This window comes from Cryptomeria japonica, chromosome 7 (assembly GCF_030272615.1).
Source record: "Cryptomeria japonica chromosome 7, Sugi_1.0, whole genome shotgun sequence".
Taxonomy (NCBI): Eukaryota; Viridiplantae; Streptophyta; class Pinopsida; order Cupressales; family Cupressaceae; genus Cryptomeria; species Cryptomeria japonica.
Window position 1 is genome coordinate 747,129,513 of NC_081411.1, and position 72,089 is coordinate 747,201,601.

A 72,089-nucleotide genomic window follows, 5' to 3' on the forward strand; every position below is an offset into this window, starting at 1 on the left:
GTCACTTATAGGTTTATTATTATATAACATAAACTACCATCAAAATAGGACACAACTAATCTGGCTCCAAAACTATGATGTCGTACGATGCAAAACCCTCGTGTTATGCTCACAGAAAAATTGTAGAATGGGCTCAGAATGGCTAAGGGGCTCGGCAAAAGCGTTGCGGCCACTTTCCCCCTGTGTATAATACGAAGGTTATCCACGGTGTACGACAATGTAGTCGCAGACTTTTTGGAGCCAATTTAGCCGCAACTATCAAAACATGCCAAAAAAATAAAGTAGAAGTCCATACATATACAATTTTCACCATTAGACTTTGTTATTGAGCTTTAATCTCTCATTCTTTTCAATTTTTTGCTCTCCATCTCATCATTTCAATAATGTCTATGCATAGACAATATAATTTATATATATTTATTAAAAGTTTATTTAAAATGTGACTATTTTTCAATTTTTTTGAGAATATTAGACCTATACTACCTGAGTATGAATGTCATTTGAAAGCTTGCATTTATACTTACCTACACATCTCTAATGAGACTGCCACTACTCCATATCTTTATTTACATTCTAACAAGATTATCATTACCATTTTTACATATTACATCTTCTAAACTACTTAATTACATCAATGTCATATACCCAACACTATCTAATTATGATTTTAGTAGAGCTATCAAATAAATAAACCTTACATAAATCTAAGGAGACTATCACTATCACATTTTATATATTGCATACTCCAACACCATGTAGAACTATTCCAACAAGAATATTGCTATCTAAGGAGACTATCACTATCATATTTTACATATTGCATACTCTAACACTATCTAGAACTATCAATCAATGCACATAATAAATCCAACAAGAGTATTGCTACCACATTTTACATATATTGGATCCTCCAAACTATTTAATTACATCAATATCATATACTCCAACACTATCTAATTCTGAGTTTAATGGAGCTATCAATAGGTGCAGTTTATAAAGCTAAGTGATCCTGAGCAAGAGTTGAAACTCAATGGTCAATATCAGAATCAAATGACTCGACCATTTGATTTTGTTGTCAATGGATTATAACAACAAAATACAAATGTGAACACTACTTCCTACTTGACACTTGCTAGCTAAGAAACACACAGATCCTTCAAACATTTAGTACTACTAAACCATTCAAAAGTGTAGTATATTTATCTATTTCTTAGAAGAATCACTCTACAAATTGCAACGAAAAGTTACAAAATTCCAATATATAAAAAACCAGAATAAATATGAATATACATATTTATTCAAGTTGGGCTGAGCTTTGCTCACTCAAATCAAAATGTACATGAGGCTCTTTCTCTAAACAGATGGGCTACAACCATCTCTGTGTTATTAATGGAGGATTATCATTTAAAATGGCCTTCAATAAAGAAAATGATATCATAAATCAGTCACATTAATTATCAAAAACATATCATTGGACCTTTTCATTTAAATCAAAACAAATATGTATACAATGAAGGATTTACTATGTAAAAACATTCTCTCATTAGAAAAAATGTTTCTGCAAAAATTACGCCTCTTCAAATTGTTTTCAATGCTAAATAATTGTTATTAAATACTAACAATCTAATCCATTAAAAAATAATTAATATAAACATACAAATCTCATATTTCTATTAACCAAAAGAAGCTCTCATTATAACTACTATTTTTGCTCTGCTCAAATAAAATCACCTTCACTAGAAAGAAAGTGTTCAGTAACTTCCAGAGTTCCCCCAAACTCTTCAGCAAATCAATTTATATAGTGAAATGAACCATTTTCAGCAGATCAAATCAGTAAATTTCCTTGCTGAAGGAGCTGGGAGAACTCAAGTAGTCCTCAACATAAGTAGTTCAATTCATGCAAACTCATGAACGACATATGGTTGATAAATAGCCTTACAAAAGTATGTGCATAAAATCAAATGGACAAGAATAAACGAGAGCCAAAACAGTGATGCATTGAACCTGGCCATCCTCTTTTATCAAGTTCATTGAATGTAGATGGCTTTTGATAAGGAAACTACGTGGGAGAGAATCTGGATATCGTACTGGGTGCAGCAATTTTGAAGAAAAGCAATTTTATCCCCATCTTTGTGTGGAGGAGAGGGCCTTATTATGGTGCATAATAATTTTAGGGTTTCATATAGTAATGAATGTGTCATGTTGGGTTTGATATAGGGGTGGGGGAACAAGGTATTGATTGGAAGTCAACAAGTAGAATTTTAGATGTTCAACAAATTAAAATAGTACATGTGCATGTCAACAAATTGGCATGATACATTATAATGTTAATTTGTTTTTTATTAAGATAAACGGATTATAGGGATCTAAAATCCAAATCCAACAAACATAAACAAACTTAAATCAGAATCTAAACACCAACAGAAATAGGGGAAGCACACCGCATAGTTCAGCAAACAAAAAACAAGACAATTTTAATGTTAATTTGTTTTAACCATTGACTACACTACATTTTATGGTAAATTATGTTGGAGTTTGTTGGACATTGTTGCTGCTAGGATATGTTGTTATCATTGATGTCAACATATTTTTGTGATTTGCTCTGGTGATTGCAGATTGAGAAGATCTTATGATCCGATTTTGTAGTTTTGGTGCTTTGCAGAGCTCGATATTTCCTTCGATATATTCCGGTGTGATCAGATCTTGAGCTAAAATTTTGGGAGATTGTTTGAAATGGTCTTGTGTATCTTCATTTCAAATGGTTTGTGATTTGACACTCCGCAAGTTATCTTTCTTCGTGATAGTTGTTTATTGGTTGTGTTCTTGAGCTTTCAGCGTTAACAGATGAAGATTTGATAAGTGGTGTTCGTGCAGCTGTTCCTGATGATTCTAACCTGCTTGCTGGTGTTTCCTAGTCGTGTCCTATTTGTTTTGATGATCCACATTGATTGTTGTGCGAGTTTTTGGTGGTTTTCATGAACCGGTGATGATTTCCGTGTTATGCGATATTTCTGGTGGTGTAGCATGTTGCGGTTGTTCTTGGCATAATTTTTGGTGGAGTTAAGCATTTGGGAATTTGAATTAAGTCCATGTTGTGTCATGTAAATCATTATATTGGTCAAGTCAATTTTGGGAGATTGTTTGGAATGGTCTTGTGTATCTTCATTTCAAATGGTTCGTGATTTGGTGCTCCGCAAGTTATCTTTCTTCGTGACAGTTGTTGATTGGTTGTGTTCTTGAGCTTTCAGACATTGACAGATGAAGATTTGATAAGTGGTGTTGGTGCAGCTGTTTCTAATGATTCTAACCTACTTGCTAGTGTTTCCTAGTCATGTCCTATTTGTTTTGATGATCCACATTGATCGTTGTGCGATTTTTTGGTGGTTTTCATAAACCGGTGATGATTTTCATGTTATGTGGTATTTCTGGTGGTGTAGCGTGTTGCGGTTGTTCTTAGCATGATTTTCGATGGAGTTAGATGTTTGGGAATTTGAATTAGTCCATGTTGTGTCATGTAAATCATTATATTGGTCTGGTGGTCAATCTTTGTATTGTGTCATGTAATTTTGTAATTGTGAGTTCAGGGTTTAGCCGACCTTGTTGTCAAGGTTGATGATTTGTATATATAGGTAATATTGTCATGTAATTTAGTTGGCGTGGTTGTGTCTGCATTATCAGAGAGTGGTGTATGTGTGATCAAGTGATTCATGTTGTGATTAAGGAGAGATTGGTGTTGCACAACAGACAATTGTGTTGAACCGAAATTGTAATCAGGCATTTGGAGATATCATTCTTTCAATTCATTTCTTCCAGATTGAGGTCTGAATCTTGTTGAAAGTCAATAAGACTTTTTAGAAGGTTTTAGCCTTCTAGGTCATTGTATTTGATCAGTGAGCTCTAGGCAGTGTGTCTGAATGCATGTGCATTCCCCATTGTAATATTTTCAAATACTACTGCAGAGTATCATCTTACTGTGGGTAGGTTCTCACCATGGTTTTTCCCTTAACCAGGTTTTCCACGTCAAAACTTTGGTGTTGTGTGTTGTGATATCAATTTGCTTATCTTTGTTATTACTATGGTTTATCATATCTGTATTTGTGATTAATTTTGTAGATCCAGTGAAGACTGATTCACTCCCTCCCCACCCCCACCCTCTCAGTCTTCTTTCATTGTTGCTAAATGCAACTTCATTACATTCAACCTGCACAATACTATATTTAGATATCATGATCTGCATACTTGCCTATGTCATCAATTTTAATAATTGCAAGGATTGCACTAAAAAATATAGTACATTGTACTAAATGTTACACAAGGGTTCACCAATCACTATAAATTTAATAGAAATATAGTAGTTGTACGACTCTCTTGTCTTTAATTACTTGGAGGGTGATTAAAATTCATAGCTTTAGTGAAGCTCAAAACCTCCCTCAAATATATTATTTAACATGACACCTAAGTGAAACTAATTGACAACAAGCTAAAAAAATTTAGCAAATCTACATCTCTTATTCACACATCTACTACACTTGTGTTGCATCTCTCATTGTAGAAGGGTAAGAAAAATAAGTTAAATAATGATAATTAAAAATGAAAGGGATCACCTACCACACCAAGAGGGGAGTATGGCACCCCATTTAAGATATAAGAATATATGATGCCATGGAATAATTTATTTCACAAATTCTTATATCTTTGAAGTATTTGACTTAAGAAAAGCTACAAACAAGGATATTAGCTTTGATGCCTTCAACAATTAGTATTAGATCTATAAGAGTGTCCATAGGCTTGTGCAAATTACCAAGCATGAAATCAAGGGCCTAGATGGTAAAGTAGTGTGCATCTTGTTTCTAGATTAAGAGCCTTTTAACCTTGAAACATTTGAAGAACATTTCATCAAGACATATCATTCACTTTGTAACTGTGTGGGTAAATATGGATAGAAAAGGATACCTATTAACCTAATATTCATACTTGTGGATATTTAGGATAATATGGTGAACAAAGAATTTGATTTTGTCTCTTTTTTGAAAAATAAGATGCATAGACAATCGGTGGCCATCAAGACCAATGATGCAAAGTTTGAGTTTAAATGATACCCTCTTGTGTGCCATATGTTCTTACATGTTGGTAGAAAGGTGTGGGACTAAACTCTACGAGTAAAATAATTTGATGACAAAAAGAAGACACTCTCAGTCAAATGTTGGACTTCTTTGTGAGATAGAGATTGTGAGAGCTCAAATTTTATCATTTTTGAGGAATGCTTTGTCAAGCAGTTGATGGAATACTTTCATGAATGTGTGGAAAGGATTCCCAAATAAATAATGAATTTTTATCAAACCATTTGAAAGGATTTTAGAGATGGAAATTAAACATAATCAAAGAGATTGGTACCTTCACTTGTACTCCACTTTATTTAGAATATATTGGTGCCCTCTCAAACTCTATTTGTTGCCAATTTGTATACCAAGAAGCAAAGCTTATTTAGAGATTTTTTGGCAACTAAATAAATCCAATAAAATGCATTTGAGGTGCAAAAAGAAAGAGTCTTTCTTTCTTTCTTGCCTCTTTGAAATGGTGTGATTTTTAGATGGCTAACAAAGATGATCTCTAGACCAATATATTCTTTGTTGCAGGGGTACATAATGTCTCATGCTAGTCCAAGGATCAACTTTGATCTAGAGGGATCCATTCATGTAGTAAGGATTAGTGTGAGGAAGTCTCATTTTCCTCATGAAATAGACTTCGATGAGGATGTAACTTGGGATGGCTTCTCATTTGAAGAGGTCAATGATAGAAGAATAAAATGGATTAGGATTGTCACAACAAAGAAAGAAAAAATGCAGCAAGATCCTAATTTTCATGGTTTCGGTATTGAAGAAAAAGATAGGATGATTCAAATAAAGAAAATTTTAGCCCATGTAGATCAATTCATGGTTGCAGAAGAGGAGAATAATTCTATCCAAAGAGACCCTAACTCTCCTTTAAGGCCTTATGTTGGAGCAAGAAATGAAGAACCTGACGAGAAATCACAAGATCTTGTCATGATTGAGAGTCAACAAATTAAGAGGAAAAATATCGTTGAGGAGAAAGAAAAGGATCCTATTGAAATTGTGGAGGTAAAGGATACTCCAAAGATGTTGGAGGGTACTAAATTTGAATCCATACCAATAGGAATGATAGTCCACGTAAGGTGTTGGAATCAGGGCTTCACCACTTAGATTAATAAAGCCACTAACTTCAATTGAGACCAACCTTACATTTAGGATGGAATTGAATTTGATTGATCCAATCCTAAAAAGACTAACTATAAATCAAATTAATCCTTCTTGTTTGAGTTAAAAATTAATTTCAATTAGGGTTAAATTACAATGCTAGATCTAGGACAAATAATGAGAAAATAACATAAATTAATAACAATAAAATGTTTTAGATATCATGCAGAGTTGTAAACTTAGATCTAAGAATGGAAAATAGATCAAAACCTATGATAGAATGTTCAAGCCTAATTTTCAGGACCAAGGGATCATCTTCGTCCTCAAAATATTGAGGTAGAAAAACTTGATGTTTTCCAAATCAGGGTGATGCATAAAATCTACTATCAGAAGATCGACAAAAATTCCTAGGAAAAAGGGGGGCTGGCTATTCTAGTCCTTTTCTTTTTGCGCCTTCAAAAGTTGAGTCTGAAATATCATCATGAGCTTTGTTGAATTCCTCACTCATATCTCTTGAACCAATTTCATGCACACAGAAAGAAGGAAATAGGGTGTTGGTGTGGGTTTACCCTAGCTCAAAACTTGGTTTAGGAATTAACCTTTAATTGAATTGAAATAGGAAATGTAAATTTTGAAGTAAATGTTGGATCATATACCTTAGATCTAGAATGATTGATGTAGGTTGATGATACAATGCTCTTTATATGTGATCACAAATATTGATGCAATAACATAACAACACATAGAAGACTCAAATATGAAAATATGCTTGCATGAGGATTGATGTGATTTTCACCATGATACTTGAAGAATATGGTGAGAATGCTAGAGAATCCTTGATGATGACTACTTGTAATGATATCAAATATATTAGGAATATCTCTTAGAGTCTTAGATCAAAATGAATAGGAAGAATTCTCTAATATAGGGTTCCTTAGGTAATTTACCACTTAGGTCGACCTTGTTGGCTTGATGATGACTGTAATGTATTCATCACTTGTTGTCATTGATGAAACACTCTCTCACACACAATATGATTATATTGACTACCGGTGTAACTTCAATTGTTTACACTATCAACTGGTATACCTTGTGGTTAACCCCTAACCTGTACTTTGTGTCAACCGGTATGTGCATAAGAGACAACCTGTGGTTATACTAAGTCGGCATAAAGATGAAGATAAAGATGGAGATCAAGCAGAGATTCAAGGACAACGGTTCATATGTTTTATTCAAATCAGTATTGATTGTTCCAACTGGTATTTGGTTATTTTTGTGATGACTTACCAACACCAACTACTTGGCGGTCATTTTTGTGATGAGTTATGATCACTTGTCTAGATACACTGCACCTAAGAAATTGTGTCACGATTTCCTTAGGCCGACATGAAAGCTGAATGTCTATATATTAACATCTCAGTAAATCTTTTTAAGATGATGGTATGCATGAAGAGAAAAAGTTTTTGTTTAAGAGTGATAAGTGTTAAGATGAAGAGCAGTGTTGAAGAATAGTGTTGAATGTGCTTAGAAGGATCTGATCAAGCAAGTATTGTGCTACTTAGAACAAATCAAACCAGTCTTGTTGTTTTCCAACCATTACGGCAGAATCAAATCCCTTAACTGGGTAAGCTCTAACAAGCTTCAATGTATAATTCCTCTAACAAGGTGATCCATTAGTTTGAATTCTAAGATCCTCCACCGAGGTTACTCCTAACAAGGTACTACTCCTAACAGGGTATATGCTTATAATCAAGCTTTGGGATCTCTAATAAGATTCGCCCCTAGCGGAGATTTTGTAGAACTTAACCAGTCAGTTATCTATTACTGCAGATAGTTAACTTGTGAGTTCCTTCTCACTGTCGTTTTTACCTATTTGGGTTTTCCACGTATAAACACTTGTGTTATGGTGGATGCTCTACTTTTTGTGGATGTTGTTATATCATTTTGGATTACATGCATTGTGTTTAAAAGCTTTGTTAAGTTCATCTACCGATTTGTGTTTAAAGTAGTTTGGTTTTTGGTGTCACTGATTCACCCCCCCCCTCTCAGTGCTTTTCAGGTCCATCAATTGGTATCAGAGCCTAACTTCTTAGAAGGGAGCCTTGAAACCACCATGGGGGACATGAGCTACTTCGAGATGGCTAGAGAGATAGAAGCTAGCAGAAATGAGCTTGAAAACCTAAGGGTCAAACTGAAAGCTTCTCAAGTCAAAAGGAGAGAGCTAACTCAACAACTATTAGAGATATTTGATAATAGTTCTTCAGATGAAGCCAATATTGATGCTTTAGCAGAGGAAGTTGAAAAGTTAAATGATGAGAAACTAAATCTGAGGAGAGAGCTAGAAGGTCTCACTATCTACATGAGTCAAGAACTGGAAGCCAGAAGAGCAACTGAAGATCTTATCAAGGAAAGAGATCAAGAGATTACAAAAATCAAACAGGAAAATGTCACTATGCATGAGCATTTGATTGCTGAAAGAGAAGAAAAGGAGAACCTGTAGCTAGATCTTGAACTTGCATCATCTTTAAAAGAGAACCTGTCAAAGCATAATGAAGATCTCACAAAATAGCTTACTGAAGCCAATGAGAAATTGGAGAAGTTCATCAAGAGTTCTACCATGCTGGAAGAAAAAATTCAATCACAAAGAATGAAGGGTGATGTCTTTGGACTTGGTTTTCATACAACTAAAAAAGGTGAATCCTCTGGTACAAAGAGCAACAATCCTAAGAACAAATCTTCTCCTAAGATCAATAAGCCTACCGGTAAGAAGGTCTTTAAACTTGTCTTCTTTGTTTGCCATAAACTTGGTCAAACTAAAAATGTTTGTAGAGACAAACCTAATAGAAATGCAAGTTACAATACTAATGATAGGTATGTGTCCAAGAAGTTTGAAGATCATTGCTTCACATGTGGAATGTATGGACATAGATCTGTTGAGTGTAGATATGGAGCAAACAATCTTGTACCACACATGCATCCAAGACCAAATGGTGACCGGATAAGGAACTTTGATAGCTGGGTAAACCTGAACTGGGAAAGATCCTACGACAACTGGTTTAGTCCATTTGAGATGGAAAAGGTAACAAATGTTATTTGCATCATCTGTAATAACTTTGGTCATGTGGCTATGAACTGCAAAAGAAGAATAGGAAGAGGAAATGCAGAACCTTGGAGTTCATCTGGTATGTCCTGTTATCACTGTAACAAACTGGGGCACTTAGCAAAATACTGTAGATCTAGAAACAACAAACTAATCAACTCTTCTAAAGATCAGAAGGGAAAGAAGAAACTTAATGTTGAAGAAACCAGAGAGGAAATGAATCAAATTTAGAAGAAGAAAAGTGAGTCACCTAAAGAAGAAATTGTTCCTTCACCCAGTAAAGAAAACCCTGCACTGGTGACTTAAGCCTTTTTAATATGGCTAAGGGGAGCTTAACGGTAAAACATCTCCAGACCCCTTGTGAAAAATGAGTGGCAAAAGAATTTTAAAACATGAAATTTTGGTAACTTTTTATCAACATGTTATCAACTGGTTTTCCACTTGAGCGGTGAAATTAGGGTTTGTAACCCTAACAGGGAAGCATTTATTGCAATAGGTAAAAAGGATAAAGCGAGTTTTACTTTGTCATTTTTACCCTAACGCATTCAAGAAAGAAATTTGGAGCACTTGCTGAGCTGAGTAAGATTGTTTTGCTATAAATTGTCGAATTGTTTCGTGATGTGTGAAATTAAGTTGAATTGAATGTTGCAGAAGGTTGAACTAGTGTGCACTTGGGCATTTCAACCGGTAAATGGGGCAACGTGCAGGAAACAAGGTATTTCTTTGACCATACCACTTCGAATCTTGTTCATCTAGAATGGCATCTACTTCAAAGTCTATAGAGAGGTTGATGATCACTTCTAAGCCTATGGAAGCTCAAAAGGTAGATAAGATTGTGTCATATAATGCATTATCGCAAGTTCCGAGTAGATTTTTGGTCAAAGGTGATTTATCCAGTTATATTGACTACAAGTTAGAAGACTTAGGGTCTCTATACATCTAAACAGTTGAAATCACTTTGCGATAAGAATGGCAAGATTAAGACATGGTATGCTAGGATTTTCAAAAAGGGTTTTCATAATGCCTCTTATTTTCTTGATGACTTCGAAGAAGCACATATCAAAATAATTTTGAGTAGAGTTCATGGAGAAAACATGTACATAGAAAGGACTCACACAATTACAAAGGAAGTCATTCAGGTTGTGACTGGCTATTTCTCAACCAGTGAAGTAACTAAGCTAAGGAAAATTTTAAAGGATATTGTCTTTGGTTTAACCGGTTCTACATCTGATGGGCATGCTTTTTTTGTCAACAACATTAAGCACCCTGCAGTAAAATTAGCATCAATGGTGATAGGCTACTGAGTATTTTACTCCAATAGACTTAACAGTGTTCCATTTGCAGCAGTTCACACAGCTCACAGAATGATTGTTGATAATGCAGACTATGATCTTTGTGAAGCTATCAAGAGACAATTATTTTTGAATTTATAATCTATCAAAAAGGATAGCAATCTAAAATTCAAGTATGGTCAGCTATTAGTTAGTCTATTCTTTTACTTTCAGAAATTTTTATCAGGGATTGGAAACATTGAGTGGTCAAAGGACTCACCGGTCTCGACTCAAATCAAGAATAGCATCAAAGCTGTAAAGAATACTTTCCATGCTGCCCTGAATAGGTATTTCAATGTGTTCCAAAAGAAGATGAGAATGAGAATGACGCTACTCGAAGAAGTGGTAAAACACTTTGAGAAGGACATAATATTCACCGTTACCACTGACTTTTTCTTAGTGCAAGCAATTGAACCAAGAGTCGAAGAAGAAATGGAAGACATGAGTTATGAGGTTAACCATGATCTACTTATTGATTATGCTAATACCCTATTAGCATTACCTATAGACAAGAAGCAGGCAAAATTGGACATTGTGGCAATCCAAGAAGCATCTATACAAACCGGTACTACACTTGTTAAAAGTACAAGAGGAAAGAATAAAAAGTCTGGTGAAGCATCTCCAGCAACAAAGAGTACTAGGGTTACCAGGAGTGTCCTAACCAAAAAGGAACTGGAACCCAAAGTATATAATAAGAAGGAGACAAAGAAGAGAGGCAAGAAATTAATTTTGCAACCAGAGTCTGAGGGGACGGATTCTAATGAAGAGCCAAAGAAAGAAAAAGCAACCAGCAGAATATCCAAGAAGGTAAAGGTAGTGCCAAAGGCAACTACATATATTGATATAGTTTCTTACAAACTGGATACCCATTTTGAAAGAACAATGAAGACACTAGGGAGGAATAGGTTTGACAATGTCAAAGAATATTTTGATTCATTCATTGAAGATGAGAAAGAGCAAGTGATTCAATAGGTAATCACTCATTTGTGTCATTACAGTAGATTTCCACATGATCTGGAAAAGGTTATTTCAATCTCTTTGTATAATATTATCTTAGATAAATGGGAGGAAGCTATAAAATTGGAAAAATAAATTATTGATGAAATATTTGTACAATATTTTCCCAATTTATCTACGGATGGAATTAGTGCTTTAGTTGATCAGTACAAAGCACATTTTTCTTTTAAAGCAAGAAGATTGAAGCTTCTTAATGGTAAAAGGGCAATTGTTGAAACTAGGACACATCAGATAGCCTGTGGAATCAAAAAGATGGAAGAACTCATCCATTCTTCTAAGAATAAGGATACAAAAGAGATAGCTGATGATGTTAATAGACCGGAAATGGATGAAGAGGAGATTCTTCAACCTGGTGAGGTATCTCTCAAGAAGAAGGATGATTCCATTATTCTTGTTGATGATGGTGTTCAGAACACAGTGGACCTATCTGGAGACAACAGTGCACTAGATATGGAGACCCCAGCAATCACTAATGTACGGGTTACAATAGTTGAGAAACTGGCTACTCAACTAAAAGTGGAAAATCCACCGGCAATAGAACAATTGGAGAAACCCCAATCTCCACCGGTCATTCAAGAAATTCATAAGGAGCCTACTGAAACTCTTGTCACACAACAAGAAATGGAGAAGAATACAGAGAAAGCTATCATTAAGGTTGTATCCCCTAAACTGGCAAAGCAGAAACAACTTGAAGATGATGATGATGATTCTCTAAGCATCTCAGCACCAATAGATATGAACAATTTGAGTGCATCAAAAATGATGAATATTGCTAATGTTATGCAATCTAGGGCGCATAAGAAGAGACTGAAAGAGAAAAGGGTTGAAGCAGAGACAATTCATACTGCATTAGAAATTTTGTCTAGTCTACTACCAGAAACATCTATAGCACATCTTTCTACACCCATTAGCAAACTTGGTCAGTTAGTTACAGATGCATCTAATCAAGTCAAATCACTAGAAGATGTTGCTCAACTGTATGCTAAAAAGAGCCATAAGAAGAAATATGGAGATAAACTGGCAAAGGATATTGATAGTAGCAAAATGGCTCTATCTCACAATAAAAGTCTATTGAGTAAAGCTATTGAAATAGGAGGAAAGTATCTTGCTTCTACCTCTAATGTTACTTTCTTTTATTCTGACATTTCAAAAAGTCAAGTTGAAAAAGAGAAAGAAATGGAAAGGATGTGCAAGGCATATGTCCCACTTCAAGATTCCATACATGCCTTTAGCAAGTTTGTAGATTATTTGCATAACAGACTAGATAGCTATGATAATGAGAAGGCAAAGAGGCTCCGATCTCTCAAAGAACTCAAAATTCTGCTCACATCACAAGTAGGCATTCTTTAGAGAGCCTACTCAAATGTAGAAGCTATTCTTGCAACTCCTAAAACTTGCACACTAGAATCAATGGAAGAATTCCATTCCCAACTAATGTCTACATTCGAGTATACTGCAATCATGGGAAAACGCATTGTCACAAATGAAGAAGAGCTTCAATTCTATTTTAATGAGATTAGCTAATGCATGAACTTTTTTTAAAGTTATTGTTATATATGTTGAACACTTTGATACAAATTTTCTATATATGTATATATTTTATCTTTTCAATTTGGCATTGTTGTCAAAGGGGGAGTAGAAATATGTATGTGTGTTTTTGAAAATTTTGTATTTATGCATGCATTAAGGGGGAGTATGAGTATATGTGTAAATTTGTTGTGTATGCACACTTAGCGGTATTACAATAAAATTTTCTAAGTGTTGCCATCAATGCCAAAGGAGGAGATTGTTGGCTTGATGATGATTGTAATGTATTCATCACTTGTTGTCATTGATGAAACACTCTCACACACACAATATGATTATATTGACTACCAATGTAACTTCAATTGTTTACACTGTCAACTGGTATACCTTGTGGTTAATCCCTAACCGGTACTTTATGTCAGCTGATATGTGCATAAGAGACAACTTGTGGTTATACTAAGTCAGCATCAAAGATGAAGATAAAGATGAAGATCAAGCATAGATTCAAGGACAACAGTTCATATGTTTTATTGAAACCAGTATTGATTATTCCAACTAGTATTTGGTTATTTATGTGATGAGTTACCAACACCGACTACTTCGCGGTCATTTTTGTGATGAGTTATGATCACTTGTCCAGATACACTGCACCTAGGAAATTGTGTCACGATTTCCTTAGGCCAACATGAAATCTGAATGTCTATATATTGACATCTCAATAAATCTTTTTAAGATGATGGTATGCATGAAGAGAAAAAGTTTTTGTTGAAGAGTGATAAGTGTTAAGATGAAGAGTGTGTTGAAGAGCAGTGTTGAATGTCCTTAGAAGGATCTGATCAAGCAATTATTGTGCTACTCAGAACATATCAAACCATTCTTGTTGTTTTCTAACCATTACAGCAGAATCAAATCCCTTAACTGGGTAAGCTCTAACAAGCTTCAATGTATAAATCCTCTAACAAGGTGATCCATTAGTTTGGAATCCAAAATCCTCCACCGATGTTACTCCTAACAGGGTACTACTCCTAATAGGGTATAAGCTTCTAATCAAGCTTTGGGATCTCTAACAAGATTCGCTCCTAGCAGAGCATTTTGTAGACCTTAACTAGTCAGTTATCTATTATTGCAAATAGTTAACTTGTGAGTTCCATCTCACCGTGGTTTTTACCTATTTGGGTTTTCCACGTATAAACACTTGTGTTATGTGGATGCTTTACTTTTTGTGGATGTTGTTATATCATTTTGGATTACATGCATTGTGTTTAAAATATTTGTTAAGTTCATCTATCAGTTAGTGTTTAAAGTAGTTTGGTTTTTGGTGTCACTGATTCAGCCCCCCTCCCCCCCCCCTCTCAGTGCTTTTCAAGTCAATTAGACCTCTAGTGGTCAAATTGAGGAATGAGGACCAAAACTCAAAAGGGAGGGAAGTGCCCTGGCCTATTTGAATTGGGACCATGGTGTCTAGGTCTAGACCGAGGTGCCCCAAGTGCCCTTCTCCTCCCAAAATAGGGCAAACAAGTAGGCAAATAGGAGGTTCCAGTCCCAAGATGAGGTCCATTTCCATGCACCCAAGAGACCTCAAATTTGGAGTAAAAGGGGCCAAAATGGACATAGGGGAAAAATAGGATAGGACACACTAAATTAGGGGCACAAGAATAAGGTGTGAGTTGTATTAGGTTACAATTTATGGTTCTACATTTAGCCCCCACCTTAACAAGAATATAAGTGTATGCAAATACTCATGGTAAAGTAGAAAGATCAGGAAGAGAGAGAGAGAGAGAGGATCTATTGGCAAGAGACACTATATTGATGATCAGATGTTGTCATTGATGGCAACTAGAGTCAGATATCCAATCCGCAGTTCATGATTCATTCATACCAGAAGATTCATTAAGATCTGATAAGGTCCGGTGAGGAGAACAGGTCATTTGGTAGAGTGTATAGTGTTGTGGTTGGTAATTCAGTTGTGTTAAGTATTTGTGGTTGTGGATCTTGGAGATGCATTGTGGATGTGTAAATTACCTTATTCCAGGTTTATGGCCTCCATTGTTGTCAATTGAGTAAGTTGGAATATCCACTAGATAGTTTTCTGGTAGAACAATTCTTTGTGGTACTAGAGTGTGAAGATTCATTGTGCAGATCTTGCAAATTGATTTTACCAGTTGTTTACGTGTTCGAGGTTGTTGATCCAACATATGGGAATCATGTGGACAATCTATTTTGGTCTACTTGGTTGTTTTGGATCGGATTGAGCTGACTTGGGTAACATGCAGATTCATGTTGTGTGTTATGTGTTTTTGGGCCAACTTGATGAAGACCTAAATTGATGTTGTGGATATTTAAGACTGATTGATTTGATCATTGGTAGATTGATGGTTATGTGTGAAGTGTGTATGAGTGATTGTGTGCAGTTTCACATGCGTGGTTGAAAGATTGGTGCTCTGAAATACAATAGAATATCATAATAGAGAAGTGGTGTAGATCACAGTATTTTGTGCTTAACCAAATTGTTTCTGGCATTTGTAGATGTTGCTTATTAGTTCAGACATTACAATTATTATATGTAATCATTTTGTAAGGTAGTGAGCCTTCGAGGTTGTAGCCCTTACTTGTAATTAAGAAGTGTGCTTGAATGCATCTGCATTACCCTTATGTATTATTTTTATACTTCTAATAGAGTATATTAATATTGTGGGTTTGAATCCCACCGTGGTGTTATGGTGTCTTTTCTTTGTGTTTTTGTACTTTACCTTTCTTCATTTGCATTAGGTGGTTTAAAGAATGGGTTAATAAAGTTAAAAATTGCAAAACACTGATTCACACCCCCCCCCCTCTTAGTGTTCCTTGATTCCAACAGGATCAACTAGGAGTGAGAACATAAAGAGACAATACATCACTATTTTTGGGGAATCAATCCCTCCATATTAGGCTCTCAACTCACACAATCACATGCAAGGATACACAAAACAAGGAAAAGAAAAAAAAAAGATAAACAAAAACAATCAAAGATAATTAAAGATAAAGGACAAACAAAAAAAGAGGTTAGTACTTAAAAAAAAATCAAGTCAACTAGTTGAAGAGACCTTGATAGTCAAAATATCTCAACCACTAATCTCATTCTTAGAATTTTATTACAAGAACAGAAGTGATCACATGGAAAGAGCAAGAGAATGTATCAAGTGATGAGAAATGATTCAACAACAATTGTGAGCTCGTGGGGAGAAGAAGGGAGAGAACATGGATTTCATGGGCTAGAATGTTGTTTTATGCTAGGTTATCCATGGGAGAGAGCAAGAAGGAACATGGATTCCAGGAGCTAGGAATTTGTGTTATGCTAGGTGATCTATGGAAACATGAATTCTGATGGGACAACATGTATTATATTGTGTGATCCATGTAGGACGAAAGAGTTGGCATGGTCTAGCAAGTTGTGTTATGCTAGTTCCATGCATCTGAAAATGAAATACAAGGAGGATTGAAAGGTCTAGCAGGTTGTGTTATGCTAGTCAACCTAGCTTAAATAAATTAAAAAGGAAGAGTTGAAAGGTCTAGCAAGTTGTCTTATTCTAGTCAACTCATCCTACTATATATGTTGTTGTCTAGTTTTAGGAGTTAAGCATCTCATCTATAACATTGGTATGGTTTTGAAAATGCAACATCCTATATAAGACATGAAATAAGGATAACCCAACAAGGCATCATGTAAGGAAGTCCATAATCTTGAATTGAAAAAGGATAACCAAGCAAGGCATTATACAAGGAAATTCACAACTTGAATTGAAAAAGGATAACCAAGCAAGGCATTATGCAAGGAAATCCATAACTTGAATTGAAAAAATATAGCCAAACAAGGAATTATGCAATGAAATCCACAAATTTAATTGAAAAAGGATAACCAAGCAAGGCATTGTGCAAGGAAATTCATAACTCAAATTGAAAAAGGATAACCAAGAAGGGAGTTACGCAAGGAAATTTTGCAACTTGAATCAACCATATGTTACAAGGAGGTTGTGATGTATCCCCCCCCCCCAAGATGTAAACATAGCCCTATGTGGATGTCTTAAAGAAGATAGAAACAAGGATACACACCATCACCAAGAATATATCATTTAGGAAACAATGTACATAACTCCAAGCTAAAGAGGCATAACTCTTATATGAGCAAGGAAAAAATAGTTGTAAAAGAGATATCTTTCAACAAGTGTAAAGGGGTCCTTTTGAGGGATGCATAGAGGAAGAGATATTTATCCAAATATATTCACGTCCATAAATATAATGCATATTTGATCAAGATAACGTCTTTGAAAAGGTGAAATAACCTAAGAATACACACCTCACATTACTAGAAAAAAGTGGATTCTTAGCAAAAGATTGCACACATTCACTATGGGGAGATTGTTCATAAGAAGATGAACCAATAAAAAAAGAGAAATTCTAACCAAGGGACATATATGTACTTGCATGGAGGACCACTTCGTGTAGGAAAGGACCTCAAGTTATGAAAAACACAACTCAAAAGAAATGGAAATCTTTGAAAAATAGATAGAATTGAAATGTTATTCTTGCTCCCGAAGCATGGAGACAAGGAATAATGATCATTATGTTTCTAACCTAGTATGATTGTAATTTAATTTGTACCACCACACATGAAAAATAACCCCTAACAAAGGTAAACTATCAATGTCATAGGGTAAGGATCAATGTAATAAGGTGAATGGAGTGATAAGGTACTAATTCTTTACCAACAAAAAGCATAAGATCAGTTGTAAGAGTAATAAGTGCTCTATCATATTGGTCTTGAACAAATTCTTTAAAATCTTTACAATTTTCAAGTGAATAAGAATAGCTATGATTAAAGAGACAATACACATTACCATATTTTTTCTTATAATTATTGATATATGTTATGAAGCGAAAAGTAACATTCTTATCATATTTCAATGTCCAAAATATCTTTGTAGGTAGATTTTCTTGATTGTCAATATGGATAGGTCTTGTCTCATGAGATGTAGGGAAAGCTATACTAGTTGTAGGGGAGGAGATTTTCCCCCTCCAAGATGATGAATCTTAGAAGGTAAATCAGTCTTCCACTACCTCTTTGAACTAGCACTAAGATGAACCAGGGGATAACAAATAATAAACTAACTATGCTATAGAAATAAATGATAGAATTACAATACAGAAATGATAAAATATAGAAACTGAATTTATAGAACGGTAAAGCATCAAAAGTAGATTATACCTACCAACTAGGAAGCTCTAGAGTTTTGGACACCACCTCGGGGTGTGGATGTCAGCACATTGTGTTGTCATTTGTGCGGCCCATGGACATAGAAGTTCCAAAATCCGATTTTGTGCAGAGCATCCTGCACACAAAATCTATTTGTCACTTGCACACATTGAGATGGGGAGAATTGTTGGGGTTGTATAGGGGCCTGCCTCAATCAGACCCCCGCTTAGGTGTTTCCACCACCATGGACAGCCAAATAGATAGATTGGAAAAAGATAAATAAACTTGGAAACTTGGTAAATTGGAAATAATGCAAATAGAAACTATACTTTGCTTAATAGAAGCAACCCCTATTGCATATAATGTAAATATATTGGAATATTGGAAATATTGGAAATATTGGAAATATTGGAAATATTGGAAATATTGGAAATATTGGAAATATTGGAAATAACGAATGCACCTAGATGATAGATACAATCAATAATGCAAAGGACTCATTGCATGTAAATGAAATAGATAAAAGAGAAGACAAGGCGTGAAGCCAAACCCTTCTCATTGGAACCATGAGCATGACGAAGCCTGTGTGATGCTTGTTGGTAAGATCCACCACAAGGTAATGTAGCTTGATGTTGGTAGATTATATCCGAGAGCATAGAGAGAGAGAACAATGAGAGTATGAGAGTGCAACCAAAGTCCAAGAGCCAAGAACCCAAGTGGGAACCCTTCAAAATGACCTAGGAAGGGTTCTTAAACTCAGAACGGGAGCAGAGAGTCGTTACAGCAAAAGGCAAGCCAAAGGACACGCGCTAGCTAGTGTCTGACTCTCTGTCAGATTTGAGATTCTACCAGCATTTTGGGATGTTAGCACAGCACGTGGACGTCCCCACGTCATGCTATCGTTCACACAAAAATGAGCCCATAGGGACTTTCAAGGCATTTCAAGGCACTTTGTCCTCCGAGTCTATGATGCCAAAATGATGCAATTTTGATCATAGGTTCATCATTAATGCACTAGGCATTATGTGTAAGAGTCATAAATGCACTTGGTGTAGTTTAGTACACTACATTTTGCCCCCACATTGGTGGACTGATCAGCTCTATGGATCAGTCGCATTAAAGTAGTCTAGAAAGATATTCTCATTAAGCTCATGCAGTGCAATAAATGTAGTAGATGCAATAAATACTTAGCCAAAAAGGATACTATAGAAACTGCAAAGGTCGAGTCAATGATCATGAGTGATGCCCCCAAGTATCCATGAGAAAACCCAGTATTTGGTATGACGAATTCCACACTGCAAAACTAGAAAATTTGTTAGTACAAAAAATGGAGGAAGTTACTTTGGTGAGAAGAATGCTTAAGGAGCGTTAGTACAGATAAAAGAGAAAAAGAATATGAAGGAGAGTATATTCCCCCTTGTGTTTTTCCCCCAATGAGGTGGGGGAAACAGGAAGAAAAATGAGCCAAAATTGTCCAAAAATGGACAAAAGCCATTTCGGGAAAAAACTAGGCTATATACTCAAAAGTGGGCCCCAAGAAGGGTCATTTTCACTATTCACTATGGGCATTCAAGAAGAGATTTGAATAGAATCTGAAAGAAAACTCCACGTAGATGAGAGAAACAAGATAATGGGATCGAGGAGTTGTGGACCACAGTCGAGCAAGGTGATGAGCCTGACTAGGTACGAGTCAAAATAAGCTTCATTTTGTGTTTTAATGCATTTTTGGAGCATTTTAGCTGGTATGGTTGCGCAAGCATCCATGGGATGCACTATCATTCGGGAAGTGCACCATCATTTCCTATGGGGTCATTCATCTGGACAACACGCTATCATCCTAAATGGGCATCGTCGTCTAAAAGATGCGATGTCATCTTCTAGGCACGCAAGCATCGGCTGGGAAAGATGAATCAAAACTAATGAAAAGCTCTTTGTGTATAGACATTGCCCGAGATGTGGGAGCATATTTCGAGGTATTTTTTGTAGACCTTGCATAGTCAGGCAGAGGAGTTGTTGGTGGCTGACAAACAACTTCTCTGCCGAGTAGGTTTGTGGTGGACGTTCACTTTGCCCGAGTTTCAGTTTCAACTAGATTAGGGTGGAGATGGCGGATGAGGATCCTGAGTCCACACAAACCTATACTAGCTACTAGGGATCTTCCACCATCACCAGTTACACTAGCATCTACACCACGGGTGTGACCACCACCACCAGCGGCAGCCATAGAGGGATCCTCCAGAAGGGTGCCTCCATGGGATCCAGACTGGTAGAGGGGCGAGCCTGGTATGTACTTGTGATTTTAGTTCATGTACTTTAGTTTTTCTTGCATATGTATAGATGTAGAGATTTTGGATATGATGGATACTGATGTGAAATTTTTTGTGTTTGCAGAGGGTTTGGTCGAGTGGTTGAGCTTCATCCACCCAGTGCTTGCAGAGGTCGTCCCCAATGTGTAGACCCGAGGTCCTATGCTAGACACTTACCGATCCATCCAATCAGTGGGGAGACATATGAAGTTGTTTGATACTATAGCATGGTTATGGACAGCATATGAGGAGGGTCAAATGGAACTAGTGCAGGGAGAAGCGTAGCTGATCACTGTGATGAGGTAGTAGGATCAAGCCTTGTAGGAGGTTCGTACTGTCCTCGGAGAGAGAGACCGAGCAGTGACACGAGATGAAAGTGACGAGAGGGCATGTGACGCTCTACAGAGCCAAGTCGATGACCTCTAGTGACAGGTGGATGTCGCTCAGTAGGGTGCCGCAGGTGACTTAGACCACCTCCAAGTGCACCAGCAAGAGATGGTGGTAATAGAGGAGTTGATGACACAGTAGGAGACTCACTGAGTTATGAGGAGAGTTGAGGGGCGTTCGATCATGGGGTATTAGTATTGCAAGATCGCAGTAGACCTTAGTCAGACAGCCTCTTCACTAAGACTAGGATCCTCCAGTGCCAGCGACCTCAAAAACTTGCCAACTAGAGCAATCATGAGACATTTTTTATTCACTTCAAGTACAATAATTTTTTGGTATATATACACGAATGTATTGATATATATCAAAGACACATATGATAGCATCATGTGTTTTTGTAGTGATGCAATACATGTACATTGACATGATACATTATACACACACACACACACACACACACACACACACATATATATATATATGAGATTCGACATGGTTATTGATGCAAGAGCATCCCCGATTCATGGCAATCTTGCATCAGCCAAAAATATTTTCTTTTTGTTTTACTAGTTTATGTTTGCATTTTTAGCATTTCTTTTTGTGTTTCCCGGATTTACTTCACCAGAACCTATGGAGTTGGATTTTTCTTAAAGACTTGATCATCTTCCTTATTTCCAAACTGCAGAGCATTTGGATCATTTTCTGGCAAGTTATCGCTACCAATTTTCGAGACAGTTTTTTGTTATTGGTTGCCTGGACCTGTTTGCATAGCTAATCTACTGAATCCTTTTTGTAGCTTGCGGAGCCCTGGGTATTGATTTTGTTGTTCCTTGGCATATGGCCGACCTTCCCTTTGATTCTCACTTTGTCCTTTGGATTTTCTAGAGGATTTTCTTTGTCTGAGGTCAACCTTGTTGGTTTTTACACGTTAGGTCTTATTCTTATCGTTTTGATCCCTTTTGGGCCGACCGGATCCCCTTAAATCGTATAAATTATTGTAATAGAGAATTTGAATGTATCTAAGGAGTTAGAACATAGAAGCGAAATCTTAAGTTTGAGGTCCCAGTTGTAACTTGTTTTATATTTTGAGCATGTTTTAGCAGGCCTGTGAGCCGGTTATTGTGACTCGGTTGTTACCGGTTGGTTGTAATCAGTTTTCATGATATAATTAAATATGTTATGCATTTCCTCCATCATGTCCTTGTGTTTCCATTGTGTTTAGTCTTGTTGATTGATCTAGACTAATCTCTTTGAGGTCCCTCCTAACTGGTGACTGCACCAAGTGGTATCAGACCCAGGTTTCATTCCAGAGAGTAAGTTGTCTTGATAAATTTTTCTTGTAGGGTAGCAGAATGTGGATCCAACCTACAGCTGCAAAAGACTGGTGTAAAGATGTCACAAAGAGGAAATAGGAATGGTGGAGTGCATGGTAATGCAGACCCTATTGTGATGGAAATGTTGCGAAGAATAGCAGCCTGGTTGGAAGCCATTGAGACAGTCCAGAGAAGAGGCCGACATATTGAAGATGTGAGTGAAGATGAAGGAGAAGAATCCCTGATAGAGAAAGTCAATCCACCGACGATTGATCCGGATGAAGAGAGGGTTTTGAGTAGGGTGAATACTAAACCTCATTTTACCCCACCAAAATATGATGGAAAGTTGGATTCAAATGAATTGATGTATTTGATCTCGTAGATGGAGAAATATTTTGATTTTGAAAACATTGCAAAAGAAAGGAAGGTGAAATATGCATGAACCCAGTTGAAGGGCCATGCATCTCTTTGGTGGGAGCATTTGCAGGTTGATAGATAAAGAAGAGGTAAAGAGAATATCAAGACATGGGATCAAATGGTTGCTAAGTTGAAATTAAAATTTATGCCAGTTGACTATCAAGTGAATCTATTTTGGAAGTTGTAGAATTTGAGACAGAAAGAATCTAGCATGAAGGAGTACACCAAGACATTTTACAAGTTGAATATCATATCTGAACATGTTGATGATGAAGTTGAACAAGTTGCAAGATATTTGAATGAATTGTGGGTGTCTATACAAGATGAACTCACTTTGATCAAATTGCAAAGTGTCGAAGAAGCATACCAGTATGCTTTGAAAGGAAAAGAGAACCTAAACAAAAGAAATGAGTAGAGGCAAAGAGACAGAGGTGGAAGGTTTTCTAGAGGAATATTTCAAGGAAGAAGAGGATATATTGGAGGTAGAGGAACCTGTATGGATTATAACAAAGACAAGGAAGTGAGAAAAGAAGGTAATTCATACTGGAAAGATGATAGAAATTTCTACCGGATGAGAGAACCGGATGTCTACCAGAATAAGAATTTTGGAAAAGATGACAAAAGACAAGACAAGGGAGTGTTTAGAGAACTTTCTATAAATGTGGAGGAGAAGGATATCATGCTTTTGAGTGTAAGAAGACAGATAATACCAGAAGAACAGCAATGGTGGAAGAAAGCCCCACCAAATCAGCTAATAAACCAAAAGATGGAGAATTGTTGATGATGAGGAGAGATTTGTGTCATACCGGAGGAGATGAAGAACCCTTACAGAGGAAGAATTTGTTCAAGACCAAATGTAAGGTATCTTGTAAGTGTTGTAAAGTTGTCATTGATAGTGGTAGTTCAGATAATCTTGTTTCAGAAGAGATGGTGAATAAGTTGAATTTGGAAAGATTGAAACACCCTAAGCCTTATCAAATAGCATGGATTCAGGATGATCATAAGTTCTTAGTAAGTGAGAAATGTTTGGTGAAATTAAAAATTGGGAATTATCATAATGAATTCTTATGTGATATTATGCCTATGAATATTTGTCACCTTTTGTTGGGTAGACCTTGGTAGTCTGATAGACAGGCAATACATGATGGGAGGAAAAATACATACACTATTGTGCCCAATGGGATGAAGAAAACATTGTTGCCCTTGGAGGAACCTTTGAAGAGTGAAGTTTGTATGAATGCTAGAGTCTGTTTGGTGGAAGGAAGGAAATTCTTGGATGGAATGAGACATGTGAATGTGTGTTTTGCCTTAGTTCCTAAGAAGACTAAGAATCCGGAGCATGAAGAAGAAGAACCGGAAGAGATAAAAGATTTGTTGACAGAGTATGAAGACATCATTTTAGATAATGTGCCTGATGGATTACCACCTATAAGAAGTATCAGTCATTGCATGGATCCAATTCTCGGAGCTAGTTATCCTAACAAAAATACACATTGGATGACACCAGCAAAGAATGAAGAGTTGAATACACAAGTGCAAGAGTTGTTGAAAAATAGTTTGATCAGAGAAAGTTTGAGCCCTTGTGTTGTACTAGCAGTATTAACACCTAAGAAGAATGAAAAATGGAGAATGTGTACCGATTCTAGAGCAATAAACAAGATCACAGTGAAATACTGGTTTCCTTTGCCTAGGATGGATGACATAATGGACTGTTTGAGTGGAGCCAAGTACTTTACAAAGATAGACTTGAAGAGTTGATATCATCAAATCAGGATTAGAGAAGGAGATGAGTGGAAGACAGCATTCAAGACAAATGAAGTATTATATGAATGGTTGGTGATGCCTTTTAGGTTAACTAATGCACCGATTACTTTCATGAGGCTGATGAATGAGGTATTGAATAAATTCTTGGGTAAGCTTTTAATTGTATATTTGGATCACATTCTAATTTTGAGTAAGACAAAAAAGGAGAATTTGTTGCATTTGAGACAAGTTTTGCAAAGATTGAGAGAAGAAAATTTGTTGATAAATCTTAAGAAGTGTACTTTCATGAAGGAAGAATTAGTCTATTTGGGGTTTGTGATATCCGAGGAAGGTTTGAAGATATACCCTAAGAAAGTAAAAGCAATTGTTGAGTGGCCTACATCGGAAAGCATTGGAGAGGTAAGATCATTTCATGGATTGGCTAGTTTCTACTGGAAGTTCATCAGAAATTTCAATTCAGTTTGTAACCCTATGACTGAGACAATAAGGGGAGATAGGAAGGAATTCAAGTGGACCACCGGAGTAAACAAAAGTTTTAAACTATTGAAGTAGAAAGTGATTGAGCAGCCTGTGTTAGCTTTATTGGATTTTAATAAAGTTTCTCAAGTGGATTGTGATGCAAGTGGAACAACAATAGGAGTAGTCTTGAGTCAGGAAGGGAGAGTAGTTGCTTTTTTTAGTGAGAAATTGAATGATGCCCGGAGGAGATATTTAGTGTATGATCAAGAATTTTATGCCATAGTTCAATCCTTGAAGAAGTGGAGACATTACATGTTGCCTAAGGAGTTTGTGTTGTATACGGATCATATAGCTTTGCAGTATTTGAACAGTTGGAGTAAGTTAAATCAGAGACATATGAGATGGGTAGAATTTTTGCAGAGTTACACCTTTGTGTTGAAGCATAGATGTGGAAAATCTAACAAAGTTGTTGATGCATTGAGTAGGAGAAGGAATTTACTGACAGAGATGAGAGTAACAGTATTAGGATTTGACGAATTGAAGACCTTGTATGATGATGACCTGTATTTTGCATAACCTTGGAGATCATGTAGAGAACCGATTATGGTAGATAGAAGCATGTGGCTGGATTACTTCATTTAGGATGGGATGTTATTCAAATGAGTTCAGTTGTGCATACCTAAGAGTTCTATGAGGGAGAATCTAATAAAGGAGAAAAATAGTGGAGGATTAGCCGGACACTTCGGTGTTGACAAAATAGTTGCACTAGTGAGTGAGAATTACTTTTGGCCCCAGGTCCATAAGGATGATAGGAAATATATGCAAAGTTGTAGAGTTTGTCAAGTTGCAAAGGGTAGTAGTCAGAATGTCAGATTGTACAAACCTTTGATAGTACTAGTAAGACCTTGGGAGGATATAAGCATGGATTTCAAAGTTGGATTGCCTAAAACACAGAGAGGGAATGATTCTATATTTGTGGTAGTGGATAGATTCTTGAAGATGGCTCATTTCATACCTTGTAAGAAGACATTAGATGCATTACATGTAGCAGACCTATTTTTCAAGGAAGTAGTGAGATTGCATGGATTACCTAAGAGCATAGTTTTCGATAGAGACACTAAGTTTGTTGGTTATTTTTGGAGAACACTTTGGAAGAAGATGAAGATAGATTTGAAGTTCAGTTCTACTTTTCACCCACAAACTGGTGGATAGATAGAAGTAGTTAACTAGAGCTTGGGCAATTTGTTAAGATGTAGTCAGAGACAAAACTGGAAGTTGGGATTTGATGCGTGCACAAGCAAAGTTTTCCTACAATAATTCAGTAAATAGGAGTACCAGAAGGACACCTTTTGAGATTATTACTGGAGCACACCCTAGAGGTATATCAGAATTAAGAGATATTAGCAAGGAAGACCGGAGAAGTTCAGAAGTAGAAGAATTAGCAGATCACGTGAATGAATTACATATTCAAGTTAAGCAACATTTGGGGGAAATGAATAGAAAGTATAAGGAGAAAGTAGATGAGAAGAGAAGACATAAGGAATTTGAAGTTGGCGATTAATTGATGGTGTATCTAAGAAAAGAAAGATTCCCAGTTGGAACTTATAACAAGTCGCAGATGAGAAAGTTTGGACCTTGCAAGATTTTGAGAAAGTTCAGTTCTGGAAATGCATATGAAGTGGAGTTACTAGATAGTCTAAGTATTTCACCTATGTTTAACATTGAAAATCTTCATCAGTATCATGAACCAAAATTCAGTGAGGGCAGTATTGTAGACTTGGAGAAACAGTTGCCTTAGAAGGAACCAGATCAGATTGAAGACATTTTGGATAGTAGGATTGGACGTAGTACCCAGAGAAGTCAGTATAAGGAGTATCTTGTGAAGTGGAAAGGAAAACTAGTTGAAGATTCATCTTGGATTTCTCAGGAAGAGGTAGACCACATTAGTTTTCCTCTGACCCCAGCAAAGTGAGAAACTCACTTTTTCAACAACCTCAGATGTGTGATGCAGGAGCATCCTCAGTTCAAGGCAATCTTGCATCAACCAAAAATATTTCCTTTCTGTTTGCAGTTTCAGCATTTATTTATGTATTTCCCAGATTTGTCTCACCAAAACCTATGGAGTTGGATTTTGCTTGAAGACTTGATCATCTTCCTTATTCCCAAACTACAAAGTATTTGGATCATTTTCCAGCAAGTTATCGCTACCGTTCTCTGAGACAGTTTTCTGTTATTGGTTGCCTAGACCTATTTGTATTGGTGATCTACCAGATCCTTTCCATAGCTTGCAGAGCCCTGAGCATTGATTTCATTGTTCCTTGGTGTGTGGCCGACCTTCCCTTTGATTCTCACTTTTTCCTTTGGATTTTCTGGAGGATTTTCTTTGTTGGAGGCCGACCTTGTTGGTTTTTACACATTAGGTCTTGTTCTTCGGGTTTTGATCCCTTTTGGGCCGACCGGATCCCCTTGGATTGTATAAATCATTGTAATAGAGCATTAGAATATATGAGTTAGATAGAACATAGAAGTGAAATCTTAAGTTTCAGGTCCCGGTTGTGATCTGTTTTGTATTTTGAGCATGTTTTAGCAGGCTTGTGACTCGAAAACTATAACCCGGTTGTTACCGGTTAGTTGTAATCAGTTTTCATGATATAATTCAATCTGTTCCACATTGCCTCCATCATGTCCTTGTGTTTCCATTGTTTTTACTCTTGCTGACTAGTCTAGACTGATCTCTTTGAGGTCCCTCCTAACCAGTGGCTGCACTAGTTATTCTATCTTGTGTCCTCAATGATGGATGTTGTTGTTATTTTATATGCTCATGTGATGGATGATTTATATTTATATGATTAACATGATTTAATTTACATATTTTGATATGCATGATTAAATCTTATGATGATCTATGTATAGATATAACACATGTACATGTTCACACACACACACACTCGCGCGCGCATGTGGATGTAACAATGCATATTCACTCCATAATACAAATATGGATGTTGTGTTGATGAAGGATATGTGTCAGGATGTGACCCCCATAGGTATCTAGGTATCAAGCATAAGACACATACTATGCATTATCTACGCATAGTATCTACGTAGGTGTGTAGAATTGATAGGTTCTTTGAGAAGAGTGTCATCCATGGAGGATAAGCCATAGGCGCCAGAACCATAAGCAAAGGTGACAATGTACAGACCTAACCAATTTGGGATAAATTCCCCTCTTTGGTTAGGTGACATGTTAACATTTCTCTGGTTCTCATAAAGAACCAGGTCACCTATCTTAAAGGTTTGGGGTAGCACACTTTGGTTATATTGTTAGATAGAGATTTTTGATAAGCTTGAAGATGTTGAAGGGATTTTAAGTGGTGATCATATATGAACTCAAGTCAATTCAAACAAAGAGCATGATAGTAATCATCATCAATAACCCCTTTTAAGGAGACCCGCAAAGAGGGGATCTTCAATTCAAGAGGCATAATAGTGTTAGCACCGTACATGAGGTTATAGGGTTTTGTTCTTGTAGCCGTACGAACACTCATGTGATAGGCCCATAACGCGTATACTAACTATACATACCAATCTTTACCATGTTTAGTGATGGTCTTACATAAGATCTATTCAATAGTCTTATTAGATGCTTCTGCTTGACCATTAGATTGCAGATAGTAAGGTGTAGAGAAGCAGTGCTGAATGTAAATTTTTTTAAGAAACCATTTAATCTCCTTGTTCTTAAAAGGTATACCCTTGTCAGAAACAAGGGTAGAAGGCAAGCCAAATCAATAAATGATAGTATCCATGATGAAGAAACAAATCATATCAGCGGTAGTCGATCTTAGTGGCACTGCCTCGACCCAATTCGTGAAGTAATATGTAGTGGTCATAATAAAGACATGACCCTTAGACAAAGGGGGAGATATCTTGCCAATGATTTCCAATCCCCAAGTCTGAAAATGGCCACAGAGAGACCTGACTACGAAGCTCCTGTGCAGGGGTTCGAATCAGGTTGCTATGTTGTTGACATTAGGGGTAGTTTTTGACAAAGGAAAAGGAATCTTGTTTCATCATTTGCCAATAGTACCCCATGTGGATCAATTTGTGTATCAAATATTTTCCTCTAAAATGCCCATGTCTAGAGCCTAAATGGGCTTCTTGAAGAGCAATGGGGATCTCGACTTTTGTTGGACAACACAAAAGGAGATTGTTGTATAATCTCTTATAAATTACGTTAAATAAAAGAACATATCGAGTGGCCAGCTTCCGAATCTGCACACATGAACTTTTGTTGGCATCATCGAGAAAACTTCTAGTCTTTAGATAATTGAAGATGTGTGGGAACCATTCTCCCAAATCAACATAGGCACACATAAGGCTATCAAATTGATTATGATTAGATATGGCCAAAGAGCAGAGGACTTGTACCACAAAGTGGTATTCATCCTGACCAAAGTCTGGGCCTACAAGGGAAGCAGCGCTTGCCATTGCATTTGCATGACGATTTTCACTTTGTGAAATGCTATCAATTGTGTAAGTAGTGAATTGCTTCAGTATGGTCAATACCAAATCCTTATACTGATATAACTTCAACTTCTTAATATGATAGGCACCCAATACTTAGTTTACAATAAGCTCGGAGTCTCCATGGATGTGGATGTTCTTCACACCCATGGTAATCACAGCATGGAGTCCTACAATTAGGGCCTCATACTCGATGATTTTATTGGTACAATGAAATTCCAAATAGAAAGAGAGAGAAACTGGCTTTCCTTTGGGTGAGACAAAAAGCACACTTGCGCCCAGTTTGACACCTCGAACCGTCAAAATACATGTCCCACACAGATTCCTACTCAATGGTCAAAACATCCTCATTAGGGAAGAGATATAAGGTGGGAAAAGACTTGTTTAAGGGATCATCATCCAATTGATAAGAGATGATCTACCCTTTGATTGACTTCTGAGTTATGAACTGTAGGTCAAACTCAGAGAGCAGCATTACCCACTTAGCTAGCCTTACTGAGAGATCAGATTTTGCATAGAGGTGCTTGAGGATATCATTTTTAGCAATGACTCATATTTATGCATGGAGGATATAATGTCTCAACTTTTGAGTCATGAAGACAAGGGCTAAGCATTGTTTTTCCATAGTAGAATATCGGATTTCATACTCTATCAAAGTACTGTTGATGTAATAGACTGTTGTTTCCCAACCTTCATCATCATATTGGTCTAACAATGTTGCTAAAGTGTGAGATGAGGCAAAAACATACAGGAAGAAAGGTCTATCAAACATAGCTGGCATTAAAATTGGAGGATTAGCTAGATAAATCTTAATGGAATTAACTGCCTTTTGACATTCTTCATTCCATTTGAAATGGGCATCTTTCTTCAGCAATCACCTAAAGGGGAGGGCACAATTAGCCAATTGCACCACAAACCAACAAATGGCCTAGATCTTCCCCTGTAGGCTACAAAGTTGAGAGATATTTTTAGGTGGAGGCATATTTATAATAGTATTAATCTTATTCGTATCTATTTCAATTCTTCGACAGGAGATGATAAATCTTAGGAGCTTCCTGGCATCAACACCAAAGACACACTTGAGAGGATTCAGTCTCATCTTATACAACCGGTCTTTTAAAGACTAGATGGAGATTTTCAATATGCGTTCCACCTGCTAAGGACTTTACCAAGATATCATCGACATAGTCTTCCAAGACCTTATGGATGAAGTCATGGAATATCAAGGTCATGGCTCATTAATAGGTTGCTCCCATGTTCTTCAACCCAAACATCATGATGATATAGAAAAAGTTCCCCCAAGGGTTTGTGAAATCAGTTTTATATTGATCTTCTAGGTTAATATGGATCTGGTTATAACCGGAGAAGCCATCCATGAATGAGAGAAAAGCATACCCTGTGGTTGAATCCATGATCATATCAGTATTCGGGAGAGGAAAGTCATCATTGAGGGAGGATTTGTTCACAACCCAAAAATAAATGCAAATGAGGATTCGACAATCAGGTTTTCTTACCGAGACAATGTTCGAGATCTAAGGTGAATAGTCAATGGGGTGGATAAAGACATCTTTTAGGAGCTTCTTTATCTCAACCTTGACAAATAAATCCACCTTAGGATTCATCTTTTAAATCTTTTTCTTCACTGGCTTAGCATTAGGACTAAGCACAATGTTATGTACCACAATGTACTCATCAATACCAGGCATCTCTTCGTAAGACCAAGAAAAGATGTCAGGGAATTGATGTAGCAAGTTGGAATGTTCTTTGAATCCTTTTGGGGATAAGAATTTTCCAACTTTTATGACCTTATCAGGAGTCTTATCTCTCATGATGATGTCAATAGTTTTTCCACTAAAGAGTGCACTACGGTCTTCTAGATGAGGGATAGACGTTTATTCTTCATTGTGAGATAGAGGTGCCCCCTATGAAATAGATTCTCCAAAGTATGCATGGGTATTCAAGCAATATGGGAATCGACATTTATGATGATAAGAGGGCAGTCCATCATCTGCACCAAAATATTCCTTCAAGGATTCTTCTGAAGGGAAAAGATCCAATGGAATTTCATTGGGTGATACACCAGCGTCAATGAGTTCTATATGAACAAGCTTTAAAGGAAGGGGATTGGTCAAAATCATGTTAACAGTTAACCATGGTTTTGCCTTTTGACCTATATGATGATATCCTAGTTCGATGTTGTGGTGATGAGGTTCATCCTCTAAAGAAATTTGGATACCTTTCTCATTAGGTCCACAACCCTTTCCATCATATCCAAGCTGAGACACAAGCTTGTATGTGGGACTATAGATGTTTTGTAATTCCTTGAACGATGGTGGTTTCATATAGAAGAGGTGATCGACATGATAAGTATCACCTGGCTTTATAGATGCATAATCATCTTTCATAGATGAGGTGAATGAGATATTGGGAAAGCTTAAATGGATGTGGTCTACTTTGTACTCACCAACATGAGAGTCGGTAAAATCCAAAGAATCCCAATCATCACCCAAACATGCATTCACTTTTGATAGAGAAGGTAATTTAGCTAGGGAGGTTTTATAGGTGCAGGGTCTAGCATTTTCACCTTAGGAGTATCTACCTTTGGGTATTTTTCTTTCGAAGAACCTGCTTCTTAGGTGATTTCTCCTTTTTAATGACTTCCTTAGTGACTTCTTCCTTCCTGTGCTCTTCCTTTTTAGGGGATGAGATAAAATTAGAAGTTACAACCGAAGAAGACAAAGTGGGTACATAATTTTGAAATGAAGGTGTAACAAAATCCTAACCGACTACAACTATTTGACATATCTACATAGCCTTAGGATCAGCCTTAACCATGATAACCTAATTATTAGCAATAAACTTCATAGATCCATGAAGTGTAGATGAAAAAGCTCCCAAAGCATGTAGCCATGGTCTGCCTAAAAGAAGATTGTATGCTAAAGGGTCTGACATAACATGCACAAGAGTTGGAATAGTGACTCATCCAACCTTCAAGGATAGTATGACAATCCCCACAGTGGTCTTACTACTGCTATCAAAACCTTGAATGAAAAAGGAGGAGGCTGCCAAAGAATTTGGGTCCACCTTGATTTTTGGTATCAAGTATAAACCACAAATGTTCAGCATTGAACTTGTATCAACAATCGTTCATCTAATACCAACATTATTCACATGAATAATGATCATCAATGGATCCTCTAAATTCCTCACTTCAGGAGGTGGGAGTTCATGCAGATAGAAGGTGATATTTAGTGAATCCGCATGAATATGATCCGTCAGTGCATTCACGTTAGTTGATCTCACAGAAGAAGGTAGAAAAATCTTTTGTAAATATTCCTGTAGCATACATTGATACATTGGGGTAGTTTTAAGAAAATCCCAAAGTGAGATCTTAGTCGGAGTAACCTTAAGTTGCTTGATAAGATCATAATCACTTGGTTGCTTATCTATCGACAAAGGTACCTTAGGAAGAACTAGTTGGGAAGGAGGTAAATAAGTTTGAGGCGGTTCAGCAACTTGTTTGTTTTTCTAAGTGTTATATGTATGAGCAATAATATTATAAGATGATTGTTTGGACTGTATAAATCTAGTATATAAATCAGAAACTTCTCCTTTGAAAGGTTTTCTATTAATGGCCTTGACTTTCTTACGAGAAGGACTTGTCATTGTCACGTGAATGTATGGTCTCTTAGGCCTTTGTGGGACCATGGAGACAACAATAACATTCACGAACTCTTCGTTCTTGCTTGAGGATGTCATGGAAGATGACTCACCCTTTACACCTCTTTTAGGAGGAGTTGCTTCAAGGAAGTCATCCAAGACTGCATCCAACATATCAAAATCATCCTTTGAGAATGCCTTATCAAAGGCATCAAACTCTAAAAGGAGAAGATCTGACATTAAGAATTCACATCAAGTTCACCAAAATGTAAGGAAGGATATTTTATCCCTCCAAGATGATGAATCTTAGAAGGCAAATCAATCTACCACTACCTCTTCTAACTGGTGCTAAGATGAGCCAAGGGATAACAAATAACTAAACTAGCTATGCTATAGAAATAAATGATAGAATTACAGTACGGAAATGACAAAATAAAGAAACTGGGTTTATGGAATGGTAAAGCATCAAAAGTATATTATAACTACCAACCAAGAAGCTCTCAGGTTTTGGACACTAGTGCAGGGTGCAGACGTCAATGTGTTGTGTTGTCGTTTGTATGGCTTGCGAATAGAGAAGTTCCAAAATCTGATTCTATGCAGAGCATCTAGCACACAGAATTTGTTCATCACCTGCACACACTGAGATGGGGAAAATTTTTGGTGTTGTATAGGGGCCTTCCTCAGTCAGAGCCCCACTTAGGTGTTTCCACCACCACGAAAAACTAGATAGATAGATTGGAAAAAGATAAATAAACTTGGAAACTTGGTAAATTGGAAATAATGCAAATAGAAACTATACTTCACTTGATTGAAGCAACCCCTATTTCATGCAATGTAAATATTTTAGAATATTGGAAATAACGAGTGCACCTAGAGGATAGATACAATCAGTAATGCAAAGGACTCATTTCATGTAAATGAAATAGATAAAAGAGAAGTAAGGCATGAATCCAAACCCTTCTCGTTGGAACCATGAGTGTGACGAAGCTCATGTGATGCTTGTTGGTAAGAACCACCACAAGGTACCGTAGCTTGATGTTGTTAGAGTAGATCCAAGAGCATAGAGAGAGAGAAAAATGAGAGTGCGTGAGTGCAACCAAAGTCCAAGAGCCAAGAACCCAAGTGGGAACCCTTCAAAATAAACTATGAAGGGTTCTTAAACTCGAAAGAGTCACGGAGAGTTGTTACAGTGAAACATGTGCCAAAGGACACGCGTCGGCTAGCATCTGACTCTGTCAAATTTGAGATTTTGCCATCTTTTTGGGATGTTAGCACGGCACGTGGTTGTCCCCGCATCGCACTATCATCCACACAAAAATGGGCCCAAGGGGACTTTCAAGGCATTTGAAGGCACTTTGTCCTTCGAGTCTATGATGCCAAAATGATGCAATTTTGATCATAGGTTCGTCATTAATGCACTAGGCATCATGCATAAGTGTCGTAAATGCACTGGGTGCAATTTAGGAAACTACACTAGTGAAGGAAGAAGGATTGTTTAATTTTCTTGTGGTAAAAGAATTGATGAGGAGGATTGTTTGATGAAGAAGAATTTTTAGATGGATGATAGTTTCTTTGTTTTACAAAGTAATCCTTAATAATTTGAGCTTTAAGAATATCATCCAAAGATGTTAATTAATTTGGATATCCTAAACCTTCTCTATTATATTATGAGGTAGGTTGTATAGGAACTTTGATTCCTTGTTCTTGTTTTCCAAGTCCTAGTCCCCTATAGCCTTGTTTTGAAATAATATCATAGCCAATCTCATAGGATGTTTTCAATTGTGAAGGAGAAGGACTTTCGTTGTGAATTTATTTGATATTTGTTGTGTAAGGACAAGTTGATGGTCCAAAGGGATGAGTAGATGAAGAAGGAATATATTTTGTAGGAAGATTCTCCTTTCTATCATCATTATTCATGAACTCTTTAGTAGGTTGGGAATGAGGATCCTCATCATATAAGGCTTCATGTTTTCTCAATATAATGTTAGGTTATAGATCATGAATGAAGTGCATAACATAATATTTCCTATAAATATGTTGATGATCATGATAAGCTCAAAGAGAATAAGGAGGATCTAGAGGGATTGATATACACACATTTTCACCTTGGCCCCCTAATCTAAAGTATATTTAGAAGAGGATGGTATCATGTTGCTCTTTAATGTTGTCTCTCCATTAGAGAGATCATTGATAGGATTATTGATTCCATTCTTATTGGCATAAGATACCCTATGAGAGGTACAAGTGTTATCCTTTTCAATGTCATCTCTAGGATTATCATGACTATTGTTCACTAAAGCCCTTATGAGATCTACAAATTTCATCAACTCTTTTAATAATGTCATTATGTAACTGCATGAAAAATGGATTAAAGCTTTAAACAGCCATTTATAAGAGGAAAATATTTTTGAAACTCTTAAAATGCAATATGTTAAAGTGGTATGAAAAAATGCAAGCAACATGAAGTGAAAAGGGCTATCATCCAATGTACATAATTTTGGTAAATATAAATAATAATTGACGTTATCACATCTGAAATAGAAAACTAATCAGATTATTTAAATTCCATTATGAATAATCAGATCTAAAAATACCAAATCAAAAATATGCAAGATGTAGGAAGTGTTGGGTTCACCAAATTGTAAGGTGTCATTCTAGGATGGGGTCCACTTAGCCATGTAGCCAGGTGACATTAGATTTGGAGTGAAAGGGGCCAAAACGGACCTAGAGGAGAACTAGGATGGGACATGCTAAAGTAGGGGCACACGAATGAGATGTGAATTGTACCAAGTTCGAATTTACAATGCTATAGTCCTCACAAGGCCAAGAAATAGAACTATTGTCTATTTGAAAGATGATGATAATACAGCAAATATAACAATCATATGTTGCAAAAAAATATATATTATGATGTTTTGTGAATAATAAATTCAAGGATTTCATTGTAAGAACAAGGCAAATTTCACACCAAATCAAGGTTGCAAAGGAAAGGAAAAAGGTTGATCCCTCAAAATGTTCAGATGCGGTTGAACAAGTTTTGTCAGAATTTGTTTTCAAAGTGGAGAATATTAATCCAAACTAAGGGAGTCAAATAGTGATTAATAGAGACATGTTGTTGATGTGGATTGTAGCCACAGTTCAAACCAGATAGAATTATTAACAACAAAACCTATCTTTCTTGAAAAATCAAAAATTGAAATCCAAGACTCAAGATGGTTAAGTCTTAACCTACTGGTTTTCACTTTGGGTTTATTGTTTCTTACTATTTCACAAAGGGCATTGATGTATTTCTTCAAACCAAAAAATACAAATAAAATGAATTACATGATTAGATTGATTCACTCACACAATTCAAATTTAATGAACTTTTATGAGTTATTAAAGAAATTGCAAAAGATAAAGGAAAAGAGAAATCTACTTCTAAATTTTGTAGATTCTAAAGCATGCAATTCTTGAAAAGACAAAATAGAAAGACAATGAATCCACACTTCACTATGAATAATCCACAATTACATGTAAATTCATGATCTCTTAAAGTAAAGCTTCTATCAACAAGTGAAATGGCATAACACATCAGTAACTGCTTGCGCAAAGCTATGCATTTACAAAATCAACATAAGTACATTGTCAAATTGTCTTGCTAATGATGACCTTTAGACCTTTCAAAGCTATGAATCTTGCAAATAGATTAAACTGAATTCTACTACTAAAAAAATCAAGACAATTGAACTTAGAAAGCAAGAAGCTTTTCTCAGCTCAACAAAAGTTCTACAATTTCTTATCTACCTTCAAAATGACACACTGATCACCTTTTATAGACATCAAGTCTAATTAAAATCATAAATGACAAATTTTACATCTAGCAATTGAAACTTTCTAGATACAAATAAAAAAGAGGAAATTGATTCAGTCAAGGAAGCTTTCATGTGTCTTAATCTTTTGGATCTTCCACTAGCCTTTTATTGTTATCAGATTGTGGTCATTTATAATTTGTTGATGCTTTCACTACTTGATTATTATGATTTATCATAATCCCATTGATATTTCATACTTATTACTAGGTCATAAACTTGTCGAGGCAAAATATAGCTTTTAACACTTCTTCCTTTTCAATGTACTCCACTACGGACCAATTGACCATTTGAGACTTGCATAAATATTTCATATCTATATTCTCCTTGTTTCTTTCCTCTATAATATTTTTATACTTCTAAGCTATATGTTTCATTTGTGTCAAGTATTTTAAGAATTAAAAAATTATACCTTTCAATGAATTAGCCATTCAATTATTCCAACACCTTTTAAATCCTTTCATTACCCTTTCATCATTATCCTAAATGACATCTTCAATAAGACCTTCCATAAGTATCTAGATAATTTTCTTATCCTATTTGTTTGAATTATTCAAGGTTTGTAATATTCTCTATGTTTATTTCATGCAGTCATCCAAGTGGCTTATTTGCCATTCTTATCATATTTCCCACACAATGACCTTGGGAAGTTGATATTTTGATGAAAACACTTGGTGCCATTTGCTCTATTTCTAATACTCTACACAATTTTGTCTGAACTTCCTCCAACATATATTTGATGATAGATATCTTGACACCACTTTTTGAAAAGGTCTACTTCACTTCACTTAGAACATTTTGCACCCATTCATTTAATATTGCAACTTTATGTTTCATTGTTGCTATAAGGATAAGTGTACAAAGATGGGGGACCAAAAAGGGATCTTAAGATGCCACTTTTTTTTTCTAAAATCAACAAAGTTTGAACTTTGACAAAAAAATAAAGATAGTTACACTCAAAATATGAATATTCAACAAGAACAAAAGGTGTACAGTACTCCAAGTCTACTTTCTAAACCACTATTTTTTTTTTAATGGTGGAGATTAAGGGTTTCAAAAAGGGGGAGCACACAAAGTGGTCCTTTTTTATTATAAAAAAAAAAAACATAACATAGCACCGGGTGTGCTCCCCCTAAAATGTCAAGTTTTTTTTGGAATTTTTAAAATCACTCTGATGAGAAATTAGTTGACACCATGTAGTATATATCAGATTATTTTGGCTAATTTTTAAATGAATATATGATTTTTTACTAATTTTCCAAGTGGACACATCTTGAAAAAAAGAATGTTGAGTGTGCTCCCCCCCTAAAATTTGTGAAAACTAACCTTAAATCATTTTTAAAAAAATTGTGTAGAATGGAGTCTAGTTTCTAAAAATGTTATTTGTTTCAAAATTTGATGAACAAGTAAAATTCTATGCACAAAATGCGACATGTTGGTTTTTGACAAAAAATAGACATGCTAACAAAAGAAATTAGAGATGAAGACCTTAACATAATCAAAATGATAAAAAAAATTATACATTTGGATAGCTAAGAGAGAGCTTGACACTATCATGGTGTTTATTTTTGTTTGCATTAAAATACATACAAACTTGACAGAGAGCATGAACAAAAATATGAGAAAATTTGGTATGTTTGTTGAAAAACATGTCTCAGGTATGGGAAGGAAGTCCAAGCCTTTAGGTTGGATGCCCAAGGAAAATCTAAGCCTAGGGCTTGGTTTTTTCCAAAGCAATTACTTTGACACACACCAAATTTGGCATGCATCAAACTCAAAATACTATGATTTTCAATTTAGTATTTGCCTAATGTCTCACATTGAGAATTTTATCTCTCTCTCTCTCTCTCTCTCTCTCTCTCTCTCTCTCTCTCTCTCTCTCTCTCTCTCTCTCTCTCTCTCTCTCTCTCTCTCTCTCTCTCTCTATATCTCTCTCTCTCTCTTGCCCAATTTTTCGAATGTTAAAAATGTTAATTGAGAATATTTGGCACATGTCAAATTTCCTACCCTTGAAAAATGGTAAAAAGAGATATTTGACCCATGAAACAACCGCACATTCTCTGGTTTTGTCTTCTATTTTCTCTCATAATAACAAAGATACACATTTTCATGTCGTTGACATATCACAACATATTCCATCACCATTTGACCACCTTTTTTCTAGTTGGACATGGTAGAATTAAAAAAATTGAATTTTTGGTATGATTTTTATCATTTGAGGTAATTTTCTCATGTTTTTTATAATTTATATGTTCATTATGAGTTTTTTTGTTTAAATTTCATAATATACAATAACTACTGATCAATAAGAGAATAATATAATGAGTGCATTCATATTAAGATACCAAAGAAACTTACATGATAATATGTCCATTATGAGTTTTTTGTTTAAATTTCATAATATACAATAACTAGAGATCAATAAGAGAATAATATAATGAGTGCATTCATATTAAGATGCCAAAGAAACTTACATGATAATATGTCCATTATGAGTTTTTTGTTTAAATTTCATAATATATAATAATTACATATGAAAAAGAGAATAATATAATGAGTGCATTCATATTAAGATACCAAAGAAACTTACATGATAATATGACTATCCTAAAGAGTATATGATTTTCCTAACTAAAAATATGAACTAATCTCTATATCATATGCATATATGTAGAATTCATCATCATACTGAGGAAATGAGGAAATATTATAACATTGAATGAGCATGAAGCCTATAATGCGAAGAGAAGAGAAAGAATGAGGCAACTTCATGAAGGAAGCAAATTGAACACCATAGAAGAAGACATGCCTATTCAAGAGGAAAATAAAATATCCATGCAAGACAAGAGAGATGCAGAATTGGCATCACAAAGGCAATAGATGCAAAACATTCATGCAATGAGACAATTGAACCACGAAGTTGTGGGCATGTCATCTACCAAGGTTTAAGTTGAAGGCACACCATCTACAACATCTCATGTTGAATGCACATATTCTACGACATCTCAAATTGCAAGTACATCACCATTGGCCTCAAATGTTGGAGTTACAACATCTTCTACATCTCATGTTGCAAGTACATCACCATCATTATCATATGTTGGAGTTACACCATCTTCTACATTTCACATTGCAAGTACATCATTTTCTTCTTAGATTGAAGGTATGCCATCTATCTCTAATGTTGTTAACATTCCTACTATTGAGGCAACTCAAACTTTGAGAACACCTCCTAGAATTTTAAATAGAAAGCCTAAGTATTTGATTAATATTGATGCTAATATTTTGCAACCAATGGTTGATAAGAATTCAAAGTATACTTGTCAAAGATATTCTAACCAAATTTGGAGATTGTATTTTGAGAAGTTAAATGAGACTAGAAGATGCCAACTATTTATTGAAATGATGATAAATCTGAAATTTAGACCCATCATGAAGATTCTTGGGGTAAGAGAATAAAATGATTCAAGTGAGAAATCAATTGTAAAGAATCTAACGAGTAAATATGAGGGTGTGGGTTCTACATATGCATGAAAGATAGTGTGTACAGTGAAAAATAATGATGATAAACTATTGCAAAACCACAAAAGATCTAGCCACAACAAAACCCTAGTTCTATAATAAAGCATTCACCATACACCAATGAAGAAACCTAAGAACATGAAAATTAATAAATGTTCAAAAAAATAATACCATTTAAATGCCAAGTAGGGTTTGATCTCCATTGTCTCCTATCTCCATTAATCTTGTTTGATATTTTTGCTCTTAAATTTTGCATGTGCACAAGAGCTCAACAAAGAACGGATTATGGTTGTAAAGTTGCATGATTGCATATGTCATTAGGATTGTGAAAGGATAAGAGTATCCTCTTATATAAAAGACATCTTAGAAAATGGAGGGATACGATTAAGAGGTTAAATGATAATGTTGGTATTAATGTGTTGAATTGGTTTTGTCATTGATGTCAACACTTATCCTTGGTTATGTTCATCGGCATGTTTAGTGACTTATGCACAGTCACCGGTATCTGGTTCATCGGTAGGTTATATTGTTCACCGGCACTGAGGATGATCTATTATCATCTAGAGATTACTTGGTTATGTTCAAGACATTGTTTGGACACTTGGTTTTGGTGATTTGGTTATTGGTCTAATTGAGTTTGCATATTTGCTGTTACCGGAAAATAGGTCTAGGTTATAGACCGGCAAGCATTATCTATTCCAGATCAAAACGTCACATTATGGAGATGTTTTATTGATTGCTTATTATTGTAAATGCATTGAGAAGACATCATGCATGGCATATTGATTCATTTGTAATTGATTTAATTTTAATATTCTTAGTAAGCCGACCTACACATTTGGTCTTAGGTTTTGGTATATATGTAAGATCTCATTTGTGAGATTAAGTAAGGTAGAAGGTGTGAAAAATGATTGTAATAAGGTATATGCAAATATAAGCAGAGCTATACATGCAGACATCATTTGAAGATTCAAGGAAGGTATGAAGAAGACAATCAGAGCTTAACCGGTACTGAATCCAGCATATGAAGATGCTATTTTTAGTACATTATCATTGGATTTGACCATCCAATTGTAGTCAATGTGACTCCCATTTTGTGATTGAGCAGTGAGCTCTAGGTAGTTGGCCTTTCTGCATGTGCAGACCCCATTTGTACACTCATACTATCTACAGTAATATCATCTAATTGTGGGTAACATTTCCCACCATGGTTTTTCCCCTTACAGGGTTCCATGTAAAAATATCTATGTTATGTGTTGTGGATGTTATTTGCCTTTCTATTTCATGTATTAAACTTGACCGGTACTACTATTAACTATTAAACTGTCTACCGGCATTAAGTTTGGTTAAGTTATATTTGAGTTGAAATTAATAGACAACTGATTCACCCCCCCTCCTAGTTGCTTTCGGGTCCTAACAATTGGTATCAGAGCTAAGTCCTCTTTTTGCGGAAGTTTAACAGCTTGAGGAAATTCTATGGCAACTAAGAAGAAGACTCCATAGCTTGATGGAACTAACTATGGTAAATGGAAGATCAAAATGGAGACACATCTGAATTGCATTGGAAAAGACATATGGGATGTTAAAAAGAATGGCTATGTTGGTCCTACACAGAGTAAACCTAATCCACCAACCTTGGCTAAAGATTATGAGAATGATTGCAAAGCAAGAGAAGCACTTTTGAGCACATTATCAGATCAGTAAATCATGGGATTACCAGACCAATCTACTGCTAAAGCTATTTGGGATAAATTGGAGACATTGAATGAAGGTGATACCACTATCAAAATTGCAAAACTGGAATGCTTTTAGGTCAGGTATGAAAATCTGAAAATGGAAAAAGATGAAAGGATTTCTCCTTTTATGGAAAGAGTTAATGAAATTGTTTTGGGTATACAATGTTGTGGAGGAACCTTAAGTGAAGATGAAATTGTTTCTAAAGTTTTAAGAGCATTTCCACCGGCATACAAAATGAAAGTAACTACTATTAATGAATTGAGAACAATGCCTAATGCATAAGTATCTAGAGATACTTTGGTTGGAAAACCTTCAACTTTTGAACTTGAGGAATTTGGTCCTATTGCTACAATTAAGATAGATTTGGCTTTCAAAGCTTCATCATCTACATCATCATCATCATCATCTAAGAAATCTGATTGGAAAGCACTCTATGCTAGAGAACTTGAAGAAATCAAAAGAGAGAATGAAGAACTTGAAGAGCTTGAAGCACTATTTGCAACGAAAATGCCTAAAGGTCTAGTTGGAAGTAAGTATGAAGGTAAAGCACCATTTAAATGTTTTAATTACAATAGAATTGGTCATATGGCATCTAGGTGTCCTGACAGACATGCAAGATTGAAAGAAGAAGCTAAAAGAACATATAAGCCTAACCCTGAATATTAGAGATACAGATTTAAGAAGAATAGAGACAAATCATGTTACTATGTTGATGGAGTTATTGATGATTCTAATGAGGAACTAGTAGACAATGGATGGGCTTTTGTTGCAATAATAGAAGATCAACTGGCACCTACTATTCAATCGGTAGAGAAGGCCCTGGTAGCTGAAATTGAAGAAAAGGATGAATGGATCATTGATTTCGGATGTTCACATCACATGACTGGTGATAAGAGTAAATTCTTAACCTTTCAGGAATACAATGGAGGTCTAGTAAGATTTGGGGATGACAAAGCTTGTTTGATCAGAGTAAAAGGCACTATATCTTTTGATGGTAAGCACAATACTGATAATGTTTATCATGTTGAAGATTTGAAGCATAATCTTTTGAGTGTTGGTCAATTAGTTGAAAAAGGATTTAAGTTATAATTCAAGAATGGTAAATGCAAAATCATGAATAGAACTAGTATGGAAATTGCAACCGATAATCAGACTAGAGCTAATATCTTTCATTTGAATAACAATGAGAAGACATGCTTGATTGCACATATTGATGAAAGTTGGTTATGGCATAAGAGACTTTGTCATTTAAATTTTGATTGCATTGTGAAAATCAGTACAACTAAGGCAGTAAGGGATTTACCTAAGATTGTTAAACCTCACAATTTGGTATGTAAGGAAAGTCAATTTGGAAAGCAAGTTAGAGAAACTTTTAAGAGTATTCCAGAAAAATCCAATAATGTTCTTGACTTAATTCATATTGATTTATGTGGTCTAGCAAGAACTGGAAATTTACAAGGAGATAGATATTTTATGCTAATCATTGATAATTATTCTAGAATCTATTGGGTTACTTTTCTCAAGGAGAAATCAGAAGCTTTAGGGAAATTCAAACTATTCAAGGTCATGGTAGAGAATGAAACCGGTAAGAAAATCAAATGTTTGAGATCAGATCAAGGAGGTGTATTCACATCTAAGGAATTTAATACATTTTGTGAAATGAATGGAATCAGAAGATAATTATCAACACCTTGGACACCCCAACAAAATGGAGTTGTGGAAAGGAAGAACATAACTATTTTGGATGCAGCTAGAAGCATGATATCATAAGAAAACCTACCTCATGTGTATTGGAGAGAAGCAGTCAATACAGTTGTTTATACATTCAACAGAGTTCACATCAAAGGTGAAACCGGTAAGACCCCTCATGAACTATGGTTTGGTAATACTCCTACTCTTAAATATTTCATAATATTTAGAAGAAAATGTTATATTAGGAGAGATGATTATATTGGCAAATTTGATCCTAGAAGTGATGAAGGAATATTTCTTGGTTTTTCATCTAAGAGAAAGGCATATAGATGTTTTAACAAGAGATTGCATAAAATCATTGAGAGTGCAAATGTGAAGATTGATGAACCGTTTAGAGGTAATTCAAGGTCTATGGACTCTAAACCGGCAGTTGAGATAATCACAAATGAACCTACAATGAGTACACTAGTACAAAATGTTGATCCAGTCATATCGATATCATCTGATAATTCCACAATGACTGAAGAACAGCAGCAAGTAAATACACCCAAGTATGTAAGATTGAATCACTTTGAAAGTAAAATAATTGGGAATAAGTATCAAGGTGTTATGACTAGATGAAGACTGTCAAATGAAGAGGTATGTCTAATTTCTCAAATTGAACCAGCAACTATTAATGAGGGATATGAAGATAAACATTGGATTAAGGCTATGGAAGATGAATTGGAACAAATTGAAAAGAATAACAGATGGACATTGGTTCCCTGGCCTAAAAAATGAAAATATAATTGAAACTAAATGGGTATTCAGAAATAAACTTAATGAAGATGGTAAGGTAATCAGAAACAAAGCAAGATTAGTGTGTAAGGGATATTCACAGAAAGAAGGAATTGATTACAATGAAACCTCTGCATCGGTAGCTAGAATTGAGGCAGTCAAATTGTTCTTAGCTTTTGCAACACACAAGAACTATAAAGTATATCAAATGGATGTTAAATGTGCATTTCTAAATGGTAATATTGAAGATGAAGTTTACATTGAACAACCTAATGGATTTTCTTTGACAGATGACAAAGATATGGTTTGCAGGTTAAGGAAATATTTATATGGATTGAAGCAAGCTCCTAGAGCTTGGTATGCTAGATTGGACAAATATCTTCTGAAGCTTGGTTACACTAAAGGTAATGCTGGCAACAACTTATAATACAAAGTGACTAATGATGACATCATGGTTATTGAAGTTTTTGTTGATGATATCATTTCTGGAGGAGAAGAAGGATTGTGTAAAGACTTTTCTAATAAGATGCAGGAAGAAATTGAAATGTCTATGATTGGAGAGATAAAATTCTTTTTAGGATTGCAGATTTCACGGACTGATAAAGGTATATTCATAAATCAATCAAAGTACTTGAAGGATTTACTTAAGAAATTTGGCATGGAAAACTCTAAACCGATAAGTACACCTATGACTACAGCTGATAAACTATCATTGAAGGATGAATCGACACCTATTAATCTGATAAGATATAAATCTATGATTGAAGGTTTACTATATTTGACACAAACAAGACCTGATATTATGAATGCAGTATGTATTGTTTCAAGATTTCAAAGTAATCCTAAGCAAAATCATGAATCAGTAGTAAAAAGGATTTTCTGGTACCTACAAGGCACAACAAATCTTGGTTTATGGTATCCTAAAGATGAAAAATTTGATTTATGTGCATACACAAATACAAATTGGGTAGGAGATGTAGATGACAAAAAAAACACCACTAGCAGAGCATTTTTTCTTGATAGCAGACTAATTTCATGGTTGAGAAAGAAACAAAGTTGTACATTACTATCAACAGCAGAATCGGAATATGTTGCAACAGCAACTAATTGTACTGGGCTGCCAACTTGGCTTGCCAAACGGAATATATTATTACTACTTATGGAGAGAGTGAGCTCACATGTGATGTGAAATTTTTGGTCGATCTAGACCGTATCTAGATGAGGCTACGTGGCACCATCAAATATAATTTCTAAATGCCCCCTCTTCTTATTTCAAAGCAAGGTTATTACGGAGCTAATAAGTATTTATTCAAGTGTCTTTTCATTATTTTTTGGCATGGATTCTGGGCTTTTTTTTAAGGCATCCACAGAAACCAGAGAAGAAGATTAGGAGTCGAGAGAAGGAAATTCAGGGACAGCGGAGGAAAAATGGGAGGAAATAAAAAAAGGTTCAAACCTACTTCCTGCTCAGATTGGAGGAAGAACAGGGAAGTGTGGAATATCCTTCAGGAGGGGGTTTGAGTGTGTTTATGGAGAGGCAAAGTGGGAAAGATCGTGTGGTCAACAATCATTTTATCAAGAACTGGAAGAATGGTAAAATCTTGGTCGGATCCTAGATGATGACTGTAGATGAGGAGATTATTGTTGGAGTTACGGGGATGATAACTAAGGGCATGAAATTTTATAGGGACCATAGCATCTCTGATAAAGCTGCAGATAAATTCCCTATCACGAATGATGAGAGGAAGAAGATGGTAAAAGTTGACAATTCCTATCATTCCCCGAAACGGATATGTAGGCCATGGAGGTTTGTTTTATTCTCTACTATCACTTATATTACTTTGGATGGTAGGTTTACTATAGCCTATGGTCACCATTTTGTTTTTCTCAACCATTTCCGCCATGGGGAAAAGGTGAGCTTGCCATATTACCTAGCCTGCTCCACGGACCACACTATAAAGGAGATTCAGAAAGATCCTAAAGGTGACCATGCCCTTCACTAGGGTCTTATGGCTCTTGTCTACAAAGTGCTTAAAGGGAAGAGTATTGAAAAACCTATAAAAAGGAAAATATGCAAGAGATGAGGACACGGAGAGTGAAGCCAGTGGCTTTAACTTTGACTCAGAGACTAAGGGCGATTCGGAGAAGACTAGCAAAAAAGATAGGAATAAGGCTAAGAGGAAAAGGATTGTGGTGGATTCAAATATTTCGGAGTCTAAGGCAGAAAAGTTTGAAGGGAAATTTATTAAAGAAAAGAAAGGGAAAGTTACTGGAAAGCAAATGCAGAGGAAGAAGACTAGTAAGGAAAGCAATAAAGATATCAGCCAAATCCTGATTGATTCTGAAGAAGAGGCAGAGGAGAAAAAAAAGGATGAGGGATAGGATAAGGAGGGGGAGGAGGATTGGGTCATAGACAACATTGAGGGTTTGAATGCCCAAGGTATGCAGAAAGAGGAGCAAGAAGAAAAAAGTGGTAAGCTTAGTGATTGTGTTGGTGAGAATGTGACTATAAAGGGCTTATGTGAGACTATTGGCACAATGGTGAAGGATATAGGTAGCTTGAAGAAAGATATGTTGACTATCATAAGAGCTACGATTGGAGAGAAACCCTTCACGGAAAATGTTAAAGAGCTGGCAGTTGCAATTAATAATGCAGAAGTCATTGAAAGCGTGATGGGTAAAATTATTACCAATGAAAAAAAAGTTAAAGAGATGGAAGAAAACAAGGAGGTGAAAGGGATGGAAACTGCTATGAACAATCAGGGTAGCAGAATTGATTAGATGGAACTCACTGTTAAGAAGATCGTAGAACAAAACTTTCAAATCCTCAAAGCTTCAGTAGATAACATGAACATCCTGATCAATAGATTTGAGAACAACACTGAGAAGGATGTTGACAAGGAACAGTCAGATAAAAAAGGCCATGAGAAGAGGACCAGAGCCAATACTAGGATCAAGGGCGACATCAAAGGTCATGAGCTGGAGGAGTTAAAGACTTCGGTGGACAACATGAAGTTGATGGTTGTCCATGTTGAGGATATCATGAAGAGTATCTAGTTGTCTCTATCTTTGTCTTGGCGGTTGTCTCGTTTTCTGTCTTTTTGTTGTCATTCTATTTTTTGAATGCTGTCTTTTCCTGGTTTATTAATGTAATGCTATGTTTTTTGGGTTGTGATCCCTTTTTGTTCAGTTGGGATCTATTTTAGTTTTTGAAGTGATCAGGCACGGTGTTTTCTAGCTCTTTCTATTTCTCCTACTTTGTAAAAGGTTTGGGTTCCTTTCAAAAACCTTCCTTTAGTTTAATCAAAACTAATTGTACACAGGTATTATGGATTAAGCAAATTTTGAAGGACATAAAGGTAAAATGCAAAGAACCTATAATCATTAACTGTGATAATATGGCAGCAATTGATATATCAAAGAATCCGGTATTTCACTCTAAAACTAAACATGTTTCTATCAAATTCAATTTTTTGAAAGAGAATGTTGAAGCAAAAGAAGTGAAATTGGTTTATGTGAATACTAAAGAGCAGATTGCAGATATCTTTACTAAACCTTTGCCTAAGGAAACTTTTGAATATCTAAGAAAGAAGCTTGGAGTTATACCCTCACCGGTAGAAACTTAGAAAGTTGGAGCATGGCATCAGACCGACAGAATTAACAAAGAAATCTTTTTCCAACTTTGATGAAGGAGAGCTACTTCTCAATGGGAATAGATTGAATAAATTTGGTTATAACAATTGGTATTTGTAATAAGTTCTATGAACTGATTGTATTTGGTTTTGTATTACTTTGGTATTTGATGTCAAAGGGGGAGAGATATCTATGAAAAATCACATTATCTTTTGGGGAGAGATTATTCATTGGGGGAGAGATTGTTACTCTTTGTATTTGTATTTTGATTTCTGGTTAATGATCTCTTTGGGAGATTGTTGGTTTTTGGTTTTTGGCATTTCTGCTTTGGCACTTAGATGGTTTTTCCATTTTGTGTTGCCATCAATGACAAAGGGGGAGATTGTTGGTATTAATGTGTTGCATTGGTTTTTTCATTGATGTCAACACTTATCCTTGGTTATGTTCACTAGCATGTTCAGTGACTTATGCACAATCACCGGTATCTAGTTTACCAGCAGGTTATATTGTTCATCGGCAATAAGGATGAGTTGTTATCATCTGGAGATTACTTGGTTATGTCGAAGATATTGTTTAGGCACTTGGTTTTGGTGATTTGGTTATTGGTCTAATCGAGTTTGCATATTTGTTGTTACTGGCAAATAAGTCTAGGTTATGGACTAGCAAGCATTATCTATTCCAAATCAGCACGGCACGTTATGGAGATGTTTTATTGATTGGTTATTATTGTAAATGCATTGAGCCGACATCATGCATCGCATATTGATTCATTTGTAATTGATTTAATTGTAATATTCTTAGTAAGCCAACCTACACATTTGGTCTTAGGTTTTGGTAAATATGTAAGATCTCATTTGTGAGATTAAGTAAGGTAGAAGGTATGAAAAAGGATTGTAATAAGGTATATGTGAATATAAGCAGAGCTATACACACAGACATCATTTGAAGATTCAAGGAAGGTATGAAGAAGACAATCAGAGCTTAACCAGTACTGAATCCGGCATATGAAGATGTTATTTTGAGCAGTACATTATCATTGGATTTGACCATCCAATTGTAGTCAATGTGACTCCCATTTTGTGATTGAGCAGTGAGCTCTAGGCAATTGGCCTTTCTGCATGTGCAAACCCCATTTGTACACTCATACTATCTGCAGTAGTATCATCTAATTGTGGGTAAGGTTTCCCACCATGGTTTTTCCCCTTACAGGGTTTCCACGTACAAATATTTGGGTTATGTGTTGTGGATGTTATTTGTCTTTCTGTTTCATGCATTAAACTTTATCAGTACTGCTATTTACTGTTAAACTATCTACCGACATTAAGTTTGTTTTACTGATACTAAGCACTAAGTTTGGTTAAGTTATATTTGAGTTGAAATTAATAGACAACTGATTCACACCCCCCCCCCCTCTCAGTTGCCTCCCGGTCCTAACAGATAAATGCTTGGCTAGGATTAACGAGTAGGTAAGATAAATGATAAGTGTCATAGAGGGAAAAAGCTAATGAATTAATTAAATAAATAAAGATTTATTTAATTAATAGAAGAAGTGGGACCAATTAAATAAATAAAATATTTATTTAATTTAGGAAAGAGGATAATTTAATTGCGGGAGAGATGATGTTTGGCGACGCCACTCAGCTTCTCCCTCACGGTGTGGCTCTACCTCGGGGTGGCCCTTTGCTGCTCCTGTGGCCTTTGCTCCTCCTGTTGCTGCTGATTCTGGGTGGCCATTAGCCACCACCTCCAAGTTTCCTCACCTAGCTCTGGTGATTTCGCCTCCCAGGCAAGAGGAAGGAGAAATTGAAAAAGATCCAGAAGATGGGTGGTCTATGCCAAACCTGACTCCTAGCCCCACTGATGTATGGGGCAAAAAAGATGACCCTAGTCCTCCTCCCTCAGTTGCCACTACTTTGGCTTCCTAAGGATTTTTTTTTATGAATAGCTTGTTTTTAGTTTCCGGTCGCTAGTCGAGTGACTCTCGCGGGTGATCTTGTATCCCCTGGCCTTTTTTTGTGAATATGTACTTTAATCTTTTTAATTAATAGAGAAGACCTATTCATCAAAAAAATATATATTTAAATGGGGAAAGGCTAGAAAAGATTAATAAATTAAATTAATAAATAAAATATATTTAATTAATAGAAGGCTTAAGACAAAATAATTAAATAAGTAAAAAAAATTATTTAATTAAGATAGGACAATTCTAGGTGTCTACATTTTTCCCTCTTTGAGACAATGCACCTTGTCGCATTAGCTCAAACAAGATAAGACAAATTGATACCAAGTTGCCCTGGGACAGGAATGATATGCCCCCTCGAGAGATAGGATAAAAATTTGTGAAAAATATCACAAACAATCTCTCCAAACAAAGGCTAAAAAAAGATAAGGAAAGAGTGATAAGGTCAAGTGGGAAAAATACTGACTCAAAAGGAATGAATGAGAAGCATGAGACTAACTAGGGTTACATAGCCTATATACAAGCCATAGGGAAAAACATCCTCATTTACATCCATAGCACTCAAGAGACCGGGTCAAACCAGAGCACTTAGAGACCTTAGAGAGTAGTCAACAGTCTAGGAGAGATGGCAGAGGGGATTCACCGCTTTGATCACGTCCGATGGTTGGAGCAACCAAAGGACATGGGTGATCTGATCAATATGCCAGCCTTTCTTAGTACTTTTGCATTTATGATGCATTTATTGCTCTTTGTAGGTAGATTTAATAGAAATGCAGAAGCAATGAAAGGTTCTTTCAACGCATCTAGGTTGGATTAGGGTGTGTCTATTTCATATACATGTGTATAGGTAGGATTTGCATGCATTTATGATTATAATTGCATCTATGTGTTGTGTGAGCACGTTTGTGTCATACAGGTGGGTATGTGGTAGGAGATCGTGTATGCATAGAATAGCATCGCATCCGTCCTAAGAAAGAATGTCTATGTAGTAAAGGTGTGTCTAGGTTTGGTAAAATTGTGTCTATGTTGCAAAAACATGTTTATGTCTTAGAAGGCCAAAATTGACAATTTTGTGATAAACATACATTGTCAATTGGATTGTCAAAAGGACTCACTCAACAGGTTCCCTAAGAAAGACATACTGAAAGCTAGACTAGAATTAGCAACCATGTGATAGACATGCATCACCAATTGGATAAGTTGTTGAGAGGATTCACTCAATATGTGCCCTAAAATAGGTAGGTTTTCTAAGTGTGGTATAGGATAAGTCATCTAATTGACAAAATCCAGTGACTGCTCTAGTAAGATAGGATCAAGTGCATGATAAACATATACACTAGGATGCAGTGTCATGTGATAAACATAAGCACTATGATAGAGCCTGATGAGCAGCACCATGTGATAGACATAGGTACCACTAGGCTAGGATAAGATAAGAAGCACTATGTGATTAACATAAGCATTTTTGGGAATTGACACAATTGGTTTGACTGGATGCAAGAGTACTTACCCCAGATAGATAGAGTCCAGAGAGAGATTCCCCATGACTCAGAGATTACAAATAGACTTGAGTGCTCATTACCACATTGTGATCGAAGCTATGGGATAGAGACACAACATGTATACGACTAAGATTCAAGAAAACACAAGACTGTTGACTACTCTTACAAATAGATGGCACTCTGAGACATGCACATTTCATTTGTCGACTAGTGAGATGTCATTCATTTTAGAGGATGTATATAGGATACTGAGGATATGATCCATAGGGAACTGGTGGTGTATGACAGGGAGGGAGATGTAGATGTGCTATGATGAGTCTTTAGAGACCTAGAGCTAGATCTAAGAAGCAAACACTTGAGTTGGGAGAGTATGTAAACCAATGGACAGACTCTGGCTATAGTGGTAGGGGAGTGATCAGCAAGTTCTTATGTCTCGATAAAGCTACTCATGAACTAGTTATATGGTAGGGAAGGACATTGGAGATCCTTCTGACAAAGAGGACCAGGTTTCCATGGGGCCCATGTGTTTTGACACACTTGTATCATGAGCTCCATTAGTTTGTGTACCTCAGTGGCTATGGTTTGGGATGTGAGGCTACACTGCTATAGGTTTGGGCCTATGAGCATATGGCGGTGATGAGGCTGATTCACTCTATGTTTAGGGGTCACAGATAGGCCTATGTACATTTGTGTAATATGATCACTTCCTTGCCATGGACTGGGTAGCTAGAGTACTAGCGATGGGTTTTTGATGACATACATAGTGTTACGTGGAGGTTGTATCTATATTGTCAGGCCTGAGAGGAGGATGTGACAAAGTTACCATTTTGTTTCCGTAGAAAGTATCTCATTAGGTGGACTCCCTACATTTAGATAGGCATTTGATTGACATGGTGACTAGATAGTTTGACTGAGTCCAGCAAATGCCATGAGGATCAGGAGAGTTTTCTTGCATAGTTAGAGAGGAGGTCAATTGGGGACTGATTTTGTCATATCATGCGACTCTCACATAGTTTTGAGAGATGGTGTCGATACCTTGGGATCTATTACCAAATATGGTTCACACATGTATGATAGAGGAGTATGCAGCCTATTTTGTGGCACATCCATTTCCACGATTGATGAAACTAGGGGAGCTATCACTAGAGTTAGATGATGATGATAATGATGAGGGTGGGGGTGGACAAAGGAGACAATAGAGGAGAGGAGGCGCTAGGAGAGTAGTGAGGGGTAGAGGAGGACAAAGGGTTGGAGGGCTAGGAGAGGGAACCTAGGGAGGAGATGGAGAGGGAGGCATACTACCAAGGCCACACAAAGGGAGAGGGGGATAACCACTACAAGTTGCACCTCAAGTGTAGGTATAGGTTCAACATGGATAGGAAAAGAGGGGACAGAGATAGGATGTACCCATGCAGGATACCCCAAAGTAGGATAAACAAGAGGAGGGGAGAGCAGGAGGCTATGAGGAGGAGGATTAGTTTCTCATTCTATGAGAGCACACACAAGGACAGGCTGATGAGATCAATGATATTGAGATAGAGGTGACTCAATTGAGGTGATAGATCTGGGAGATGTAGGATGAGAGAGACAAAGCCATCTAGTGATATACAACCGTGGAGGAGGCTCCTATGATAGATCAGGCTAGTGTAGGAGGTGACACGTCTCAGGATTCTCCTATTGCATAGAGTGGGTGATGAGATAGAGTATTGGAGGAATCTATATATCGCAGCAGTTCCTCCTCATCCCAGAGCAGGTAGCTAAAGATGAGCCTCCTAATCTACTGGCATATGACAGGGGAGATAGAGAGAATCTAGCAGTGGGGTTATGGGTCCTCTACCAACACCAAATAAAGGGTCCACAGGCAGGGGAAAGAAAGATGATCTAGGGGTTGGGCCTTTGAGTGCTCAGATTTCATCGAGGCCTACCGGCTCCGAGGGGGGGTCTTCATTATAGCTCTCTTGAATCTATTTTTTGTATCAGTTTTGTTACATGATAATGTAGACACCTTCAGGTGATTCTGTAGCCATACGAATTTTTGACATTATTGTATCATGACACATTTATTTTTGATATATATGTAAGCTGACCTATTCCTTGCGGCAGTTATATGCATGTGTTCCTATGTGATGCACTTAATTTATGATGTTTCTATTATATGCTTTATGATATAATGATTCTATATGATGTTTATACCATCGATGCATGTATATGATTCTATGATTCTTATTATAATGGTTATGAAATGCAATCTATGTGAATGATGTAATGCAATATATTTGTTGTACTTTTATGTTTATGTTATGCATGATGCAAATGTATATGTACTAATGTAAATGGATGTAATATGATGATGCTTATATAATGTGCTAATGAGTGGTGTGTGTAGGATGTGATGCCATTATGATTTTTACATGCATTTAATGAGATATACTAACATGTGGTGATGCAAATGAAAACTACATGAGATGCTGATGTTTTTGGCATATCATTATACTCAGTCATGTGATAGCGGACTAGATGGGACTTGTGTCAAGATGATGAATAACAAAAGAGAAGAGGGCTATGGAAGGTAGAAAATATGGGAGTGAAAGAGCTTCTTGTGCTATTATCATCATTGAGCTTTATTATGGCAAATAGGTTATGACCATCCAAGTATAGGTTCAACCTAGAAATTCATTGTACCTATTTGCATGGAGATCAAATAGTCACAGATAAGGAATGCCCCAGTTCACACTAGACTCACAGTGTCCTCATATCCTTGGATGAGCCAATATAGTATTACTAAGAAACAATCTATAGACGGCAAAAATAGGTGAACCTACCCCATCCTCGCCTTTCTAGTCAAAGACATCCTAGAGATAGAATCTCTAGTTAGAGACATCCTTGAAAAGGTAAAAGAATTGTCATGTCAAATGATTAAATCAAAAGAAGACCAAGACTTGACACCAACATCCAATGAAATCCTCAAGTTATTTGTGTTTCTTGCCACATATGTTAACATGTTTTATCTGGTCACAATGTCATTATTCTTAATAAAGGACAGATTATACTAAAAATCATGTTGTTGCCAAAGTCCACCGAAAGATTTGATTTATTGAAATCTTATTGTTTCTTATGTCTCATTGGAAACTGACCGAATTCATGAAACCGATGCCTTATTGCAGAGAAGAACAGAACTTTATTATGGATCAGCAATGCAAATGATATTTTATTGTGGATTATGCACAAAAAGGAGGAATGAAAGGATGATGCTCCTCAAAACATGCGATGCTCATGGTTTCACTTCCATCACTAGATTTAGGATTTTGCCCCTAATTACATATTGGGCCTAATTTATTATGTGTGAAAAGTATGGGAAAGAGGAAAATGGGATGGAAAAAAGGGTTTGTTATGGATGGTGAACCAATCTTAGGTAGATCAATAACAAGTCACGATGGGAATGGAGTAAATTTATCATGGAATCATAGACTATGAGTGTGCGCAAAGTGAAAGGGCGAGAGTGAATCATGGAGGAGGAAGGAGCAAAGTCCCTACACATGGCACTGGTAACCCATTTTTCACCATGGTACTTGCCCAGGGCACCATCGAAGTGGTTTTCACCATTGGATGAATTTATTTCTCTTTAATTTTTTCATTTTTTCATTTTGTCACAAGACACCTATTTGCTAGGTTTTCACCAAAGTGACATTTTTTTTTTTTATTATTTTTTTGTATTTTTGATATTTTTTTATTAGGATACTCTAAAATACTATGTATAAAACCTGTGAAGGTGCATGCTATTGATAGGATCCTCCAAAGGTTCTCCATCTAGTGTTTAAAGTTGATATGCACCTAATTCATATATTGCGATGATGACATAAAGGCCAAGCCAATTTGGTTCAAACTTACCCTTCTTCTATATGTCCTTTTGATTCTTTGGATTTTATCTTAGTGAAGAGGGGAAAACAGATTTGAAGGTCAAATGATCAAAAAATAACGAAATAAACATGCAGAATGCTAAAATATCATTAAAATACCATTTCACCTTGCTATTTTACCTTCTCCTTCGGATTGAGCTTGATGAAGTGAAGGCACCCCTTGATAATGCTCCACTTGATGTGCTCCTTTGATTGCTGGATGTGGATGACTCTCCAATGTTGTGCACAAATGGAATGGATTTGAAAAATGATAAGGATTAGTTGATCAAGTTGCCAAGATGATTTCCTGGGCTCAAAAGGGCAACATAAACTTACTGGATTTCAAGATGTTCAAATGAAGGGGTGGAGCCCTTTATTTATAGGAAGGGGAAAGAAAAATAGATGGCTAGGATGAATTTGAGATGAAGAGCTAAGATTTACTTGTGAGCTCACACAAGCTCCAAGAGAGGGTGTGGAGACCAAGAAATATGCCTTAAAGGCATTTCGTATCTCCACACTCCACAAGGTGCATTGGAGGAATTAAAAATTCTCCAAAAAAGGATATTATGGGGATTAGAGGAATAAAAAAGAATTAAAAATTCCTTGGGAGAGGGAATGCCTGGAGGAATGTGAGATTTTGAAAATCTTACATTCACCTAGGAAAAGAGCATTTAAAGTTAGTGGCTAGATGAAAAGGACAAAGAGTTGACTTTGTGTCTAATCATGTTGATTAACCATTAACAACTCATTAGGAGGGGGATTAGAGGAAATGTTAGGTGGGATTAATATTTGTAGGAGAATTTTGACTAGGAGAGAGAATGAGTGGAGAGAATAAAAAATTAGAAGAATAATATTAAGTGAGTTTAGGGAGTTTCTAGAAGAATGAATTAAGAAGATGATTTGAAATTAATTAGCTAAGATGAGGATTTGATTTTTTTAGAAGAATAAAGAAAGGGATTGATTTATTAAATAAATCAATCATATGCTATAGTGACAATATTAATTATATTTAATTAATATTGAGAGGAATTTGAATTAACATAATTTATTAATTAATTATGCGAGGAATTAAAAATAATTAAAATAATTATTTTTAAGTGTCTACATTTTGACCCTCTTTGAAGCGAGGTGTGATGACACATTGATTCAAAGAATAATCTTGTTTTGATGTTGATATTGGTTTGATAGGATGCCCTGGCTCTTGATTGATATATTATGGTATGGTGATTCCCCCTAGGGAGATCAATTGAGGTATTTGATCTTTGGAGTTTTTGCGAAATTGATATCTCGATAGATTTGATTTGATTCGATTGATAAGATCTAGATTCAGTCTGGTTTCAAGAAGAATTCATCCTGCATAAGACAAAGATGATCAAAGTGTCTGGTTTCAAGAAGGATTCATCCTTTATAAGACATGATTGATCACAATATCTGGTTTTAGGAAGGATTCATCCTATTTAAGACATGATCGGAGTGTCTGGTTTTAGGAAGGATACATCCTGTATAAGACATGACTGATCACAATATCTGGTTTCAGGAACGATTCATCCTATATAAGACATGATTAGAGTGTCTGGTTTCAGGAAGGATACATCCTATATAAGACATGACTAATCACAACATCTGGTTTCAAGAAGGATTCATCCTATATAAGACATGATCAGATCACAATGTCTGGTTTCAGGAAGGATTCATCCTGTATAAGACATGATTGATCACAACGTCTGGTTTTAGGAAGGATTCATCCAATATAAGACATGATTGGAGTGTCTAGTTTTAGGAAGGATGCATCCTGTATAAGACATGATTGATCACAACGTCTGGTTTCAGGAAGGATTCATCCTGTATAAGACATGATCAGATCACAATGTCTGGTTTCAGGAAGGATTCATCCTGTATAAGACATGATCAGAGCGTCTGGTTTTAGGAAGGATACATCCTGTATAAGACAAGAATCAGAATCATAATTGATTATGAAAAAGAAAAGAAAAAATAGAGGAAGAAAAATTAAGGTGGAAAGGATGGCTGACGAACAAATATGAAGCATTCATGAGGTATTTGGAAAGAAGAATACGAGATGCGAGACCGTGGAGGAAAATGGGGGCAATTAAGAACTCCATGGGATTATTGAGTTTAGGATTTGATGGAATGATGGTGAGATTTTGTGCACAACAAATGTGGAGAGCCAACCTAGTTTGATGTTGCCCAGAGTGACTTGCACCATTGATTATAGAAATCAAGATGCCATGAGAAACGCAAGGCATGGACTAACTCTGTAGACAAATGGGAATTTCTTGCACACAACAATGCAAGTGTTAAGAAACACTAATAAAGAGTTGTGGGTTCATGCAAGGAAACCCTCAAACACACTGATACCTCTTGTACACGAGAAGGTAAGTGTTGATAAACACTAGTACTAGGTCGCTGATTTATACAAGAAGGATCCAAAACATGCCATACTATGAAATATGCCCTAGTATGCACCTATCATAACGTACCTAGATATGGAAGAACCCAAGCAGTCGTAAATAGTAGCAATCGTAGGGCAAAAGATGCAAGCCTATATGAAAAGATCTAACAAAATCTAACAAGTCTCTTCCTTGCGACCACATGATACCTCTTGCCAAGAGTAGAACTAGGATGCACTTGGGATTGTTTCTCAAGACTTCTTGAAGCTTACACACAAAGGCAAAAAATCTCAATTTCAATCATGTGGGGCACACTCAAGTGGACTGGGAGGCAGAAAAGAAGGAATGTTGTGCATGGGTGGGCTAGATGGCAGATGATTTGTAGTATCGACATGATAGATAGTGGATCCGGTTATTTACCTTGGCGCCTGCACAAAGGTTTTCACCAAGGTGACGATTTTTTCAGGATCTTTTTTTGATTTTTTAATTTTTTTCTTGATTTTTTTTTTTTTTTGACAATTTAAGACTTTCTGAGGACTAAGCATAAAATATTTTGAGGTGCATGATATTCATTGGATCATCCAAAGGATCGCCTTCAGGAGTAGCCAACTGATAAGCTCCTGATCCATATTTCGCTGTGATTACATATGGTCCAAGTCAATTAGGCTTGAACTTGCCTTTCTTTTCTCTTTCTTGTAGATTTTTCTAATTTTTCATGAGGACAAGATCACCAACTTGGAATTCTCAGGTTCTGAATTTTTTATGATAACTCATACGCAGACGGTTTTGATATACTTGGAGATGATTCATGGCCTTGAGGCACCTTTCATCTAACAATTCTAGCTCTTGTAAGCGAGCAATTTTGTATTCTTCCTCTAGTAGGATGTTTTGCAGCGATACCCTTAGAGAGGGGATCTCATTCTCAAGGGGAAGGATGGCTTCAGAACCAAATACTATGGAATAAGGAGTGGCACCTGTGGGGGTGCGGATGGAGGTGTGGTAGGCCCACAATGCAAGATGGATTTGGAGGTGCCAATCATGGCCTGCTTCATTGACTGTCTTTTTGAGGATTTTTATTAGGGTTTTATTAGAAGCCTCAGCTTGGCCATTGCCTTGGGGGTAATATGGAGTGGAGAAGCGATGTTGGATGTTGAATTTTTGGCAGAGTTCTTTGACATCCTAGTTCTTAAATTGTTTACCATTATCTGTGATGATAACTTTTGGGATGCCATATTGGCAGATTAGGTAGTTCAGGATGAATTTGGATATTTGTTTGTCGGTGGTGAAAGTAAGAGGGATAGCCTCTACCCACTTGGTGAAGTATTCAGTGGCAGTGATAATGAATTTATGTCCGTTGGAAGATGAAGGGTGGATTTTCCCAATGAGATCAAGCCCCCACTGTGAGAATGGCCATAGTGTAATGAATGGCTGCAATTCTTGTGACGGTGCATGAATCTTGTCGCCATGCTGCTGGCAAGGGATGCATTTCTTCACATAATTGTATACATCTTCTTCCATTTTAGGCCAATAGTATCCTCTTCTCAAAAAAAATTTAGCCAATGTGAGTCCACTTGAGTGTGCCCCATAGATACCCTCGTGTACTTCACGTAATGCCCATTCTACTTCTTGTTTATCTAAACACCTTAGGAGGGAACCATCAAAATGCCTTCTGAACAAGATGTCTGCAAGGATGGTGTAACAAGCACATTGGCGGATGAAGGTTTGCTGTTGGGTTTTGGTGAGGTGTGGGGGAATGGTGTTTTTTTTAGTAAAGCAAAGGTTTCTTGGTACCAAGGGGACTCGGGACTAATGAGAACACACACCATTTCAGACTCTAGTAGGTCGTATGCTGGTATAAACAATTGCTTGACCAAGAACTCACACTTCTGACTGTGTGCTGGCATTTGAAGGAGGGAGCCAATTGTAGCCATTGCATCTGCAGCCCTGTTGTTTGTTCGTGGGATTTGGTCAAACTTGATTGCCATGAAATGTTGCTTAAGATCTTCAACCATGGTACGGTAGGGAAGGAGTTTATCATCTTTTGTTTGGTATTCATCATTGACTTATTTTATGATGAGTTGGGAATCGCCATAGACTTGTAATTCCTTTATTTTCTAGTGGATAGCCAAGCGTAAACCTATGATGAGGGCCTCATATTCCGCTATGTTATTGGTACATGCAAAGACTATCTTGTATGATTTAGGGATGCCATCTCCTTGAGGTGTGACCAATAATATTCCTACCCCTGATCCATTTTGAGTGTAGGAGCCATCAAAATACAATTTCCATGTGGAGGATGTGGTAACAGTCATAATGAACTCATCTGGTAATTCTGTGAGAAGAGGATGGTTGCCTGGAAGTGGAGGTTCAGCCAACTAATCTGCAATGACTTGTCCCTTAATTGCCTTCCTGTCCACATATTCAATGTCAAACTCACTTAAGAGCATGACCCATTTAGTCGTTTGGCCAGTGAGAGCAGCCTTGGACAAGAGATATTTAAGTGGATCGATTTTAGCAATTAGTTTTGTTTTGTTGTTTAGCATATAATGTCAGAGTTTTTGTGTGCTAAACACCAATGTCAAGCATGTTCTTTCAATGGGGGTGTAATTAAGTTCATATCCTACCAACGTCTGACTGATGTAGTAAATGGCGTGTTCCTTCTCTTGATCATCTATTTGCACCAATAATGCCCCCAATGCCACTGCAGTAGCACATATATACAAAATAAGGGGTTTTCCAGGAGCAGGAGGCATCAATACAGGAGGTGATGCTAGATATTCTTTTAATTTCTCAAAGGCCTTTTGACATAGGCAATCCCATTTAAATTTTGTGTCTTTATGCAACAGGTGTGCAAATGGATGGCACTTGTCTGCTAGCTATGAAATGAAACGCCTGACAGACTGGAGTTTTCCCTGGAGACTACGCAATTGTCTGAGAGTTTTTGGCAGAGGCATTTCCATAATAGCTTTTACCTTTGCGGGATCAACCTCGATGTCTCTGTAGGAAACAATGAATCCCAGTAGTTTTCCCGATGTGATGCCAAACACACACTTTTTGGGATTTAGGCGCAGCTTGTATTTTTTCAATCTTTTGAAGATCTGTTTTAGAATGGGAATGTGTTCTTGTCTTGTCTTGGATTTTCCTAGCAGATCATCCACGTAGTCTTCCATAATTTTGTGCAAGAGGTCATGAAAAATTATTGTTATTTCCCGTTGATACGTAGCTCCAGCATTTTTAAGGCCAAAAGGCATGACCCGGTAACAGAAAGGTACCCCATGGTGTTGTGAATGCAGTTTTATGTTGATCCTCATATGCTATATTGATTTGGTTGTATCCAGAAAACCTATCCATTAGCGATAACATTTCATGTCCTGATGTAAGGTCCACAATCATGTCTATATTGGGGAGCGGGAAATCATCTTTATGACAAGCTATATTTAGATCTTGGAAATCTGTGCAGATGCGGATGCCCCCAACAGGTTTGCCGACAGGTACAATGTTGGAGACCCATTCAGCATAATCTATTGGTTTAATAAATTCTGCATCTAACAACTTTTGGAGTTCTACCTTGACTAGGAGTGAAATATGTGGGTGCATTTTGTGCAATTTTTGTTTTACAGGTTTTGCATCTGGGCGGACCACGAGATTGTGAACCACCAAGGCAGGGTCCAACCCTGGCATATCGGAATAGGACCATGTAAAATTGATTTTTACCTCTGTAAGGAAGTTGATGAAGTCTTGTTTCTCGATTTTTGTGAGGGATTTGGCAATGAGCACATTTTTTGGAATGACCTCAGTGCCCATGTTGATGTTGTCTGTTTCTTCTATCAACAAATTTGATTTGTCCTATGGAAGGTAACCAATGGTAGGGAGGTCAAATCTCTCATCATCAAGTGCCTTTTCCAGGTTTTTACTTTCAAATACGCCCTTTATTATTATTTCTTGTTCATCCAAAGGCGCCTCAGGGAGGTTTTCACCTAGGGAATCATATCTTTTTCTTTTATTATCTTTTTTGTGGCTATGGGCATTGACTTGACTACCAAAGTATCTCTTTTCGTGTAGTTGAATACCCTCGATTCTATTACAATCTTCCATATTTTGCGTTGTTAGGAGAGAAATGAGAGCATTATTGTCAGTGCAGATATCTAAAGTGGGTTTGTCTCGTTGGCCCCAGTCAATGAGTTCAAGATGGACAAGATGTAGCTCATGTGAAGTGGGAGGGGTTACGGGGGTGATGGTATTGATGTAAGCGTCCAAGAAGATATCTTTCTCATATTCATAAGGCATTTCATGGAATTCCTCTTCGTCGGCGCTTTCGATATCTGAAGAAAAACTAGAAGGGGCAGCAACGATAGTAATCTTAGGCACTGGGGTGTACCCCAAGCCTCTGTTGTATCTGTAGGAGATAGGATTTATGGGTGTTTTTCTTCCTTTCTCCTCTAATCCTAGGCCCTGTCCTTTGTAACCCATTTTTTCAACTATGGCAGATGCTTTTGGGTACATTTCTTTGGATATTCTTGTTGGATCTTCATCTTCTTCTCGGTACAGCCATGAAGAGATATCTGCTTCGAGGCTCTCGTTATCAAGTGGGCCCTATTGTTGGAAGGTGGTGTTTTGGCATTGCATGACTGGTTTTGGGTCCTTTTTTATCTCTTTTGCTTTTCCAAATGACTTAGGAGAGAGAGGGAGGTTGCCTATTAATATGACATCCTCCAATTTGTATTCTCCACAGCCATTGTCCAAAATCTTGATTTGATTATCTGGTTGGGATGATGTGGAGGAAACATTTGATGTGTCAGATGGAGGTGTTGGCAAGGGTCTATTTAGTGGGCAATGATATGAATGCTTCCCCTCTAATAGTTTGCAATATTGAAAAGGTTGGGGATCACCTTTGATAGTGATCTCCCTTTCGTTATAGGGGAATTTGATGCATTGGTGATAGGTGGAGGGTACGGCTTGCAAGGAATGAATCCATGGCCTCCCGAGGAGAATGTTGTAGGGGAGATCAAGATCTAGTACTTGGCAAGGGGTTTCAATTTTAATGGGGCCCACTTGAAGAGGTAAGGTGACTACGCCCTTTGAAATTCTTTCTACATCATCATGTGCCTTTGTCATGATCCTTCCTGATGTGTCTATCAGATCCTCAGAAAGTCCCAATTGTTTTACTAATTTGTATGTACACAGATTAAGCTCAGATCCACCGTCTATCAGGATACGTTTGACCTTATTCTTATGGATAAGATCTTTGATGTGCAAAGGTTTGTTATGCTCTTCATCTGCGGGAGCAGCTTTGGAGTTAAATACAATGTGTTGTTGGGCAGCAAGGTTTCCAATGAGGGCTTGGAATTGGGTGGCATTGATGTTATCTGGAACGCGTGATCGGAGAAGGGCTTGTTCCAAAATTTCTTTATGGATTGGGGAGGTCTTGAGAAGTTCCAAAATGGAGATATGCGTGGGTGTCTTCCCAAGTTAATCAAGAAGGTCATATCGGCGGGTGGAAGACATGGGTGGGGGGTTTGGTGGGGGAGGCACTCCTTCGATGGTGACTCTTCCTCGGCGTGTAGTTGCATTGTATTCATTTTGTAAATGGGAGGTGGAAGGAGTGGTGCCTTGAATGACTATCTGAGTAGGATTTGGTCTGCTTTGGGAAGAAGGAGGATTAACTCCTTGGATGGTTATGACATTGACATTATTGTCTACTGGTTCAATGCGACCTACCAAAAAATCAAAACCGGTTATGTGATTAGTGTAGTCATAACCCATTGCGTTAGATGATGAGCCTTTTCCTTTATCATGATTCGAGAAGGGTTCCTAGTACATTCTGAGTTTGTCATTGTTATTACCAGGTTTTGCATTTGCTACCTCAATCTCACACCTCTCAATGAGATCTTGTATGTAGATCTTCAGTTTCATACACTTTCGTGTATCATGTCCCTTGATACGATGGTATTCACAATACTCATTTTCATTATACCATCTCAGTTTAGGTTGATTGGGGTCAAATGGGTGAGTGATTGGAAAAACCACTATACCTGCTTGGACAAGTTTTTGAAACACCACTTCAATAGGCTCAACCAGAGGAGTGAAATCTCTTGCAGTCCTGTTATTCGATCGGGGTGGTCGTCCCTAGATTGAGACATTGTTGTGAGGTTTTTGGGATTGATTTTGGTTGTTGAATTGATGATTGTTGGTGGTCGATTTTGGGGGAGCGGCCACGGTTTGGACCCGCTTTGCATCAATTACACCATAATTGACCACGTTTTTGTTCTTGGATCAGAATTTTGGCTTGTCGTTATAATAAGAGGAAGAAATTTGTGCTAATTTCTGGTAATATTTCAAGGTTCGTTCCTCCAACAAGACACGTTCGAGGACGAGGCTCTTATCTGTCAATTTTTGGAAGGATTTGATACATTGAGATATTAAAGGTCTTGAAAGTTCAGGCACCAAGTTCTTTTGGAATAGCTCAATTTGATATTGTTCTGGCATGTCCCACTGGAATTTCTTGATAAGATGTCACCATCTTTGTAGGAAATTGGTGAAGGTTTCTTCGGGCCTTTGTTTTGTATTACATAAGTCCATCATAGATACATCATTACCCATGTTGTATGCATAGTGGGCCACAAATTTTTCTGCCAAGTCTGGAAAAGAGACAATGGAACCTCGTGGTAAAGATGAGAACCATGCCAAGGCATCTCCCATGAGACTTTTGAGAAAGAGTCTACGAAGATAAAGGTCACTATAGGAGACTTCTTGGCATAAGATGTGGAATTCTCGGACATGGTCGCGGTGGTCTCCTTTGCCTTCATACTTGGTGAATTTAGGAATCTCAAATCCCAGGGGATATGGTGCAACTGATATAGACAGGTCGTAAGGACAAGGGCAAAACTCTTCAAATGAGTAATTTTTCCTTTTATTAGTCCTTTGTTTCATGTCCTTGATGATATTCTTCATGTCTTGAATTTCCTTGATGAGGTCTTGTTGTGGACTTTGATATTGATGAATTGTATTTGCCCCAAGAATTGGATGAACCAAAGAAGGTGCACCACCACCAATATATTGATATGATGAGGAGGTGGGAACGTGGGATGTGATGATTGATGTTGCTGGGGTTTGAGGGATAGTTGGTTGTGGTCCACCAACTGTTGTGACTGGATTGAATATGGCCCGGATAAAATTTGCGACATTGTTGGGAGGAAGGGAAGTTTGTGGAATAGAAATTTGTGGTTGAATAGAAGGAGGTGGTATAGAAATTTGTTGGAGAATGGATGAGATCGGATTTGATAGTGGTATGGATGGTAAGGAGGAAGAAGGTGGGATGGAGACCACGGTGGGAGGTACCATGGGTGGCATTGATTGAGCCTGGATGATTGATGGGGCTACAATTGATTGAGTTTGAATAGTAGGTGCAACACTTTGTGTGGGAGCGAGGTCTCCTTATGGTTGTTGGGTGAGAGCGGATTTATTAAATTCAGGCAGAAGTTGAGCTCCATGTTCAAGAAGAGTTTTTAGAAGTGCAGTAGGATTGTGTTTAATAAACTTTTCCATCATCTCTTGGTTATAAGAATCCACTAGAAAAGTTTGCACTTCCGAACAAAGTTCATCTTGGTTAACCATGTCAAGATTTTGACTTTGATCTTGATCGCTAGGTTGTCCACTTTGTGTATGATCTTGCATGGGATCTTCATATAGGACACCAATGTCTGGCATGCCATATTGTTGTTTAGCCATCTTTTTCTTTTGGGATCAAGTTGCGACCATACACGATATTTGTGATGAAAAGACTTAGGAAAAATGTGATGAAAGGACTTAAGAAATTTGTGATGAAAGGATTAAAGAAATTTGTGATGAAAGGATTTAAGAAATTTGAGGATGAAAGGACTTAAGAAATTTGTGATGAAAGGATTTAAGAAATTTGAAGATGAAAAGACTTGAGAGCTTTGTGATGAAAGGATTTAAGAAATTTGAGGATGAAAGGACTTAAGAAATTTGTGATGAAAAGATTTAAGAAATTTGAGGATGAAAGGACTTAAGAAATTTGTGATGAAAGGATTTGAGAAATTTTTTATGAAAGGATTTAAGAAATTTGAGGATGAAAAGACTTGAGAACTTTGTGATGAAAGGATTTAAGAAATTTGAGGATGAAAAGACTTGAGAGCTTTGTGATGAAAGGATTTAAGAAATTTGAGGATGAAAGGACTTAAGAAATTTGTGATGAAAGGATTTAAGAAATTTGAGGATGAAAGGACTTAAGAAATTTCTGATGAAAGGATTTGAGAAATTTTCGATGAAAGGATTTAAGAAAATTGAGGATGAAAGGATTTAAGAATTTTGAGGATGATTGATGAAGAAAGTATGGTAGTGATGGTTTAAAAGAAACTTGATAACTAGGTTGTCTTTGACATGAATACGACTTAATGGAGGATCGATTTGAATGGCAAGCTATATGAAGGGATATGACCACCCTGATTTGGATGATAATAGGTGTTTCAAAGGACAAACTTGAATGTTGACATAGAGGATAAACTCTTAGCTTCTCTCTTGGGCTTATGAAAAATGGGACGGACAGAGTTTTGACGCAATTTTGGACTTTGTGTGGGTAATGACTTGGACAATTGTTTGTGTCTTGATAAATGTTTTTGCAAAGTGTTTGGGGATAGTGATGTGTTTTTAGTCTACTCTTGGCAAGTATGTATCAAACAAAGCAAACACAGTGATCAAATGCATATTATATCAAAGACACTCATGCTCATATACAACATTCTTAAGACTGGCAAGGACAATAGTCATTGAATCCCAATTGGTTTCCCATCTACGCTTACCCAAAGAGGACACTTAGATGCTTGACCCCACTGGCTCCCCTCCACGGCACTCACTTCTCGGGGCAGCCAAGCATCAATTCCCATGAAAACTCCTCATGGTGAACTTTGTGTCTCTACTAAGGGTCGTAAGAATATGGGCCGCTTCAGAGGTCCGACCTCCTGCACCAATGACTAGAAGGTTTTTGGCCACTATGAACAAGGTGTTTAGTAAGTCTTCCTGTTAGGAGCTACCCTTCAAAGTTGCGCAAGCACAATTGAGGCCTATAGCCCAATGAAGCACCAAGAACTTAGTAGTCACATGAGCATGATTGAGATCTCTAGGATCCTACTGAGCATCTAATGTGAGAGTGAACTCTCATATAGCCCCAACCATTAACCCTTTCGTAGTCAATGGACTATTTATTATAGTGAGTTGGGAACCCCAGGTCCGAGTGTACTCACTTGGGTCGTTCCCCTCTTACCTTCTCAAAGAGTAAGTTGGGAGGGCAGGCCAACTAGAGGTAAACACACAATCAAATAAGAAAAGGTTGGAAGGTCTGGATTTCTGATCGTTTAATAAGACAAGAGCATACTTTCCTACCTTTACGCTTTTCTTAAAGACACATAAGACAATGGTTCATTCCATTTTAATTAATATCTAGGTGCCCAATTTAAATAAATGCACAATATTTGGTTGAATCAGCTAGGCAACCTGCAAAACCACTTGATTAGTAGTTTGAAAAATGGAGTTTTCAAAAAGCGTCCTACAAAACAACTTGATTAGTAGTTTGGAAAAATAGAGTCTTCAACAAGCGTCCTGCAAAAACAACAAAATGACAAAAATATTAATTTTTTTTATTTTTTGGGAATGAATAGAAAAACATGAATAAAAACTTTTTTACTAATGACAAATGTGGATTTGAAGAAAGCTTTGATGGGTAAATGGGATTTGACTAAGTTTTTGCCACTTTCCAAGGGATAGGCAAGCGAAAAATGGGGATTTTGGAGGAGAGATGAAGGAATGGGAAAATTTGTCCAAGAGGGACAAAGAAGCAAAAGTTGGAGATGGATAATATGAGAAAAATTTGGAGGTGATTGGATAAAAGGGGAAGGAGTTATGACAAACCCTATAAATAGAGAAATATGGGATTTTGGGCTTCAAAAAATGGATTTTTGGGATAAGGCCTCCAAGGAAGGAAATGTGGAAAATGGCAATACGGAGAATCTGGTGAAGTTTAGAGGAAAATGGAGTCGAGATAAAGAAGATATGACGAAGAAATAGAAAAATTTAACAAAGCAGATAGAAACCCTAGATTTAACAAAGCAGAAACCCTAAATTTAACAGAATAAATAAACAAAAAATGTCAAAGGTCCATATTTCTAATTGTCTAGATAGACAAGAGCATAATCTCTTACTTTCACACTTTCCTGCGGTCAGACAGATTATATTTAAACATAGCAGATAACAAGAAATGCAAAAAAAAAAAAGAAATGCAGACTGCAGTTAGCACCTAAAAATTTCAGACAAATTAATAGAGCAGACAGTAGCACTAAACAGATAGAAAAGTGTCAAAGGTCCAGATTTCTGATTGTCTAGATAGACAAGAGCATACTCTCCTATTTTCACACTTTCCTGCAGTTAGAGCATACAATCGCGGTAAACAGAATAGAAAAGTGAAAGGTCTAGATTTCTGATTGTCTATATAGACAAGAGCATACTCTCCTACTTTCACACATTATAATTAAACAGAGCAGATAATAGAGCAAATAACAGATCAGATAACAGGAATTCAAATTCCCACAAAAACGTTCACGTTAATCGTAGAGCTATCATGCTGAAACTGAAACAGAAACAATAAAAAGAACAGAAACAAAAACAAAACAGAAATAGAAAAGAAGTTGTTGCACAGAAATACAGAGCCACTATTCTGGAACCTGCAAAAAAAAAAAAAAAATTATGCAGTCGCACTATTCTGGAACCTGTGTCTCACAACTCACAAAAACCTAAAAAAAATATTAGTTCTTAGGGATGTGGGTCCCACCGAGCATGCCAAAATGAAGAGGGGAAAACAGATTTGAAGGTCAAATGATCAAAACATAACGAAATAAACATGCAAAATGCTAAAATATCATTAAAAGACCATTTCACCTTGTTATTTTACCTTCTCCTTCGAATTGAGCTTGATGAAGTGAAGGCACCTCTTGATAATGCTCCACTTGATGTGCTCCTTTAATTGTTGGATGTGGATGACTCTTCAATGTTGTGCACAAATGGAATGGATTTGAAAAATGATAAGGATGAGATGATTAAGTTGCCAAGATGATTTCCTGGACTCAAAAGGGCAGCATAAACTTACTGGATTTCAAGATGTTCAAATGAAGGGGTGGAGCCCTTTATTTATAGGAAGAGGAAAGAAAAATGGATGGCTAGGATGAATTTAAGATGAAGGGATAAGATTTACTTGTGAACTCACACAAGCTCCAAGAGAGGGTGTGGAGACCAAGAAATATGCCTTAAAGGCATTTCGTATCTCCACACTCCACAAGGTGCATTGGAGGAATTAAAAATTCTCCAAAAAAGGATATTATGGGGATTGGAGGAATAAAAAAGAATTAAAAATTCCTTGGGAGAGGGAATGCCTGGAGGAATGTGAGATTTCAAAAATTTTACATTCACCTAGGAAAAGAGCATTTAAAGCTAGTGGCTGGATGAAAAGGACAAAGAGTTGACTTTGTGGCTAATCATGTTGATTAACCATTAACGACTCATTAGGAGGGGGATTAGAGGAAATGTTAGGTGGGATTAATATTTGTAGGAGAATTTGACTAGAAGAGAGAATGAGTGGAGGGAATAAAAAATTAGAAGAATAATATTAAGTGAGTTTAAGGAGTTTCTAGAAGAATGAATTAAGAAGATGATTTGAAATTAATTAGCTAAGATGAAGATTTGATTTTTTTAGAAGAATAAAGAAAGGGATTGATTTATTAAATAAATCAATCATATGCTATAGTGACAATATTAATTATATTTAATTAATATTGAGAGGAATTTGAATTAACATAATTAATTAATTAATTATGCGAGGAATTAAAAATAATTAAAATAATTATTTTTAAGTGTCTATACTTAGGACTAAATCATCCACCTCAAATGTGTGAGGTTTTACCTTATGATTATAGTTGTGACTCATTCATTGTTCTGATTAATTAAAAAATGGGTTTTTAGGACCTGAAACCTTTACAGCATAGATAGAGAAAAAGCACCGAGAAGAACAGTGCAATAGAGTCTGCAAACATAAAGACTGGCCAAAAGACCAGTGAACAGAAAGAACAACTTAACAACAAAAAAATAGCAAAGAAATAAGGAAGGTGCTACACAGCAATTTTCTTTAGCAGATCCTCCACCTTTGTCACCATCTCGTCATAGGTGGCCCCGGTAGCTTTCAGGTCTTCCAGATCCTTGTTTGGTTTCTTTTCCTTCCTCTTGCCTCTGGTGCGGATTCTAGGACCTTGAGCTTCCCGTATTCCTTCAGCTTCCAGTTCTAAGTCCTGGATTTCCTTTTCGTCATCCATCTTGCTGATGAGGGTGTGGGTATTGTTGGTCGAGATCTTCAAGATACTTAGGCTTTGTTTAGCGATGTTCTTCAAGCACTCCTTAATTTTATCAACTTTGGTAACAGTGTCCGAGAGGGTTTTTTCACTAGTGTCTGCAAGGCTTTTTCTGTCCAGCATCTCCTTTTCAATCTTCTCAAACCTGGGGTTGAAAGCATCTCTGATGTCTTTAGCTTTGGCAATGGTGTTTTTTAGGTCCTCAATATAGTCGGCCATTGTATTCCCCTCCCCAATATTAATGGTTTCTAGAATCAAGACTCGGTTATAGAGTTTCTTGTATTCATCCACAACTTTCTTGTAACCATTAATGAGCCACTCTATTGTTTCCATGAAACCATGCAATCCCTCGGGAGGAGGGCCAAATGAGGGAGCAGCTTTTCCAGGGGTAACATGTTCTTCTTTGGGGATGTGGAGGGCAAAAATTATGTCGGTAGCCCTGAGAGTCTCTTCCATGGTCTCCTTTTCCAGGCTGTGCTCAGCTTCCAAGGTCCTTGCTTGCTCGTCAACTTCTGGTTCCTTGCTAGTCTCCTCTTTTTCTTGTGCTTTTTCCGGGTCTGGGTATGGATTTTTGTTTTCTTCTTTAGTAGCCCTTTAGGGTTCTCCTTCTTAGAATCATCTGAGTCCTCCCCTTCTGAAGAGATGCTGATCAGGGGTTTGCTTTGAGGCTTTTTTCCCTTGGATGAAGAGGGTCTTGTTTTTCTGTATTTCCTCTTCTTCCCGCTTTCATACTCCGAGTCATCAAAACTATCCTCTGTATCAAATGAAGAGTCAATATCGAATTCCTCCTCCTTAGAAAAGGTAGAATCAGACCTCCCTTCCTCAGAATTCACAGAGGGCTGCATCCGAACAATTTGAGTGGCCTTTAAATGGTCATAAATTAGGACCATTAGGCCTTGGTGCATAGCAGTATCACCTAGAGGATTCTCTTTGTAGGCCTTAAGGGATGCATTCATCGAACAAAGCAGGAAATAAGGGAAATTAACCTTATCATTGTGCCTAAAGTGATTTAATAGATCAAAGTGATACCCATAACCTTTTGTAAACCTACCATCTAGAGTGATATAACGCATTAAAACAAAGAGAATCTCCCGCCAGGGTTTGGCAAAAGCCCTAGGTGGGTAGTAGGTTTTGCTCAACTTTACGAGTTGTTGTTTCTCTTTCTTAGTTACCGAGTACCTTTCAATAGCTTCCCTACTGACCTTCCTATCTCTATAGAAGTTGCAACCTTCCCTGGTGAGGCTCGTGGCTTGAGCAATTAAATCTTCATCGATTTCAATCATTTGATCGCCCATTTTTAACATGCCCTTCTTCCAATTCTTGTAGAAAAGACTGATTACCATACCATCTCGGTAGTGGAGTCTCTCCATGAAGTTTGAGAGACCACCTTTCTACAGAATACCCCAAACCTCTTCCTTCTATTTCCATTCTTTACAACTACTTGGTTCATATCG

At 36.7% G+C, this 72,089-nt stretch overlaps 1 protein-coding gene across 1 annotated transcript; it reads left to right on the forward strand.

Annotated features, from left to right (window-relative positions):
* Positions 1-11,915: 11,915 nt before the first annotated feature.
* On the forward strand, positions 11,916-47,211 carry LOC131039796 (uncharacterized). The gene is made up of 2 exons (XM_057972631.1): positions 11,916-12,102; positions 46,895-47,211. Exons 1-2 carry the CDS (start codon positions 11,916-11,918, stop codon positions 47,209-47,211), a joined length of 504 nt encoding a protein of 167 aa, XP_057828614.1.
* The last annotated feature ends 24,878 nt before the right edge of the window (positions 47,212-72,089 follow it).

Coding starts and splice junctions, on each gene's coding strand:
- LOC131039796 (XM_057972631.1), top strand. CDS start 11,916: ATGGAAGAACTCATCCATTCTTCTAAGAATAAGGATACAAAAGAGATA. Junction 12,103..46,894: donor GGACCTATCTGGAGACAACA/GTGCACTAGATA, acceptor ACCTATAAAAAG/GAAAATATGCAAGAGATGAG.